This window comes from Vigna umbellata, chromosome 6 (genome assembly GCF_029865625.1).
Source record: "Vigna umbellata cultivar VRB3 chromosome 6, Vumbellata_1.0, whole genome shotgun sequence".
Lineage (NCBI taxonomy): Eukaryota > Viridiplantae > Streptophyta > Magnoliopsida > Fabales > Fabaceae > Vigna > Vigna umbellata.
This window is the reverse complement of record NC_142170.1, coordinates 10,359,488-10,431,576: the sequence shown is the minus strand read 5'-3', so window position 1 is coordinate 10,431,576 and position 72,089 is coordinate 10,359,488. Positions and strand designations below refer to the sequence as shown.

At 30.5% G+C, this 72,089-nt stretch overlaps 7 protein-coding genes and 2 pseudogenes across 12 annotated transcripts in view; 5 read left to right on the top strand and 4 right to left on the bottom strand.

Moving 5' to 3' along the window:
• HIRA (histone chaperone HIRA-like protein) overlaps nucleotides 1–3,697 on the bottom strand; it is a 6,865-nt gene extending 3,168 nt beyond the window's left edge. Inside the window, exons 1-5 of one of the 2 annotated variants that reach the window (XM_047321311.2) lie at nucleotides 3,114–3,697; nucleotides 2,217–2,492; nucleotides 1,758–2,009; nucleotides 1,286–1,683; nucleotides 142–1,153 (exon numbers count right to left, since the gene is read on the bottom strand). In XM_047321311.2, the coding sequence (XP_047177267.2) occupies nucleotides 142–1,153; nucleotides 1,286–1,683; nucleotides 1,758–2,009; nucleotides 2,217–2,492; nucleotides 3,114–3,221 (2,046 nt within the window). In that variant the 5' untranslated portion in view covers nucleotides 3,222–3,697. Of the gene's footprint in view, nucleotides 1–141; nucleotides 1,154–1,285; nucleotides 1,684–1,757; nucleotides 2,013–2,216; nucleotides 2,493–3,113 lie in introns of those variants that run through there. The other variant, XM_047321312.2, reaches the window with a different exon arrangement.
• A 1,608-nt stretch (nucleotides 3,698–5,305) lies between these two features.
• On the top strand, nucleotides 5,306–8,559 carry LOC124844391 (Tetratricopeptide repeat (TPR)-like superfamily protein). The gene has a single exon (XM_047321317.2). It carries the CDS (start codon nucleotides 5,479–5,481, stop codon nucleotides 8,107–8,109), a length of 2,631 nt encoding a protein of 876 aa, XP_047177273.1. The 5' UTR covers nucleotides 5,306–5,478; the 3' UTR covers nucleotides 8,110–8,559.
• Nucleotides 8,560–9,760: 1,201 nt separating this feature from the next.
• Nucleotides 9,761–16,668, bottom strand: LOC124844384 (protein SUPPRESSOR OF K(+) TRANSPORT GROWTH DEFECT 1). The gene is made up of 8 exons (XM_047321309.2): nucleotides 15,929–16,668; nucleotides 15,695–15,800; nucleotides 11,881–12,079; nucleotides 10,891–10,959; nucleotides 10,733–10,807; nucleotides 10,535–10,633; nucleotides 10,291–10,446; nucleotides 9,761–10,136 (listed from the first exon to the last, which is right to left on the bottom strand). The coding sequence occupies exons 1-8, from the start codon at nucleotides 16,401–16,403 to the stop codon at nucleotides 10,011–10,013; spliced, it is 1,305 nt and encodes a 434-aa protein (XP_047177265.1). The 5' UTR covers nucleotides 16,404–16,668; the 3' UTR covers nucleotides 9,761–10,010.
• On the top strand, nucleotides 12,086–15,472 carry LOC148196776 (uncharacterized; annotated as a pseudogene).
• Nucleotides 16,669–25,376: 8,708 nt separating the features above from the next.
• LOC124844388 (A20/AN1-like zinc finger family protein) lies at nucleotides 25,377–26,798 on the top strand. Its single transcript, XM_088092343.1, has 2 exons — nucleotides 25,377–25,768; nucleotides 25,870–26,798. Exon 2 carries the CDS (start codon nucleotides 25,882–25,884, stop codon nucleotides 26,350–26,352), a length of 471 nt encoding a protein of 156 aa, XP_087948469.1. The 5' UTR covers nucleotides 25,377–25,768; nucleotides 25,870–25,881; the 3' UTR covers nucleotides 26,353–26,798.
• Nucleotides 26,799–34,440: 7,642 nt separating this feature from the next.
• LOC124844389 (zinc finger protein WIP3-like) lies at nucleotides 34,441–38,080 on the bottom strand. The gene is made up of 2 exons (XM_047321315.2): nucleotides 37,431–38,080; nucleotides 34,441–35,276 (listed from the first exon to the last, which is right to left on the bottom strand). Exons 1-2 carry the CDS (start codon nucleotides 37,893–37,895, stop codon nucleotides 34,833–34,835), a joined length of 909 nt encoding a protein of 302 aa, XP_047177271.1. The 5' UTR covers nucleotides 37,896–38,080; the 3' UTR covers nucleotides 34,441–34,832.
• A 13,038-nt stretch (nucleotides 38,081–51,118) lies between these two features.
• ATC (centroradiali) lies at nucleotides 51,119–52,407 on the bottom strand. The gene is made up of 4 exons (XM_047321316.2): nucleotides 52,147–52,407; nucleotides 51,997–52,058; nucleotides 51,722–51,762; nucleotides 51,119–51,616 (listed from the first exon to the last, which is right to left on the bottom strand). Exons 1-4 carry the CDS (start codon nucleotides 52,348–52,350, stop codon nucleotides 51,396–51,398), a joined length of 528 nt encoding a protein of 175 aa, XP_047177272.1. The 5' UTR covers nucleotides 52,351–52,407; the 3' UTR covers nucleotides 51,119–51,395.
• A 9,836-nt stretch (nucleotides 52,408–62,243) lies between these two features.
• Nucleotides 62,244–64,236, top strand: LOC124832375 (pentatricopeptide repeat-containing protein At1g74630 pseudogene; annotated as a pseudogene).
• Nucleotides 64,237–68,589: 4,353 nt separating this feature from the next.
• On the top strand, nucleotides 68,590–71,703 carry LOC124832379 (alpha/beta-Hydrolases superfamily protein). 5 transcript variants are annotated; one of them, XM_088092445.1, is made up of 5 exons: nucleotides 68,590–68,835; nucleotides 69,989–70,248; nucleotides 70,379–70,590; nucleotides 70,699–70,954; nucleotides 71,083–71,703. In XM_088092445.1, the coding sequence occupies exons 1-5, from the start codon at nucleotides 68,691–68,693 to the stop codon at nucleotides 71,386–71,388; spliced, it is 1,179 nt and encodes a 392-aa protein (XP_087948571.1). In that variant the 5' UTR covers nucleotides 68,590–68,690; the 3' UTR covers nucleotides 71,389–71,703. The 5 variants fall into 5 exon arrangements, with proteins under 5 accessions (XP_087948571.1, XP_047162530.1, XP_047162529.1 ...); XM_047306574.2 differs by having other exon boundaries at nucleotides 68,639–68,798; nucleotides 69,983–70,248; XM_047306573.2 differs by having other exon boundaries at nucleotides 68,675–68,798; nucleotides 69,995–70,248.
• The last annotated feature ends 386 nt before the right edge of the window (nucleotides 71,704–72,089 follow it).

The window sequence follows — 72,089 nt, the reverse complement described above, 5'->3', positions numbered from 1 at the left end:
GGAAACTATTGTAAAGGATCTGGGGTACGACTACCAGACCTCGACATACAGTCATAAATCAAATCACAACATATAAGAAATGTTAACAAAAATTTAGTAGTGAAAGAAAATCATGCATATACATGTGAAAAAACAATTTACCAGCAGACATCCATCTTCACACCCAACTGCCCAAAAATTTCCATTGCCAGCTAAAACAGTAACTTTTTCTGATATCCAATCAGACCATAGTATCTGAGACCCCTTCGAGCACACGATTTCTGTTTCTTTCATCATAGATGTATTTCCCAGCCCTACAATGTCATTTACAGCATGTTCTCTCGACCGTGCTTCCAAAAGAATAGGCGAAGAATCTTCTCCGCTTTTCTTGTCAAATACTCTAATGGAAAGTGTACCACTACAAGAAGCTGAAGAACTGGATGTCATCAAATTGACCGACTGGTCAACATTGACACTTCCATCACCCGCAGAAGCTGGAACCTTCTCAATCACTAGGCTGTCAGAAATTGTGGTCTTGGAAGTAACCCCTGAACGCTCTTTCAAATCAGTATTTCTCCCATGTGCTCCTCCCAATGTACTTACTCTTACACCATCATCATTGGAAACAATTCGGTCAGTATCCTTTCTGTGATCCGAAGACACTGCAGGAAAATCAAGTGATTGCTGAACTGCACCTGAAATGTTTTCCTGTTGAACAGGTACTCCAACTGCTTCTGGAATAATTCTTTTACGGCCATCAGGTCGTCTATATTCTCTTTGCTTGACAGGACTAGAAATCCGGCCAGAAGTTGTAGCTTTGTTTGATGCATCACCAACTGGACCTACACCCTTCTTACTATCATCATTTTGAGGCTCAGCATTCTTTGTAGTAGCCCCCGCATCAGCATAAGCCTTTGCCTTAATTTGGTTTTGCTGAACATCCGAAACCACTTTTTTGCTAGTTGTTAGCTTGGCAGAAGCAGCTTCTAACAGTAACTGTGCTGGACTTTCAGCTAAGTTTGCTTTACGACCCTTCACATCACCATAACGACTTCTCTTCAACTCGTCTAGCTCAGCATCACCTAATCTCTGACCAAGTTCCTTTACTTCAAAATGAAATGTAGCCACGGACCCATCCAAGGAACATGCAAAAAGTGAATATCCATCAGGGCTCCTGTTTGAAAGGGAAAAGAAAGAACAGCAAATAGGAGTCACTCACACAAAATAAAAAATTCAAAATAAATATCAATTAAAAATACAACATTCACATATCACGTCAACCACAACCAGATATGAAGAGAAGTACCAGGACAAATCCACAACACTTTGAGTAAAAAAATGCTTAGCCACAAATAGAGGACGTGGACTTGCAGTAGTCCAAACTGTTATAGTTCGATCCTGACTTCCAATGGCAATAACATTGTAAGGCTGTGGCTCTTTGCTTCCGGTCTTGGAAGTGCCATTGGACCACCCAACGGGTACAGATTTCATTTCCTGAGCATTGGTCAAATTTCTTCTGAACATAGAATGGTTGAACTTCACCACAATGATTGGAGCATTGTGTCCTAGAAAATCAAACGTTGCAGACCATTCCCCTCTCTCTAGCACTGGGGCAGAATGCCTTGGCTTCTGGAAACCATGAGTAGTGGTGATAAAATGACCACAAGGTGACCATCCAAGACGCCTGAAAAAGGTTGATCCAAGCTGAAAGGAAGATATGTTAATTAGGAAATAGAGTTGTTTATTCGACAAGAAAAGTTTTCAAATTATAAACTTACTGATTTTGCCCAGTGACCATCTGTCCTATGGGCAAGACTCCAATCACTAGTTCGCCAAATAATTACAGTTTTATCATCAGATTGACTTGCTATAAAAGAGCCAATAGGATCCCAGGCAACCCCCTTAACCAGACTAGAGTGGCCCCTTAGAACAGCAGTGCAAATGCCATTGCTCATATTCCATATGTGGATAGTGTTGTCCAAACTCCCACTAGCCAATGCAGAATCATCAGGAGACCAATTAAGATCCACCTACTTTAAGCAGGGAGAAATAGATCCCAAGTTAATGATGATCATTGAAAATGCAACACGCTTTTGAACAAGCAGCTAGTTATCCATTTAGATGATAAATTGATTCATTAAAATATGAGAGCAAATGGCAGAATGGAATTAAATGGTTGACACAAGAAACTATTTTTTGCAAAGGATGAGATTGAAAAATAAAAGCAATAGCATTACCACATCTGCAGTGTGCCCTCTCAAAGTCATTGCAACTTTCCAGTTTTCAATATCTGGGGGCTCTCCACTGCCAAATTCAGTGGTTCCTGAACCAGGTTTTCTCTCATGAATTAATATAGCCTGATCATCGGACCCTGATGCAACAAACCTTCCATGTTTTGCCCACCTAACACAGTTGACAGATCCAAAGTGATCCCGCAGGGTTGCAAGAAGCCTTTGAGAAGAGGCATCACTTTCTATATCAGTACTAACAGACTTCATATTCCATATTCGAACCTGCATAATACATAGTTGAGAATGTAATTGTATGAAAATTAATTCAGGTACTTAAAACAGATTAAGAAATTAAAGCTGAAAAAAGGACCCAATGTAGTCCTGTCCTGAAGGTCAGAAGTGGTATACAGCTGGTTTTCTCCAACATAAAGGAAGATCATTACTAAGGTAGCCAGGAAACTTATGAAAACAAAACAAGTGAAGAAAATCAATAAACTGTAGCACAACTACTGCACATGACATACTACTTAGATGTGTACCTGAACCTGACATTAGGCACCCTACTAATGTTAGATCTTTAGTATTTCTTACTCTTTAGAACCAGAAAGTAAACACGAAGTTCAGTTTACCTTGAATGAAGAAAAATATTTAACAATTTCTATACTTAATTAGAAATTTTGATCAATGATTTCTATTAATGGAAAATATAAATAAAAACATTCATCTACATCCAATGAAAAGAAAGAACAATAAAAAAAATCCATATTCAAAAATTAGGGTATTGATAAGTTTAAAATCTTAAAATAAAAATGGGAAGTTATTTCCCAGAATACCATATAACTGAACATCCAAAATTCAAAATTATCCACAACTGAACCTTGAAGACAGTAAAAAATTACTTACCTTGTGGTCACCACCACCAGTAGCAAACCTGAGCCCTCCGGGTTGAACATCAATGGAGAAAATTTGCATACCTTCATGCCTAACCCAACTAGGTTTTTCGGCTATCATCTTCCCCAAGAAATAAAATTTCTTCTTTCACACAAAAGACACGATCTTTCTTCCACTCTGCTTGCTGCAAATTCAAAAGAAGAAAGAAGTTTGAATTTGGGGACAGCGAAATGAGAAGAGAACTTCACCCACTACGCCCAAAACTCGCAAATCCCTGGTTCTGAATCCCCCAAAGTACAGTGACACCGAGACAGTAAAAAAATAACAGAAATTTAACATGTACCGACTTTAAGGGTTTTGCAATTTTCCTCAAAGGGTGAAAAACCTAAATTGAAGAACAACCCTGAAAAATAAAAATAAAAATAAAAATAAAAAACAAAAGGGACAACGAGGGCCTAATCTTGGGGATAAATGGACAAAAACCCTAAAAAGTGAAGATGTTGGTCGTGGAGAAGATCGCAGGCTAACTTCCTCCTTAACGGTCAAATCTACTTAAAATTCGAATGACTAAAAAATAAAAGATAATTTTTTTAATTTTAATAAATAAAAAGAAGAAGCAGCAGCATAGAGATTGAAAAAGAAAATGGTACAGTGATGGAATTAAATGGGTAACTAACCTTGAATGTGCAGATTCTCACTGGTTAGTAGCACTAAGAAGCAAGAAAGTATATATACAATTATTTAAGCAGAAACAAATACACAGAAATTGTATAACATTCGTTTTTTTCAAAATAAATATGAGTGATGTGATGTTTCTTTGCAGTGTCGGGTTTTAGTTTAATGTTTACTTGTTAGGGAAGAATTTAACCTATTTAAAATTGATAAATCCATACACTAAATAAGGTTATAGGTTAATAAATTATTCTTACATATATAAATTTATCGTTAATAAGAAAATATAACATTAAAACTAGTGAAATATCTTCTTCACAGTGTTTTTTTTTAAATAATAAAATTATAATTATACAAGTAAATATAAATACTTATTATACTAAAAAAATTAGTTTTATTTATTTCATAAAACAAGTTATAAAGAGTTATTTTATTTTTAAAAATTATTAATTGAGGGTAAAGTTGACAATTATTTATTGAGGGTAAAGTTGAAAAACGAAACATATATACCAAAATGGTCAATTTTCTTTATATAATTATATAAAAGTGTAAATACTGTTAATTAAATTTAAAAAAAAATTAAATTTTTTTGTTAAGAAAGTATAAAACAGAATATGAATTAAACTCACTTTCAATACAAATTTAATTTAATTTTTTAAAAAAAATTTAGCCACTAGATAACATAAAAATAAATTAAAATTAATTTATATATAACTCAAGAATAAATTAAAAAAAACTAATATAAAAAATTAAAATCAGTTTCAAAACATGAGAAAATAGGACCTTTTGTTTCTATATAAATTAAAATATAGCTTGTAATACCGTGAGTCCGGTGACATATATTGGTTTATAGCATTTTTCTAAAAGAAAATATCTTTTTTATGATAACCAAGTTGAGAATAAACTAAAGAAAAGAAAGGACCACTTAGGTTTGGTACAGATTGCATGGGAGAGAAATAAAAGGAAAATAGTATACAATAATATTTTTCAGTTGATTTAATTTTAAAAATTATATTACTATTATTTATTTATAATTTTAAACAATTTCATTTTAATTATTTTTATTTATATTTAATATATTTATTTATTATTTTATTGTTGATTTTTTATAAACATTATTTACTTACATTATAACAAGCGTAAAATTTGGAAAGAGAACACTCAAGCCTTTCTATATTCAATTAATTATCTGTTTTACTGAATTGACCTAGTCTGATTAATTTATATTTATTTATTAATATATATATATATATATATATATATATATATATATATATATATATATTCTTATTTTGAATACTAGTTATTTTATCATTAAAATTTTTTAAAATTTAAACTATGAAAACATATATTCTTTTGAAATTTACTTTTTATTTTATACACTTTTACGTTGTTATATAAAAAAAATGAATTTAGTTCTATTTATCAAATTAAATATTTGAATAATATTACAAAGGAAGATAATTTAAATTTTGAAGTTGTTAAAATGACAGTCACACGTGGGGCTTCATCTTAGTATCAGTTCACGAGTCATTGTCTCCTACTAAAAAACATTTTCCTACTAAAAAACCCAACAGCAAAAGAAACCATAGCCATTATCATGGTGTTTGTAGCCATCATCGTACCTTACACTGCTTAAAAGTATGAAACAAACAAAACCTTCTAAAAACTCACCATCTTTGGAGTAAAATTTTTCCAACAGAACATGACTTTGAATGCAACTTTAAGGGCATTCTCCAACACTTCAACCAACCCAATTCTCAGACTTGGACGATACCAATTTCACTGTCACTCCAACCCTTTTTTGCAATCTCATGCTGTTACCTTAAATTCAGAGAGCCTTTTAAGGGACACTGACCCTCCCATTGCACAACAACTGTTCGATCAAAGTCCCATTAGAGACCTCAAACGACGTAACCGGCTGCTCTTTGGTTCCTTTAGCAATGAACAATCCCAAGAAGCCCTCCACCACTTTCTCTTTCTTTGCCGTTCCAATTTATCTCCCGATGAGTTAAGCATGTGCTATGTTTTGGATTATTGTGCTGGTTCCTCTGATGGGACTGTCGGTGAACAAGTGCATTGTCAGTGTGTGAAATGTGGATTGGTGCATCATGTTAGCGTAGGAAACTCTATTGTTGATATGTACATGAAAAATGAAAATTATAGAGACGGGAGGAGAGTTTTTGATGAAATGGGTCACAGGAATGTGATGTCTTGGAATTCCTTGCTCACAGGTTATTCGTTGAATGGGTTTAATGGTCAGGTGTGGGAGTTGTTTTGTCAGATGCAAGTTGAGGGATATAGGCCTAACTATTATACTGTTTCTACGGTAATTCCAGCTTTGGCCAAGCTGAGTGTGGTTGCTGTAGGAATGCAAACTCATGCCATGGTTGTAAAGCTCGGTTTCGAGGCAGAAAAAGTCGTGTGCAACTCTCTAATTAGTATGCTTTCAAAGTCAGGGATGCTAAGAGGTGCTAGAGCTATTTTTTATGGCATGGAGAACAAGGATTCAGTTTCTTGGAATAGCATGATTGCTGGACTTGTGATAAATGGACAAGATTTGGAAGCTTTTGAAATATTTAACAACATGCAACTTGCAGGGGCTAAGCCTACAAGCGCGACATTTACATCTGTTATCAAGTCATGTGCCAACCTTAAAGAATTGGGGTTGTTAAGAGTGCTGCACTGTAAGACTCTTAAAAATGGGTTTTCCACTCACCAAAAGGTACTAACAACGCTCATGGTAGCATTAACTAAGTGCAAGGAAATGGATGATGCCTTCAGTTTATTCTCCTTGATGGAGGGGGTTCAAAGTGTGGTTTCGTGGACTGCGATGATCAGTGGTTACTTGCAGAATGGGGGAACTGATCAGGCTGTGAATTTGTTTTCTCAAATGAGGAGTGAAGGTGTCAAACCAAATCATTTCACTTATTCTGCCATCCTTACTGTGCAACATGTTGCTTTCATTTCTGAAATACATGCAGAAGTCATCAAAACTAACTATGAGAAGTCATCTTCGGTGGGAACTGCACTTTTAGATGCTTATGTTAAGATAGGAATTATTAATGATGCTGTTAAAGTTTTTCAACTAATTGAAGTCAAGGACGTAATAGCTTGGTCTGCAATGCTAGCGGGATATGCCCAAGCTGGAGAAACTGAAGAAGCTGCTAGAATCTTTCACCAATTAACAAAGGAGGGGATTAAACCAAATGAATTTACCTTTTGCAGCATCATTAATGCCTGTACAGCTCCAACAGCATCAGTAGAACAAGGAAAACAATTTCATGCTTATGCAATTAAACTGAGACTGCATAATGCTCTGTGTGTAAGTAGTTCCCTTGTTACCATGTATGCAAAGAGAGGCAACATTGATAGTGCACATGAAGTTTTCAAAAGGCAGAAGGAGAGGGACTTGGTTTCATGGAACTCAATGATCTCTGGATATGCACAGCATGGTCAGGCAAAGAAAGCATTAGAGGTATTTGAAGAGATGCAAAAACAAAAATTGCAAGTGGATGCTATAACATTCATTGGTGTCCTTTCTGCCTGCACTCATGCTGGCTTAGTGGAAAAAGGTCAAAACTACTTCAATGCAATGATCAATGATCATCACGTTAATCCAACAATGGAGCACTACTCCTGCATGATTGACCTATATAGCAGAGCAGGGATGGTGGAAAAAGCCATGGATATCATAAATGGGATGCCATTTCCACCAGCTGCAACCGTGTGGCGCATTGTTTTGGCAGCTTCCCGAGTACACCACAATATAGAGCTTGGGAAACTTGCAGCTGAAAAAATTATTGCACTCGAACCAGAAGACTCAGCTGCATATGTACTATTATCAAATATGTATGCTGCGGCAGGAAACTGGCAAGAGAAAGTCAGTGTTAGAAAACTAATGGATAAGAGAAAGGTGAAAAAAGAACCAGGGTACAGTTGGATTGAGGTGAAAAACAAGACTTACTCATTCTTGGCCGGTGATTTGTCGCATCCTTTGTCAGATCATATTTACTCAAAACTTTCAGAGTTAAATACCCGGTTGAGGGATGCAGGTTATCAGCCTGATACAAATTATGTGTTTCATGATATTGAAGATGAACAAAAAGAAACGATTCTTTCTCACCATAGTGAAAGGCTTGCCATTGCCTTTGGCTTAATAGCTACACTTCCTGGAATTCCCCTCCAGATTGTGAAGAATCTTAGAGTTTGTGGAGATTGCCACAGCTTTATTAAGTTAGTATCACTCATTGAACAGAGATATATTGTTGTTAGAGATTCAAACCGATTTCACCATTTTAAAGAGGGTTTGTGCTCATGTGGGGACTATTGGTGATGTTTGGGCTAATATGCTTTATTTGTTTCGAAGATTCTTTGGCTGATCAGACCTTTGTTTTCCACAGAATCCATGAATCCTCTCCAAGGCATAAATTCTCATGGCATCTTTAAGGAAAGAGTGTAATTGGAATTGAAATCCATACGTATACTTTTGAGGTAGATAATGGCAATGAGTATGATGATATTGGTTTTCCACTCTTGGATCGACCATTGTAGATGTAATTAACGAAGAAAAGAGCATTTGCTAAAATTTGTTGGCTGATTCCAGGAATCCTGAAAGTCCCTACACAATTTGATGCTGGATTGGTTCCTGCTATGATTTGTTTAGTTATTTGCTAGACTAGCTAGGAGAAAAGCCTGAAAAAGTTTCTAGCAAATAATTCCATTTACCCTTAATCAGTAGTTACCTGTTAACCTTCTTAATTCCAACATTTTTGTTGAAATTTTGAATTTTTTTCTATTTAAATTTTTTTTAAATTTAAGATAATATTAATTATGTTGTTATTAATTATATATTTACTTAATTAACTTATATATACGTTGGCTCTGACAAAAAATAAAAATAAAATTAATATATATATATATATATATATATATATATATATATATATATATATATAACTATTTTATTGGGATGGGGGCAGTTATTACATTTCTTGATTTCTAAAAAAGAATATAAAAAGACAAATATAAAGATATGTGGAGAAATTATTTATTCCATGAATAGGTAATTGGAAGCGTATAAAATATACGCGTGCACACGACATCTCTATTACCAATTTGGTTTGGAAAAGTAAAACTGGGAAAAACTATATCTTATTATCACTTTCTAAACATTACAGAAATCAAAATTTAAAATGCGATTGCTTAGATATTCTAAATTTTAAGAGGGTATGCGTGCTTTTTCCTTCCTGAACCGATAAAAGACAATAATATGTATACCAAAAATCACGCCATAAATGAGTTAGAATTTAATTTCAAAGATGTTTAAAAATTTATATTTGCTTAAACTTCTTCAAGATTTATTTCAAGTGCCATAACCTTTTAGTCTGATCCCAATGCACTTTAATCTTTAGAACCATTTGTCAATTTCTATCAACAACATAAAATATCCCGTAATGCAAAAATTTGTAGGAAAAAATAAACAAACATAAGGGAGTCAGGCTCTAAAGCTTTGGACAAAACTCAAGCATATCTCGTCTAAACCATTTTATTACATAATTTCCCTAACACTGCCCATGTCCCTGAATCATATATTCCTGCGAGCATGACAATATATAAATTTAATAACTCTTGCTGGTTGATTTAGTCATACAGAAATCCTGATAACGTCCAGGAAAAAAGTATCAAACAAAAGCTGTGATGTGAGCTAACAATGTAATAGCAATAGCAATAGTATACAGACAATGGCTTTTACAAGAATCAGGGCTAACTAGTCAGTTGAATAGAGCTACATTCTATATGATTACAATTAGTCAAAGCAGTTTATGCAAAGTAGAATATCCTGGTCGACATGGCATCTTTTATTAAGAGTCTTTCGTAAGTCCCATCAGCAGTTATTTTTACTGCATCATATTTCCTGAGTTTCTGATCCGTCTCGAAACTAAAAAGCACTAAAATCTATGGCTATCCTACATCCAAAGCAAACATAAGAACCAGAATCACACAAGTTATTTTTTCAAATCATTTCAGATTCTGTTATACACAATTTAGAAGTAAAATGAGTATCGATCGACCTTTATAAATCCACCTCGGTACAAAATACAAAAGGGGCTTTTGCATCCCCCAGAACAAAATGAAAAAGATGCATTTCATTTGATCCAACAGCTAAATAAATTACAGGTTATAACAATATATTTGAAACCAGTGTGGACCCTTCGGAGTGAAATTCCATCAGTATTAACCTTCCTCTCCAAACTCCTTCGTGAATCTCTCGTGAACATCAAGGTCGGATTTGCTTACTGTAGGCCTTTGTCTCGCGAGTACCTTCTCAAAATCTGTCCTCGTAATAGGAGGTGGAAGGATCTACAATAAGTTTCAAAGTAGTAAGCACTTCCCAGCTTCAATTAGAGATATAACAAGCTCGTCCTAAGACAACTCGACTTCTCCAATTATCATTAAGAAAATGAAGACACTTGGAACAGTCCTACTACCATAAAAGACAATACGCATTAAATACCTTAGAAGCAAGTCCTTTTGTAGCAAGATCCTGCATTGTGGTTTGTACAGAACCCTGTTGCTTTGGTCCACACGGGATCCACATACCCTCGGGATTTTTAAAGAAGAACATAGCATCTTGGGTTTTGCGAACAGGTTCAAATAACACATCTTTTACCTGAAGAGCAAGTCCAATTTTTTTTTACTTGAGATTCATCAAGTATAAGATTAATGAAACCAATCATTTCACATAAAAGCAAACTTACACAGACAGAGATATCTGAACCAGAAAACCCCTCTGTCCTGCTCGCCAAGTACTCAAAATCACTTTCAGTCAAGTTATTAGGAGTATCTCCCAGATGCACCTGCTCATTTATTAAGCCCGCAAAATAGCATATTAAACCCATATATTTGTATAGCACAACAAAATCCACCATTCAACAATCAAAGTACATTGTACTTGCCTTGAACATGTGTTGGCGAGCCTTCAAATCTGGTAGTGGAATATATATGCGCTTATCAAATCTTCGCCTTATTGCCTGCAATTACAAGTGGCGTAGTGAAAACAACATAGTATTAATTCTATATGGGATTGCATAAACAAATATCATTTCTGTCTGACCTGGTCTAAGGCATAGGGTGTATTTGTTGCTGCAAGAACAAGAACTTTCTGATCATTGTGCCCTACACCCTACAATGTAAGTGGATAAACTATATTAAATAAAACAGAGAGAACATATACCAAAAATGTTGGAAACTTCCCTGATGTTAATAGCAAAAAAATGAATTAAAACGAGAGAATAAAAACAGATAAGCAAGCCATATATTCTGACAATATTATACAAAGTAGCAACAGCTGGGTTTAACTTAAAATAAAACAGTGTAAAAGAGAACAGAACCTAGCATTTCTTTGAGACGTAGACATAAGATAGAGAACAATTGAAAATATGCAACTTTATTTGTGAAGTGCAAACATTTCGCCCAAACAAAACAGGACAGGACAGCCAAGTACACCGCAAGGACAACTTTAGTTCCAAGGTGAATATAATATTAGCAATTGTGAAGAATTTGCTTTGAACAAGAAAAACACCAGAGAAAACAACATCCTGATTATAGGTTTAATGAAACCGTAGAATTAGAGCCAGTTCCAAATGTTGCAGTTATATACTCAAACGTGATTGAAGACCCAAAAACAAGTAGCAAGGGCCGATATGAACTAGCTCAGTCTTTCCTTTCAACTAATATAGCCACCTCGCATGAAAAAACAAGAAAAATTTAACTGAATTGTTTTAAACAGATTACTGGTTTAGCCTGTCTAATTTCAAACCAAAAAAAGGAAGCATGTATGATGTGTTCATAAGCACCCGGCCAAGTGAGGACATAATCCATGGAGGAAGCCACTTTTCAAAATTAATCACATGTGTTTGCGCTTAAAAGGATTTATCAAAGAATTTATCAAATCACTTACGTTTTATCATCATGATTTGAAGCTAAGTTAACAATAGTTCCACATATATGGCTATACAACTGTGACTAAGGCAACTTGCCAGCTTGTTGTGCATATGCAATATTGCAATTCATAAGTAAACCAACTAACAATTAAAACTAATACCTGCATCTGAACCAGAAGCTCTGTTTTAATTCGTCTTGAAGCTTCGCTCTCATTGCCTTCCCCACGCTGACCACATAGGGAATCTATTTCATCAATGAATATGATGGATGGGGCACTTTCTCGAGCCATTTCGAAAAGATTTGAAACCAGCTTTTCACTTTCACCCATCCACTTTGAAACAAGGTCTGATGAAGAAACACTGATGGAAGAATTCAAAAGTTAAAAATGCTTGCAAGAAGAACATGTCCACTTATGGACCTACATTCACAACAATTCAAAAGACCATTTTTGAATAGATATCATATCAAACATATCTCAAATTCAAAATAGAACTATTGTCAAGAAAAAGTATAGAGAAAATGGAAAGGTGAATTAGAAGAAAACTACAATCATGCACGTGTCATCTTCTAAAAGCTACAAAAATGGGAAAAAGTACGACACCATTTATCATGATTCAAGAAATTTAAGTGTTAAATCAAATGGTAAATAACATTTATTTTACTTCCTTTAATTAACTTATGCAAACATAAGATTCAAAAACGAAAGAGGAGGAAATATTGCATTCTTTTAGGATTTAACTTTTATTTTTCAAATGAATTATTACATATGCAACAATAGCTATCAAACTCGCGAGTTAACCCATCAACTCAGACGAGTTTACATGCCCAGTCATGGCTTTCGAGTCAACTACAAGCAAACTCGTTTTTTAAGTAAAATCAGATGTAGAACCAGTTAACTCGTTCAAACTCACATTTGCAAGCAATTTGGTGAGTTTGACGAGAAGAAAATTTTAAACCAAAAACAAAATTGTTTGGATGCCGTTTGTGAAGAAAACTGCACTGGATTAGGGCTCCAGTGTATTAAGCCCCTTCTTTTGAATCGCTTTCAATTGTGTCACTGCATCAACCTCTCGCACTCACGTCACTTTCTCACCATTGTCGTCGCGCTCGCTCACTGGTCGTCGCACTCGTTCTAACAAATATTTACCCACAGCACTTGGATTACTCTCAGTTGAATTTGATCCATTCCCCCAACATTCTTCCAATTTCAATTTTTCACCACAATTATAAAATATAATATAAATAAGCATTGTTTTTGGTGGAGTGGAGAATAATTATCAAGTCAAATCAATCTAACTCCACTTAAACAAATACACAAAAGAGGGCAGGGGCTGAATATAACTCAAAATAACTTCACTTACACAAAAACAGTGCAGGTGTGACTGGGCAATGACAAGCAAGGGCACCACAACAAGCAATTGCAACAGAGCAAGCTAGGGCAACGACCAACGACAACAATGGTGAGCGTAACATTGACGACGAGCATAATGGCAAGAGAGAGTGACGTGAGTGCGAGAGAGGGTGATGCAGTGGCACGATTGAAAGCAATTCAAAAGAAGGAAGAAGGGGCTTAATAATAAAACATTGGAGCCCTGATCTAGCGTGTTTTCTTCACAAACGCCCCCCAAAAAACTTTTTTTAGGGTTTAAATTTTTTTCTCGTCGAACTCACTAAATCACTTACAAACTCACAAGTTTGAACAAGTTAATCGATTCTACATCCGATTTTACTTGAAAACAAGTTTGCTTGCGATTTGACTCAAAAGCCATGACTGGGCATGTAAACTCGTTTGAGTTAACGAGTTAACTCACAAGTTTGATAACCATGACTATACCGCTCAGTCGTCTTGTTTAGAGTTTTGAACTAAAGTGAAGATGGCTTCACAAGGGGTGATGACCATGAAACGGTGGGGCTGGTAAAAGCTAAAGTGCTGGTGGTAATACTGTGCAGGATGCTCCACCGTTAGCTTAACTTTTATAGATTTGTTCAATGGAATCTGATGTGGGATGGGAGTATGCAGGTACTACAAAGTTTCAATGCATATTCTGTCAAAAAGTATATACTGGAGAAATATATAGGTTTAACCAACACTTCTCTCAACCAATTCAGAATGTTGAACCTTGCAAAGCTGCTCCAAAATATGTGAAAATGGAGTCATTGGGAGTTTTGGCTGGTTTTAGACAAAATCAAGGGTGGTAAAGGAGTGTCAGCTGAAAAGAGAAAAAAAAAACAATGAAGTGGATGGCGTAGAGAATGTTGAAATCATAAACGCATTTGGCTCTGAAGACACAATCAACTCCATGTTTAAGAAGGGTACACTAGAGAATGAATGTCAAGTATTGCAAGGGCTTTCTACAGAGGTGCCGCATAGTGCAATGTGGCTAGAAGTGAAGAATTCTCTATTATGTTAATTCATTGTGCACCATAGCAAAAGGTATTAAACCACTGTCCTATCATAACATTAGAGGAGTAGAGCATTTGAAACAATAAATGAAGTTTACAGTGGAGGCTAATGAAGAAGATAAAACTGTTTGGAAGCATGACTGATTCGTGGACTGACAAGAGACGGCCAAATCTAAACATTTTCATTAACTGACATGAGGAACCTAAAGCTGTTTGGAAAGTGATTGCACAATAATCGTTGATTGACAATTTTATATTTCTGGTTAGCAGCCCCTAAAGGAATAACTTTTTGAAGTCCATTGATGTGTACCACATGTGTAAAACAGAGAGCAAATCGTTTGAGATGTTTGATGGCCATACAGAGATCAAAAGATTTGCCAATAACATTAAGCATGATATGCAGCTCCTCAGGGCAAGAATATAATTGGACACGGTAATATTTTTAAGATGTGGCATATGAATTGTAATGCATTTATTAGTGTTAGAGATCTCACATCAACTACAATATGGTCAAATTACAGTAACAAGTTGGTGCAAACAGAACCTCACAAGTTGATTTTATGAGATTAAATTAAACATAAGGTCCATTTTGTAAAATAGTACAAGAGCAGGCTGTCGTAATGAGTGTTTGCTAGGCCCATCGTGTCACCCGATATTAGACCACTGTCAAACCACCCACAAATAACTAGTCCCACACTTGAGATGCTCAATCAGCATAGTCAATAGGTGTGTTAAAGATCTCACATCAACTAGAGATCTAACCAAATTATAGTATAAAAGTGAATGCAAACCTTACAAACAAGTTTCATGAAGTTGTGATAGGCTTAAAGTCTACTTAAGAATCCTTACCAAACAGCCTATGTTAGCATTATTTGTATTTGTCAAAAGTCAAAACAGAAAGAACCACTTAAAGCAAAAGACAACAACTGATGTATTCATGGCTAGTTTTAAAATTTATTAAAAAGAAGTAAGCTAGAAGAACTCCAGTGTTGGATCTTCCTGATGTCTGGTCTAATGATGAGCAGAAAATGATGATGATATTGAAGGTTTACACCGTGGCACCATATATTTCAAATCAAGATGAAATGGAGATGACAACTTGGCTTAAGAACAAGTTGGAGAGGAGATAGTTGGTGATCACGACAAGGAGAATTTGGTTAGCAAAGTAGATGGAGTTCAAAATGAGGATCAAACAGTAGATGCTTATGATTATAATGCAAGCACAGTTGTCAGATTATGCCGTAAAATGTTTTGTGTACCTGTGTTGTAGAATTTATTAAGTTTTATACTACTTTATGGGTTATTACTTATGAATTTGATGCATTTGGATTCTGTAAAATCTTATTAAGACCACCCCCCCCCCCCCCCCCCCTCCTGATTTTAGATAAATACCTGAATTTAACTACTTTGAATTCAAGTCTTAATGCCTATAAAATGGTATGCAGTGCGGAAATTGAGATACATGCATTCTTTAACTTACGAATCAGAATCCATTCCAACGGCTTTTCATAAAGGTTATTTAGTTCTATAAACTCCATCCTTCACTTTAACCGTAGAATCAACAATTTTACCTGAAAAATGTGGACTCAGCTTCTGTTGCAACTGCCTTCGCTAAATAAGATTTTCCCGTTCCAGGAGGTCCATACAACAAAAAGGCTCTCCAGGGACGTCGTTTCCCTGAACAAGAAACCAAAGGGAAACACATCAAACATTCAACCAAATTCCAAACAAGAAAATCTCTTCACACTTCTCAGACAAAATGCAACTCATTCTGATTCAGGATTCGTACAACCTAGTGAACCCACCAGTAAAGAACTGAGGGAACTTCACAGGTAAAATCACAGCCTCCTGCAAGGCCTGCTTTGCGCTCTCCAACCCTGCGACGTCGTTCCACTTCACGTTGGGCTTCTCCCTCACGATGGCCGAGTTGAGGCCAGCCCTAAGCTTGGCTTGCTCGGGGTCCTCCCCATCGCCACCACCTTCACCATCCTTGGGCTTGGTCTTGGGCCTGGCGGCTACGGCGGCGTCCCCGTTAGAAGCCGGGCCTGGACCTCCGTCGTCGAGGACGGCTCGAATCTCTTCGGCCCGGCGCAGGTACTCGGTGAATTTCTGCGTGATGGCTTCCTTGATCTTAGGGTTCTTCTCGTACTTGAGATGCGTCTTGAAGTACTCCAAGGCGTTCATGTAGAGAGGAAACGCTTTCGCGTAGTTCCCAGCATTGTCTTCCTGCACGGCCTGCTTCACGTACTCTATCGCCTGCTCCTTGAAATTGCTATACATCTTCTTGCGGTCACCACCGATGGCATGTACGATAATCGAGACTTCGGATTCGCGAGTGGGGGGAAAGGAAGAACCCTAGAGCTGCATCGCGATCGTGCGTTGGGCGAATAGGGAGAAAGTGTGGTAGTCGATTTCCAAACCCTAGTTGTAAGAATCGGAACTGATCGGAAATTCGAGGACAGAAGGGGAAAAAGAGTAGAGAAAAACGCAATGTTTGGTTTTGTAATTTTACACCCAAAAATACGCGTTTCGCTTATTTTGTGTGAATTTTCCATCCATGGGGGTGGCTGAGAGACTACCACCTAATGCGTTGCGTTTTATTGTGATATTTTAAAATGCATTTTTTCTTGATAAATTTAAAAAGAAAATTACACTGTTATTTAATCTAAAATATTTTTCATTCATCGTTGAACTTCAAATTTATTTTATAATCGCTTAAAAAAATTCTAAATACTGGAAAAAGGGGACATTGCTGTATGCGAGGTTTAAGAAGAAGAAAAAATATTAGAGAAAAGAAATGAATAAAAAGTTAAATAATTGTGAAAATTAGTCAGAAAGAATTAAGGGAAAAGAAGTTTAAATACAAAATTATACAAACATGGATGATAAAAATATAAGGAATATAAACATAAGGATAATTTGGTCTTTTAGTTACAAAAGTTTTTATTTTTTTCAATTCGAAAGGATGGCAAATAGAAGTTGACCCATAATTTTATTTTCTTTTTTAAGTAATACCAAACAATATCAATAAATTAATTTTATTTCCTTATTTTATTATTTATTTGATAGTATAAGTTTTGTTTTTAATGTATTTTTATATATTTTCTTCTTGATGTATATAAATAACAATTTATCAATCGGGATTTTAAATAACTTAAATGAAGTTTTAAATTTCAGGTTAAAATAGTTGGTTCTCGTCGGTTTTTTTTTTCAAAAATCTTGCTTTTCTGATTACACTAATTTTGAAAATGTTGAAAAATTAGACCATTTTTGTTTTGTGAATTAATGTTTAGACATAAATTTTTGAAGTTTTTTTAAGGCCTTGTTCACTTGAGTGGATTTGAGGGAGAGTAATTGAGGGGATTTGAGAGGATTTGAAAATAAATTTTTTTGTTGTTTATTTGAGTCAATTTGGAGGTAAGTGAGAATGAAGTTGGAAGTAAAGTTTGTGAGAATCAGTATAGGATTTTATTGACGTGACAGATTAAAAAAATTTACTTCCAAATCCAATCTCATTTACCTCCAAATTCACTCAAATAATCAACAAAAAAATTTATTTTCAAATCCTCTCAAATCCCCTCAATTACTCTCCCTCAAATCCACTCAAGTGAACAAGGCCTAAAATTTTAGGACAAATTAAACCTTTAAATGAGTTATTTTTATTTGTTGGTAGTGGATCTCCTCTATAAACTCTAATATCTTTCAACATGCTCATAATATGAACTTAATCATACTATGAACTACTAATACACTCTTAAAAACTTCACACATATTATTTATCAATGTGATAGTTATTATGGTGAACCTAGATCTTAACCAAGTGTATAACAAAAAATTTCTGATCAACTTGAGAGAAATTCTTGTATGGTTTGCATAAGATATTAAGGTATCAAAAAGTAAAATAAGTAGAAATGTAAAATATACAAAGTTTTTTTCATTTCCTCCAAGTTTTTCGCACTTTCACCCTCACCCTTTGACTAATTATGTGTTTTGAAACCAAAATAACCTAACATCAACTTTTTGTAATTCTAATATAATGTTACGCAAACAAATTAAAATTTCACCTCATAAAAATACGTCACATAAACATGTTTATTATGATTTATTGTTAACGATTTAAACGTTATTAACGATTTAAGCTTATTTATTACACATTTTCAAAATTAATCAAAATTTGATAACCAAATTTAAATTTTTCAAAAAAAAAATATATGGGCCAATAAAATATTTTTATGAATATTTTAATTTCAATATCGCCATAATGAAAAAAAAAATATTTTATAAAGAATTAAGACGTAATTTAAAAAAAAATAGTTGTGTTCATTTTTAATCTTTCTATTTTGCAAATAATTTTTTTGATCTTTATCTATAACTAAAAGAAAATCATAAATTAGAAAACAATAAGTACAAATTTTAGTTAGATAACTAAAATAACTGTTACCATTGAAACTGAAAGTCCAAAATCAATTTTGGCTTAAATATAGAGATAAAAAACATTCAAGCCAATAAATATTTTCCTATATTATTAAAAATTAATTACTAGTTAATTAATTAAAAATGTTGTAAATATGATATTTTGAATTATGGTCATGACATTTAAGACTTCTTATAAATAATAGATTTTGATATACAATATAGAATTCCAATGTCAATAAACATAATAATACTTTTTAATTAAATTCTCAAATAAGATTATTCCCAAATTTTCATTTTCTTGGAACTCATGTCAAAAAACCACGAATGTAATTCAAGTTTTACAAGTGTACTTACGCTTAATCCGTATTTATATACTCTTTAATGTAATTCTTTTAATTTTTTAGTCACTGGAGTATTTAAATTTAGTGTTATTAAATTTAAAAATTAAATCAATACATAAAATCAGTCTGTAAAATTATTTAAGTAATTTAGAAATAATTTATGCATTTACATTCACAGCTGATATTAATTTTCACTTTTACATTTTCTTTACAAGGTAAGAAAACATGGACAAGTTAAAAGAGATGAAAACACAGTTTTATTCACCAAAAAATTATCATATGACATATTAGACTCGTTATTTTTTCTATCTTGATCCGAATATAAAATAACATGTTTGTTTTTTAAGTTTTAATTGAGTTTTACGATATTTGTATTTTTAATTGATTTTTCGTTGAAAATATTTAATAATTTAATATTTATATTTTTAATTAAATTTTTGTTATTTAAATTTTTTATTTAAAATAATAAATAAAAGATCATATCATTAATATGAAAATAACTTTATGATTAATATAAAAGTAATAAGTGGGATATTATTTTTATTAAAAGGATGAAAAAGAATAAATATAATTTCATCATGCTAGTGTCGGATCTAAAATCTAAGTCAGTGGAAACAAATTTGGTTATAAACTTTCTTTGCCAAAAGGAGAAAAATTACGGGAAAATGGGTATTATCATTTTAAAATATAACTTTGTATGCATAACAAATTTATTATAATTTTTAATTTATCATACATATCATATATTTCATTAACTTTAGTAAACTTTGATTTCAAATATCTTCATTTCTTATTCTTTTTTATCAATTCAAATAATCACATATTTACTTTAAGGAAATAGAAAGATGACTTAGTGATAAAAGTTGAAAAAAATATATAAAATAGATTGTGAATTCAATTACTCCAATAACAATTTAAATATATAAATTTGTGGATTTAGATTGAGGATGAAAGAAATTATGAATTTAATCTTTCACTGATAAACACTAACAACTAATATTGTCTATAAAAAAATTACATCTTCACTTCCTTTTCTTTTACGGACAAAAAAAACTACACTCACTGAAAAATGTTAAACCATAATATTGATTTAAAAAATATAAAAATGCTAAATATTTAATAAAAAAAATTAAAAAATTAAATTTATAAATTATTTGAAATTTAGCTAAGTAATTTTTTTAATTTTAGTGGTTGCTTAGTGACCTTGAAATGTAAGGTAAAAAGGTGTATCACAATAATTTTGTGAATGGCGCCTTTAGAAATTGTTAAAAGAGAAGAAGACAAGTTCATTTATTCCTTTCCAAACAGCAACAATTTCATTGAAGAAAAGTCTATGATGTATAAAAAATATATGCATCATGATTCCATTTAGGGTAGGGATGTAAGTTAAAGTTACAAATGCATTTCTCCACACCAATGATTGTACCATTCGACTTTTTATTTATCTTCCCCTGAAATTATCTTTATTTTCATAATACTGATATTTTATTTTTTTCTACCAAACATACCATTAGTCATACTATTTATTTAATCGTTGACTGTAAATACTTTATTGTTTGTGTTTAATGTTTTATGAAGAGAGAGAGTGGCAGAAAATAAAATATACCACGGATAGTACACGCATTATAATATTTAACAGATATTAATAAAAATAGTTGTCCATATATATAATTAGCCTATAATATACATCTAAAAGCGATAATCCACAATAATGCATATTACTAATGTAGGAGTTGGACAAGAACGCCAACATAGGTAGATTTCCACGGCTCTTTTGTACAACAAAAATACATTTGTCAATCCTGGTAAGAGTAGGAATAAGTCTTTGTGTGATCATGAATGGACTCCGTCAATATCAATGTGAGTATAAACGATTTTGTAAGGTTTTTAACGCCGTGTCTTCTTGAAGGTGAAACAGTGTGCAACGAGAGAAGAGAGCGATGATTTGCGCGGCAGAAGGTGTTCGTTTGCACGGATTTGTGAGCAACGAAATGTAGTAATTTGCAAGATGGGACTCTTTTTTTCATCTTGCTTAAACGAGGAGATTTACGCTGATTTCTTCGCAAATTACGTGTGTGCCCTCATGAGTTTGTTAAATATCACGAAGGAAGAAGCGTGTACTGTGCATTGACGAGAAAGAAAAGTTATTGTGGTCATGTGAGGAGTAAACTGTGTGGCCATGTGAGGAGTAACTTTGCAGTTTCGATGTGCAACAAGGGAGTTGATCGGAGGTAATATATTTTTGTGATTTAGATGTGGTTGTTGCAGGTTGGTTGGATGTGGTTGAGAAGACGAAGAATGGGGTTGATTGCAGCTTGGTGTTGATGACAACTTGATGGATGAAGATGAACTTTACTGAAGTAGTTGTGCTTGAAGAAGAGGTGGTTCATGGGCGTGTATTCGGTTCCACAAATCTGGTGACCGGTTCTAGTGGTGAGAAAAAAATGAAGATGGAGTTGTATTCGGTTCCATTACGCGTATCCGGTTCCACTCCTTCAAGAAATTGCAAAGAATAACGTATTCGGTTCTACGTTCTTGTATTCGGTTCCAGCTTTGAAAAATGCGTTGTATTCGGTTCCAATTAATGGTTGAGGAGTAGTAATTGGTTCCCCAACATTCTTCCTCCCTCGTGCATGGCTGATGCGTGTTGCAGGCTGATGCGATTTGGTTGGAAGGTTGGTGGTGGAAGCCTGACGGACCGGTGAAGGATGCAACCACCATCACATGGTCGTTGAAGCACTCGAGGAAGTTGTCGTTGATGATGGAGGATGTAGCGTCGTTGGAGGATGCAACGTCATTGACGATGAAGACGATGGTGTTCGTGATGAAGGAGGATGCAGCCAGCATCCCATGGTCGATGATGATGAAGACGAAGTTGTCCGTCATGGTCGTGGGTGCTTCTGATTTTGGATCAGCTACTCTAGAACAGGAATAGGCATTGACGACATAACATATGACATTCTATCAATGGTTATAGGAATGGTGAAGTGATGAATATGGAGCTCTTGAACACATGGAGAAGCCATGAGAAAATTCTCAGGTCATGTGAAATGTGGCTGCATTAATCTGTAGATATAATATTTGTAGAAGCATGAAAAGATGGGGTAGCTTCTCCGATAAACAAAGAAAGATGAAAAGAGACTTAAAGTGAATAAGACGGGTTCTTGAAGATTTGCAGGTGTGAAGTTGGTGACAGATAAATTATATGTTATTTCCCTCACCCATTTACCATCTTTGTATGACACACTTATTACTTTTAGATCAATACATAATCCTTTATAATATTTTAGACTCATTATGCATGAACTTTCTTATCTTCGGGGACAACAATTTTCGCATTTCTTAAAACAACATAAATATATCAAATACAATAATGCTTATACTGATAACTTTAATAACTATGGGCATTTTGGTAATCTTTAATTTATACCAATTAAACAAATTTTTAAAAACTGTCACATCAATCAAATCCTACACTAATTCTCACAAACTTTACCTCTAAATCCACTCTCAATTACCTCCAAATCTACTCAAATAAACACAAAAAAATTTACCCTCAAATTCATTCAATCACTCTCCCCCAAATCATCTCCTCCAATCACCCCCAAGTAAACACAGCATAAGTGAACACTAAAGACATTATAAGTCTCTATGTACCTAGTAGTCATTTTTGCAATAGTGAGTTCTATAAATATCTATGTGTAAGTGAATGACGATAATTTCTATGTGTCAAACATAACTGGAAACTCTACGTGAGTTAAGATATACCATAATTTTATGTAAGTTGACACCTTTATGTGAGTTAACTCATATTTTGCATGAACCTTTGATTCTACATGAGTCAGCGACTTTGTGTTGGATATTATTTGATAATATGAATGTGAATAACTTGTGATATATATATATATATTTAAATTGTGGGTTACGTATTTTTATGTTAGTCCACACTTTATTTCATGTGTCTATGTTTGATTAAGATCGTTATAATTTATCACACGAACATACAGTTGTACAAGTACTAAAAAAAACAATACCCAGTAGAGACAAATGTTTTTTTTTGGAATTTTAAAAGAACCATTTTGATTGTAAGTATTTGGTTTAGATGGAATTTTTTATTTTTGAAAAAAAAATGAAAAACTATATAATAAAAAGATTAAAATGCTTTTAGGTTGATTTTTTTGTTATCATTTTATTTCAGGTATATGGTCGAGGATCGTCACAAAACACTCTTTCACATACTTTAAACCGTACAGGTAGGTACTTGTTAAAGATAGTTCGATGCTCGCTCAAGTCAGTCATGTAACCGATAAGAGTCATAGTTCAATCTTAAATTTCGTAATAAATGCAATCCCTTACGTTTCTACCTTTCACTCGTATTTATAGGGCTTGTGATTAACATTTCTATAATTACAACCCAAAACTTAATAAGCAAGACTTACCAATAAACTTGATTAAATGATGTAATTAAGGTTAATTATGGTTACAGACCGACCGACTGAAGGGGACGACTTAGATGATACAATATTGTTATAAAATAAATAACTATATTTAAAATTTTAATTACACAATTTTTTAATAAAAGATATTTCTAACTATAAGAAATGATGATGTGATATTTGTTTCAAGGTAACAGATCGAAGTTAATGTTCAACGTTTAAAGAGTAGGAAAAAGGGTCAAAATTTTGTCTTCATTCTAAGTTATTTTGTAGTCGTTCTTTCAAACCGTTCAAAGAATATCTACATAAGGTACCTCAACCTATATTTATAAATTTCAGAGTGGACTTTCACTTAACAACAACCTAATTACGGTCCAATTACTGGTAATCACACTCTACCCCATTTTGTTTAACACTATAACTAATTGCTTGACATTTAACCCATCTGTTACTATGGGCTCATAGTCGACCGAACGGTAAAGGTGCAAAAGAGTCGGCTGACCGATGATACCTCTCAGGTCAATGAATCGGTCGGTAAAAACAGCCGTTAAGGTAATCAATGGTAATAACTGCCGGGAGTTAATGAAAATAATTGTCATTTATTGACAGTTAAGGTAATCAATGGTAATAACTGTCGGGGAGTTAATGAAAATAATTGTCATTTATTGACAATTCATAACGTCATTCATTGGTGATTAATAAGTCAGACCTAACGGTAAGCTCATTATAATTTATAAATATTTGTCTTAAATAAGGTAACTGGAACTGAACTTAGAAACTCTGATAACTAATCTTGATTACAAGATTATTACGCAAGGTCACTGACTTGAGCGTCAGAGTGTCTTTTGCAGGTACCCTCCCTCACGGCTTGGACAAGGAGAAGAGAGAAGACGCGCAATCGAATGATGGAGCGGACAACTTCGAATATTTTGAATGAAGGTTCTAAATCCTGCTGAAACTCGAATCAAACTCTGTGACCATTCGATCTTAATGGTAAATTCATTTAAGTAACTGAGTAAATTATGAATGAGTAAAATATTAATAATAATGAATATTTTAGTATAATATTTCACTAAATTATTAACTATTGTTATATATTTTTGTTTAATGACTTTCAGGTGAATTTCGTTTAATACATTATCACCTTATCAAAATCTTGCTAACATATGGGAAATTGGCACCATATTACATTTTTGTGTGGTGTAATTAATGGGGGTTAAAAAGTGAGTTCGATTCGTTTATATAGATAATCTTGATTTGTGAGAAAATACAAAAGAATCAAAATTAATTTACAATAATAAATATAATTTTATTATTTCATAAAATATCACTTCATATTTCTTTAAAATTTTATTTCGTTAACGAAACCATTCAAAAATAATATAAACTTGTAACAGAGAAAAGAACTAAAATCACACCATTATTATTATATACTCGAGATCTAAGTAGCACAATTATGAAATTCTCATGTTATTTATGTCATTTGAAAATTCAATTGACGCCATTAAAAAATGGGATTAATTAATCATTAAGAAAAAAACATGGTTAAGCAGAAACAAAAAGATAATTATTTATGCAAAGTGGGTTAATTAAACGGGAGGTCACATCAGCCAGTTGACGATAATGATATGTAAATAACCATTTTCCGAGGCAAACAACATTCGACTTGTCAATTCCACACGACTCCTATCATACACTATACAATGCATCCTAATGTCAAACCTTTTTCTTTTCTTTTATTTTTTCAAGAAAATGAACGAATCAACGGCTCAGAACGCGTACGTTCAAAATCTGGTGGCCTCGTGTCTTATCCGCGGCGCCGTATGTTTCACCCTCAAATTGCACTCTTAACCCTTCCAAGAGATTTTAAATTCTAATTATTTTTGTACAATATTTTATGGTTTTAATTTAAGATTTTAAATTAAGAAAAGGGTGTGATAAAAAAGAGAGTAAATGGCATAATTATGAGAATTAATAACAATAAGGGAAAGTAGTAGCGTGGCGTAGACGGCTTCGAGAAGATACCGAATCATGACCCCATACGGCTAACCTAGAGAGAGAGAGAGAGAGGAGAGAAGGAGGCTCCTTAAAAAGACCGTTTCGCTAACGCGTTACGATAGAGGCACGCGTTTCTTTGCGCTCTGTTTGGTACAAACGGAAACTAGTTTTAAGGAATTCAATACAAGGCCCAAACCGAGAAAAAGCAGAAAGATAAAAAGTTAAAAAATAGAGAGAAGAAGAAGAAGGAGAGAAGCGTATCTGGAATTTTCTTCAGATCGTTGGTGTGTCGTGTGCGCGTGGAGGTTCTTTTCTTTGGGACTTTCCTTCAAATTCTAGATTCCTTCCTTTGTTTCTCTTATAACCACCAACCTCTCCTTTTCCTCCTTTTATTTCTCCCTCCATTTTCCCGTTTTCCGCAGATTCGTTAACCTAATAATCTTTCTCCTCAACGGTAATAATCTATCGCTTTCTTTTTTCCCTTTCTGCGTTTCTTTTCAGGGTTTCGATATCAAATCTCACGTTTCTGACGTATCGGTTCTCATCGTGTTTCAGGTTGCTAGAAAAATGGCGGAAGAACACCGATGCCAGGCACCACGCTTGTGCGTCAACAATTGCGGTTTCTTTGGCAGCCCTGCCACGCAGAATCTGTGCTCGAAGTGTTACCGCGATTTGCAGCTCAATGAGCAGCAATCTTCTAACGCGAAGATGGTTCTGAATCAGTCTCTTGTTCTTCCGGCGCCTCCGGCGCCGGTTTCTGAACCGTCTTCTTCGAAGTCGGCGGATCCGGCTTCTGCTGTGGTTGAGGAAGTGCCACGCGCGACGGAAGAGGCTAAGGCGCCGCTGCAGAACCGCTGTATGACGTGCAGGCGGCGCGTGGGGTTGACGGGGTTCAAGTGCCGGTGCGGGATGATGCTTTGCGGGACGCACCGTTACCCTGAGCAGCACGCGTGCGAGTTCGACTTCAAGGGGATGGGGAGGGACCAGATCGCGAAGGCGAATCCGGTGGTGAAGGGCGAGAAGCTCGAGAAGATCTGAAATGGAAACGAACGACGAAGGGTGTTATGGTAATTTCGTGTTTATCAAGTTGGTGGTTGCCGATGTGGAATTCGGGTCGGATGATTGACCCGTGACGTGGGTGTCACGAACGGGCGCCCGTATTATTCGGTGGGTGAGTGGGTGGGTGGGTCATTGCTATGTGGTTGCGTTGTCATTGTAAATTAAATTTAAAAACATTTCAATTTCATTCACCTGGTTTGAAAGCGGTTTCTAATTCTTTTTATTTATCCTCCTAAATCAATTAATTTTAATCCCTTACATCAATAATTGAATTAAAAATAATAATTCTTTTGCAAACCCGTGGGCCGGTAGCTTTTCCTTCACGTTAGAAAAGTTGTAAGCGGTTCAATGTTAGGTGGGGTTCACCAAAATTATATTTTCATTAGTCAAGTTTATCGTAAGCAATAAATGCCCATTTTTGAACATTTTCGAAGCCCTTTATATCCTCCAAATCGCATCAATTTGTATATATTTTAAATGTTAATTTTTATATGTATAAATCCTCAACATAACTTATCCCATAATTTTTCATTAGATTAAGCTAAATTCTTCTGAAATGACCTTAATAAATACCATTTCCTAATAACTCTTTTTAAATCTCAATCTTAATGTATGATCACATGCTTTATTTTAATTTATTTTTTAGATAACAGAAACTTGAGTTTATTTTTTGAATAATAAATGCTATGAATTATTTATTTTTTGAATAATAATACCTATTTTGTCGTTGACGTGTAGTGAAAGTAAGTGCCAGCCACGCCCTTCTGTGGCGCACAAATCATAGCAAATTGGATCAATTTAACGCAATTAATGCTTTTTCTTAACTATTCTGAAAGAAAACTTTTCTTTTGTTCTATATGAAATATTTTTGCGGTAGATAGAGTGCCATGTTAAATATGATACAAAATTTAGTATTGAAATAAAAATATATATTATAAAAATACAACTGATTTCAACCTCTTATATTATATATTTTTTACAAGTTACTATAATATGGGTTATACTACTTTTTCAATTACCAACATTTTGTTATGGTTGTTTTGGTTTATTAAAAATTTGCTCGAAATCAGTGTTTTTTCACTGCATCATAAGAAGTTGCTTTTTTTATTATGGATAAATGGGATTAGGGTGTTTTTCATATTTAGCTTTTTGAAATTGTTAATTTTGAGTTACACTTCATATATAATTTTTTTATATAAATAAAACCTTTTTCCTTTTCTTGAATACTTAACAAATTGAAATACTGTTTCGACGTATACCATAAGCCAACAACTCAATGGACTGCTTATGTGTTAGACTAACGTACTACATAGAAAAGTAATGACGAATATCTAAACTTTGAATTTGTTAAGTATTTAAGACTAAAGAAATCCATTAACTACTTACATAAAAAACACACTAATGTATAAAAGACTCAAAACTTTCTTTTAACTATCACACGATCTATTTTCATTTAAAATTATTTCATCTTTAAAAATGAAATAACAAGATTTAAAACTTAATAAAAAATTAAATTTATTCTTCTTTATAGTAGCTTTCTATATATTGAACCTATGTAATAGATCCCCTATGTATTGTATAAGATGATCACCAAATAAAAAACACTAATTAACTCAAAATAATAATATTTAATCATACTTATATTTTTAACTTAAAATTCTAATATATATATATATATAGGGGTTTGCTAACACGCGTACGCCTGTTTTTCAGTTGGTACATTTTAGCAATGTGTACCGGATTTTAGTAGACAAAAATACCATTATACATGGATTCTAAGTTTTAAGGTTAAGGGTATTTTAATAATTTTCATTCTCAAAACTTAAAAAAAAAAAAAGAAACCCCCTAAACCCTTACTCACCTTTCTCATTCCTCTCAATCCTTTCTCTTTCATCTCTCTCACTCCAACATTTTCTCTGTCATCCCTACTATAGCCCCAATTGAAAAAATCAGAAACACTTGTCTTTAAACAATTTTCCTTTGTAAAGAGTTGAGTCATTGACATATTCACCTTCAGGCAATTCACCATCTTCACTAACTTCTCTAATTTCATCATCTGCATATGTTGAATTATCATCTCTATAAAAACCCTCGAGGCCAATTATCAATTCTTTCGAATCTCATTATGCTTGTGAAAATTAGATAAAATTATATACGACAAAAATTATAAAATGAAAACTCGTTATAAAGTCATTTTTTGTAAGAAATTGTTTAACAACGAGTGTTTCTGATTTTTTCCAGGCCAATTACCAATTTCTTTGATGTCATTATGCTTGTAAAAATTAGATAAAATAAGATAAGACAAAAATTATAAAATAAAAACTCATTATAAAATCATTTTTTGTAAGAAATTGTTTAACCGCGAGTATTTCTGATTTTTTCCAGGTCAATTATCAATTCCTTTATGTTTCTGAAAATTGGATAAAAATGGATAAAAATGGATAAGACAAAAATTATAAGATGAAAACTCATTATAAAATCATTTTTTTTGTAAGATTGTTTAACGGCAATTGTTTCTGATTTTTATTATTATAAGTTTTTAATAATAAAACATTTAATTAAAAGATAAATCATATTATTTGATAAAAATAATGATAAAAATAGTTGTGAAGTGGATTTAAAATTATGTTATTAATTAGTTTAACAATCTGTTTTATAAAAACATTCTAATTTGACTTGTACATTATAACTTATCTTTCAATTTTAAACTAAATGCTTTTCGTTAAAAAATTAGCTTTCCTTCCTAAATTTTCAATCAACTTACAAATTAATTCTGTCAACCTCTCTCTCACATACATAATAATATATATAAATTAAATTTAATCTTTAATTTATCTTTTAGTCTATGTTTAATACATAAATTTCTAGTTTTATAAGAGAAAACAGCTAACTTTAATATATTGTTGAAAGCATCATCAAGTGTTTATACAGAACACTTTCCACAGTCTCAAAACAACAAATCTAGGCTTCTCAGAAACCAAGAAAGCCACATAGTATAGTTGATTTTAGTCATATATCAAGCTCACAACATCCTTAACACCCACGTTCATGGACTTTTCTTGTCCCCACAACACAATCATAGTAATTTCTTGATATTCCTATGATGAAATACTACGTCGATCTGCTATATATGGCTTCAGTGTGTCCATTCTTGCCACGTGTCCAACTACACTGACTTGTAATGCAGGTTGCTTATATTGTTTTGCCTGAACCTGCATTACTTACTCTTTTGTTCCTTTCTTTCTGTCATTTACTGCATATACATTGGTTGGTTGGGCTCATGAAGTCATAAACAGTATAACCCAACCTAATCTAATCTTCCAATAATCATACTGATTTTGTTTTCCCTTGATGTCTTAAAACAATTTTAATTATATCTTAAAATTATTATATAATTGGATAGGTTCAAAAGTCTTTCATAGCTGAGAAATTTATGTCAAGGACGATATCTTTCTTTGACACTTTGAGATGTTTTTTTTTTTAAAAAAAGAAACTGTGATAAAAGTTGAAGACTTTAAATAACAAATTTTTATATGTGATAACTGATTCTGATTATATTATTCCAACAAATCTAATGGAAGAATACATAACATCTCCGTATGTATATTTTAGATTATTTAGACTAAATTTTTATATTTTTTAAAAAGAAAAGTAAAATGTGTGTTGATGTTCTGTAATGACTCTACAATTCTAGATTGACATGGCTGTGGACAATTCTGCAAGACGATTTTATATTTCTATGAAATTATCATGTTAATTTAAACTAATATTAATGTTTTAAACGTAACTCAAGAGGAAATATTAAAAGATATAAGAACATGTTACAAAATTTTTCATTCAAAAAATGACATTGATTACAAAGAGACATCCTTTTTAATTTTTTTTTTATAATTATTTTGGTTTTGGTGACTCATTATTTAGATCAACCTAAATGTTTTGTTTCCAAGTAAAAGAGAACATGGTGTGTAAATTAAAGAAGTTAAATATATGGATTAAAACAAGTTTATAGGGAATAGTATATAATCATCACGTTATATGGTTTTGTAGAAAATATTGTGATCAATGTAACTACATGAAGGTTAATAGGAACATGTTTGTAATTTTAGTCCTATATGTTGATATATTCTACTTGCTACTAATAATGTTGCCATGTTACATGATGTAAAGAATTTTCTTTCTAATAACTTTGAAATGAAAGATACAAGTGATACATTCTCTATCATATGAATAAAAATATTCCATGACAAATCACAAGAATTGTTTTTGATTGTCCTATAAATCATATATTAATAAGGTATTAGAGATTCAAAAGGAATAAAAACACTACAATAATAGTTTCAATTCAAAAAGAAAATAAATTTAATCAAATGCAATGTTCTAAGAATGATTTGAAACGAAAAGTCATAAAGCAAATTTCTTATGTATTAGTGGTTGAAAGTTTGATGTATGCTCAAACTTGTACTTATAATTAGTCTGATATCTAACGTTTTATAATAAAATAATTGTAAATTTTTAATGTTAAAAAAATTGTAAATTTATCTTTTAACATGCTAATTAACTCATTTTAGCAAACAAAATTGTTGATTTTAGATAAAATTTAAACAATTTTAATTAAAAATCATATAATGTTAATAATTGTCTATGAACATATTTGTGAAAAGATAATAGTTTTAATATCTATTATATATATATATATATATATATATATATATATATATATATATATATATATATATAAAAGGAGGATTACTTTTTTTATGTCCACTTTTGTTTTTCAATTTTATCCTTTCAATAAATGTTTTTTTAAATTAAAATTATTATTTATTAATTTTACTTTTTAAATAACTATTTTTCTAAAATTTAACTATTTTATTTTAATTCGATCGCTTTTTAAAACTTAACCATTTTTTAATTATAAAGCTATTTATTTACAAAATAAATAAAAAATGCTCCAATAAATTTATAAAAATTATTTATCTTTAACTTTATAACTATAATAATAAGAATAATCTACACTTGTATATAAAAAGGATTATTCTTCTTTGTGTCTACATTTGTTTTTTTAATTTTATTCTTTAAATAAAAGTTTTTTTAAACTAAAATAGTTGTTTTATTAATTTTATTCTTTAAAGGACTTTTTTTTTTTTAAATTTAACCATTTATTTTTGTTTAACATTTTTTAAAATGAACTACTTTTTAATTATAAAACTACTTATACAATAAATAAAAATTATTTACAATAAATTCATAAAAATTACTTTTATTTAAATTTATAATTATAATAATAACAATAATAATTTTATTATCTTTTATTACCATGAGAAAGACTAAACACACATGTACATAGTGTTTGTGTTTTCACTAATAATTTATAAAATGATTGAAGTGTTACATTATACATTTACATTTTACCTTTCTCTCAATAAATATTATTCTAAAAAATAAATTAAGACCCTCGATCATTTAATATTAAATGTTTTTAATATTTGTAATATTTTTCTTTAGTTTATTCTCACATTAAATTATTTATATTTTAATAAAACAATTTCACATGTTATATTTCCACTAGTCTTATACAGTTTAAAAGAAATTATTCGTTGTTTTAATAAGATATTTTACAACTTCTGTATAACTTTACATTTGTTTTCCTTTACCTCTATCAAATATTATAAGTATATATATGTGTTTTGCATTAATGAGCGATGAAAACAAAATTTTAAAAGAATATTAATTTCGTACATCGATAATTTTTTTAAAATTTTATTAGTATTTGTGGTTACATTAGAAGTTACATTGTCCAAATAACCTCAATAAAAGAAAAAATTTATTATATTATTTACAAAAAAAATACACAGCAAACAATGGTGTTCTGTCACAATAAATTTAAAGCAAATGTATTAAGTTCCCAAACTAGTTATTTACAATATTAAAGCACAACAAAGACATTCAATTGATATTAAACCCATTGAAGTTTGTATTTTCAACGAGCAATAACAAGTACTTTGACCATGCACTCTCATGACCCTTTCAAAAGTTGTTTATATAAACAAATTTTCAGTATTATTTTCAAACTTGATTTCCATAAGCCATCAACTGTATATAATGTATTTTGGACTTTTTGAGAGTTCTTGTTAGAAAAAAGTTACAAAATTCCTTCGTCTTCCAAAATTACATGTTGAATTTGAATTAACCAAACACAAGGATATGCTTTGTGGAATTTTGGTTCATCTATCCCTCTAGCTGGGTTTATTTACATTTTGCACATGTTTCTATACTACCATCAATAATTCTATAGTGTTTAAAATTCAAAATCAAACGCAATTTAAATAATAATTTTCCTTCTATCTTTAAAGATATTTTTTAAAGACAAAATAATGATAGAGTTTTACATACTTAACAGAACTGCAATAGAATACTATATAATTAAATTTTTACTAAATGTTTTATTTCTTATGTTTTAAACTATATTGTTACATTAAGTTTCTTTTTTACACTTTTCAACATAATTAAATTGTGTAATAAAACACTAATTTCTTTAATCTATAATATTAAATAGTTTTTAATTTGAACCAAATTAAAAATACCATCTCTTGTCAGCTCTAAACTTAAAATAGAGATTTATTTATTTATTTATTAAAGAAACTAGTTTATAAATGAGTAAGATAGAATCAATTGGTTTTATATATCAAACACATTCACATTATGAAATTGGGATGGAATATTGCATGAATGATATTAAGTTGATCTGATGTAGTTTTTGAGTGTGAAAGGGAAGTGGTAGATTTTGGCTAAATTGGTGAAGTTAAAGATGGTGGTTTTGTGATCTTTCTACCTCGAACGTTTTACCCGACAAACCATGGTGGAGGTCCCTTATCTTAAAAAAAAAACCAAACACAACCTCCCATTTTCCCTACCACTTTTCTGCTTTCCTCAATCCTACCTCAAAAGAATCCAAATCCCAAACCCTTTTATAAATTTACTCTCTTTCTCTTTCTTTTTCTTCCTCACGTGTATTAAGGATCACCATGTCTTCTGTGAGAAAAAAAGAGCCTCTTCTAACACCATACCCTTCTCCTTTTCAAAACACACTTGCGTAATTAAACACCACATTTTGATTTTGGATGCTTTTTCGTACCAGATCATCCAAGTATGCGACAAAAGAAATCAAGTTCAGTACTTCCAATTTTATATTCACCAATTGATGTCGAGCTTCTACCTACTTGATATTGACTTATTAATTTGGTGAGGTTATTAAAGAGAGATTTATATATTTTCAAAATATATAAATAAGTATAAATTTCATTTTGAATAAGATTTTTAAAATTCACTTTTCAAGTAATATCAGAATCATTCGATGTTTATTTCTCACGATGTATAAGTCTGGTGCATTGGTATAGGAAGAGTGTCGAAGATTTCGTATTAATTAGAAACAAATGTACAATATACAATTTCTAAGGTTAAACAACATTTAAAAGGGAAAAAGAAAACCTAGTTGCATATATACTGTATGAGTATCTATCTGATCGCAGAGTTTTCACATTGAGCAAGTAAATTTGCGGCCGAAATCTTAATTATTCACTGTTCAGTCAATTATGTTACCATTGATAAGCTTTTTAGTGTCTTTTTTTCTTTCTCTTTTCTGTCATGAACTTTTATAAGGATAAATGACAGCTTTCTATATGTGCAGTTTTCGTTGTTCCTCACACGAGGGGTCAATTAATAATCATATTCGTAAAAGTAGCAAGGATTGTGAAAATCCTTTGCAGACGCTAATATCTTCTGCTTAATAATTACAAATGATTCTATATATCCTCTTTTCCTGTTCCTGAATACTGATTTTAAGGACACCATAACATAAGTAAACTCAAACCAATATATTATTGTTACAAATAGGATGTCATATATCAAAAGACTGTTCAAAGATTTCAACGACATATAGAAGTTCTAGATATAATTAAGGTTACCTTATTGTAACGAAGAATATAATTTTTCTCCATTGAAAAGATATGAAACCTTGGTGTAGCACCTGTTTCTGCAGCTATCAGAAAAAATCATATGCTTCATCACTTGAAGAACCATAATCTTTATTAATTAACAACAAAGCAAACTAATGCATGCACAACATCACACCCTGCAAGTGCTCGGTAGCAAACCGCTCCCTAATATTCCTCAGTAATTTCGAGAATTTTTTGTTACTGAGCACAAGGGCATGCAGCAGTGACATCTGCTACACTTAGTACTACTTATAAATAAACCTATTTATACAGAAATTGTCTAACTTATTTCAAGTGAAAATGAACATAAGCCATCTTATCATATACATAATTGGTGCAATTCTCTTAGTATACATGGATGAATTGCACCGATCATGAGATTGTTCAGTTTCATTTTTCCTTGAGTTAATTTAGACAAAACCTATATATTTCACATATATATAGCATGTTACATTACATATCATATCATGTATGAGCAACTTCATCTTCATCAGATCCAGTAAAGCATTCTTTCTCATCCTCAACGAAGCCTTCATGGGAAGGATGTGGGGAGTGGCCTTTTCCAAAGGATCTAATATGGTCTTTTAGGGATCTTTTGTGCTTAAAATCTGAACCACAAGTGCAATACCACAACTTTCCGCAGTTCTTTTCGTGAGTCCTCCAGTCTCCTTTAACTGCAAAGGATTTTGAACACTTTCGGCACATAAATGGTTTTGCACCATGCTTTCTTTTGTAGTGGGTTTGGAGAGTTCTGAAGTCCTTCAAGGGCTTGGCTCTTGGATGATTGATGTTGTTCTTGCAACCCTGGGCACAACAGTAACATGGCAGCCTTAGCATTGCTGCTGGTTGTGTTCCTCTAAGCGAGTCTGGTCCTTTTCTAAATTCGGATCCGTGCCCCCACATATGCATCTGCAAATTGTTAAGGATTTTGTTAAATTCATCATAATATGGTTAACAGTATGATAAAGAACATCCTTAACACAGATGTTTCAATTTTTAAGACAGAATTGATGATATATTAACTACATGACTGAAGTAGTGTATATTTTAAATAATGAAATGATGAAAACAATGTGATTAGCATGAATTTTTTTCTTATTAAAACTAGTCACTTCAATTTTTTGATGAAAATTTTCATTTAGTATTGTTGGAGGCATTTTACACAGATAAATTTATGGGTCAAATTTAAGATAAGATATGAGTGAAGAGAAGGAAAAAAAAATATGTATATAGCAACGTTAAGACAAAAGAAAAAATCATTAAAAAAAGAAGGAATATATAATAAATGTTTTCTAACCTGTGAAGTCAGGTTTTTTGTTTCATACTTCTTTGGTTTAATATCAATTGTGCTGGAGACTTAACCTGGCACACTTGTTTACTTATTTAAATTTTCATAGTACAAGACTACTTTAACCGTCCTTTATGGATGAGTTTGTTGTACATATTCATTTTGTAAATGATCCCAAAAACTTGCATCAAATTAGGCTCATCAAATTATAATCCTTAATTAAGCATGCTTATGTGGGATCCAAATCATCTGTCCTCCTTTTCTTTGTATTGTTTTCTGCCTCTTTGAGTAATTAAAAGCTAGCATGTAAATAAACAAACTAGAAACAAAAAAGAAAATATACTTTCTAATAAATAAATAAAAATTGCTTTTTAATTTGAAAGACAAAAGAATGGAGAACAAATGATTTCCATCCACTAATATAACCTACCAATGTTGGCCTTTATATGGACAAGCAGTGGCCATTGTCATTAATTAGTTGTTAACTCATTTTTCAAATAAAGGAAAAATCAAAAAGAAAAAAGAAAAGTGATTTTTAGTAATCTAATTAATAGAGATGCATATATATATATATATATATATATATATATATATATATATATATATATATATATATATATATATATATAATGCCTCTTTAAGAATGGAAGATCATGTGCCTTCTCTTCCCTTAATAATTTTTTTTTAAAAGTCATAGTTCTTGTTCAAAAGAATTTGCCATGGTAGAAATTGTGCTACACTGCATGCATGCCTCAAACACCTACGACTAGTTCCTATGGTAGCTGTATATAGTGATGAGGTTTTAAACCCAAAAGGACAAACATGCACATATGGAAAGAGAAAAGAAAAAAAGGAGAAAAGCATGAAGATATGGAAGTTCAATTTCCCTTTGAAATCCTATGGTTTAAAAGGAGCCTTTTGCTAAAAGTTGAAGATGGTGGTGATGGCGGGGCAATAGGCCATAGCTCAAATTTGTTAAAGTGAAAAAGAAAGCAAAAGGAAAAGACAGTCATTAACAGTCATGTTTATATAGCCATAAAAGTTCATTTGAATGATTGTTTTCATCTTGATGATTATTCTTCATCATCATCATTATCATGAAAAACTCCTACTTCAGGTAGGCTTGGATAGGGTATTCAAATTCTGAGTAGAGATCGATGCACACCAGGAAATTACTGCAAAATTCCCTTAATTAAATTGGGCACTGATATTTGTCCTCAAGATATAGTTTTTAGAGGAATACTATCAGATTGAAATTGAAAACATATTCATTCACATACTAATTATGATATCATAGAATTTAGTTGCTAGTACTGCTTGCTAACAACGAAATTATTTTGTTTTAAAACCTATCCTTCCCCAGAATGTCTATTCTGATGCTGTGATTATTCTGCAGAAAACTGATACATACACAACTTTTCAATTTTTTATTATTATAAATCTCAAACGGTACAACGTTCCAAAAGAGCTGTTCTTTCAGATACAATACAAAAACAAAAGATTCCATTTCCCAACTTACTGTTGAACCGGTGTTAGATTCTATTTTGTTATGGTACTAAGATGGAGACGAAATTGAAGTGTAAACTATGTGGTAGGTTATGAGCAGTAATGAGATAATTAATTAATTCTAAGTTCCCACACTCTATTTGAAAGCTAGATCCTTGCATACTTCGTAGTTTTAATTAGGTGTTTGTTTAGAAACAAGTTAATTAATTTATGTGGAAGTAATAGAAAATCTGTGTGTTGTTTACAGCAAAAGATGAGAAGCAACTAACCTGCATATTGTTATATCTATTGAAGGTCTTGCTGCATATGGAGCAAGCAAACTGCATCGGTCCGACAAGGATCTGTGCAGGAGTTGGTATCCAAAATCTTCTCTCCTGGTTAAAAGAACAACCCTGGAAGCTTTTCTTCAAGGGTTCTTCTTCCTTTACATGGATAATCTTCTTTTCATGATTATCAGTGTCAGGGTCTACTGTGTGAGGCAATCCAATGTGCAAAGCCACAGTCACCTGTTCCACCTTCTCTTCTTTCACTTCTAAACCATCTTTTTCATGGTCTTCCTTGAAGGGCAAAAACTGGATCGTTTCTTGGGAAAGTTGATCATGCTGAGCCAAGGAAGAAGGTGGTGATGATATTGAACTTATTACAGAAGAAGAAGATGGTTTGAGCCACTCGATGAAAGTTGGGGTTTGAAGACACAGATTCTCGTTTTCTACATTGCACTCCCTAAAACTCATGTTCCTCAAAGAGACTCCAAGGAATTGTGAAATTCTCTACTCAGAAAAAGGCCTATATCCAGACTTTATGAAAGAAAGCCTGCACTTATTGATCAATGAAATCAAGCTTTCTTTTCTCTTGCCTTTGAGGATTTTTTCTTTCTCTTCCTTTATTTTTTTTTTCACCCTTACTTTTTCTCTTTCTCCTCTGTTGGCCTTTGTTTGTTTCTTTTTGGTGAGAGAAAAAGGGAGACTAATTGGTGGGGATAGAAAATGACATGCAAAACAGGAACGGCCAATTTAGTAGAAAAGAATCTTAGAACAGTATGAACTCTGAGCTGAACTACTACTTGGTAATTGGTACAATGTGAAGCGAACGAGTTCATCCTTTTATATTCTCTTTCTAACATACAATGGAATTTGACTCACGTGCCCACATTTTCTCACACATTGACCTTAAGCAAATGATTTCAAATAAGAGGATGAAAACAGATATAGACGCATTAGGTCAATACCTAAACTGAGAAAAAGTATTAGAAATGACGAACAATGTTACGAGGACCTAGACAGTATGTTATGTAGTGTTTTATAATATATGTGCCGTGTAAACCAACAACAGCAACAATAGTACGTGTCATGTTGGTTAAGTTTCATACATCAATGATTAAAAACGAATATAATTCAGGCTTAATTGTTGGTGTTGATCATGACTGCTACAAGTATATGCTAATTTAAATAACTGAGTACGATATTTAATCCAAATTATTTCTTATTAATTATATTTGCCTCATCATTCTTAATTTATTCTATATCTATCTAATTAGTTGAGTTTTGTTCAAGAATGAAAAGAAAAGTTCTGGGGAAGGTTAGTTTCAAAGCTTCTCCCTCTTAAAAAACCAAGCTTTGTTGCTTATATTAATAGGACCCCAACTTAATCCTCTGGAAAATACAATTATAATAACTTATTCCTTAAATTTTATAATTAACTAATTATATATAATACTAATATGTATTCAATATCTTAAAAACAATGATAGATTGACACATTTCACATGATTTTTATAATAGAAAAATAAAAGTAATGTATCAAGTGTATCACAGTATATTTTTCCATAACTTAAACTTGTGTTACACAAATCTTATCCAACAAAAGATCTTTATCAGACAAATGCCACGTTCAAATATTTATTTTCTCTGAAAATATAAATAAAGTTTAATAAACTCTCTCTCTCTCTCTCTCTCTCTCTCTCTATATATATATATATATATATATATATAAACTAATTTCATCTTCTTTATCACTCTCTTGATATAATTTATGATGATCGCAGCATGACTATATTCTGAAGTATTTTACCAACATTTGATTATGAAAAAAAAAGGTAATTGTGAAGAAAGAATGGTATAAAAAGTGAGACATGCTGTTCTGCAAATTAAGCAGTATAGTACTGAGGATTTTGAAGCGTAAGCTGAACTGATCAGTGATGAAGTCTGAAGAGCATAATGGTTCTCACCGACAAAACACTATCATCACTTTCTTAAACGACAAATGCTTTCACAGGCTTTCTTAGCAGTTACTATCATTCTTTGACTTTCACTTATTTACTATATGGATGCATGTGTTGTCTATACATGAATATATGATCATAATATCTATGTATGACCATGTATCTTCTATAAGTTTTTCTATTAATTTTCTTCCCTTGGAAAATGCAACTTTCTCTGAAGAAATTATCTGAACTGAGGTAACTTTCCCTAGCTGAGATCAGAAAATTACTATAACCCTAAAACAGTTCATTCTTGTAACAAGTTAACCACACTTGGTTACAAGCTTCACGCCACCGAGATATATGTGATCATTCTAAGTCATTTTATTATTCTGTCGAGATTGATCACCACATTTAACTGAAACTGTAACACCCTTTTGTTCAGTTGTTGTTCGAACCTTAACCTTTCTCCGTGTTTGATAGCGAACCGGTCCAAAATCTGAGTCGAAGTACATTCACGTACCAATTGATTACAATAGTTTAAGAAAGTTTATATAGATGTATATGATCGTAGCTAGGTGGTAAATTCAATGAATCATTCACTGAATAATCCTTGAAAATGGGTATCATGAATCAGAAAGATTAACCTGCATCAATCAAAATCTGAGTGGTTTGTCTTGTTTATATGTATGTTTGTATTATTGTCCCACGAGAGATGATACTGATATACATAAAAGTGTCCTTTGCACAAGATCAATCGTTTGAAGATGTTTTTGTTAATTGACAATGTAACTGCTAGTCACTAATTAGCGGCAAGAAATGAATTAGTGGTCTTGTCTAATTGTCCTGGTCTTGTAATGTTGAAAGAAATTCTGAGTTGGTATGTTAATGTGAGGATTTTGACAATTGAAAGGTAGTGTTGGATTTGTACACATGTATACTACTGCTAGCCACGGTAGTAGGTTACCTTGAGACCCCTTTTCTTTTTGGCTTCATGTCACACTCATACCTTCCTGTGACCACTCTTTCGGGTAATTTAAAAGTTACTTAAGCATTTTTTAAAGTAATGTCATATTTATTCAAAACGTTTTACATAATATAGATATAGAGAAAGAATCCAATTATACTGTATAAATAAATCTTGTGGTAGGGAACTAGGAAGTGCATATTAGAATTTTTTAAAGTACAACAAATTAAGGTAGTATTCCATTTAGGTATAAGTAAGTTCCAAGTTTCTACCACTCTAGCTATTTTTATTAATTTTTGTTTGTTTATTGTACTCAACGTTGTATGATAATCTTGTTATATTGAATATATTTTTAATTTAAAGAATGAAAGTCATTTGTCATTTTATATGAATCAAAATCTTGTTTTATATTAATTGCAAAACTTTACATGCATGTGAATATAAGTAAGGAAAATGATAGATAAAATAATAACTATCACTAATAAAAATATTAAGGAACAAAAACACTATTGAAAAAAATATTAAACTTTGATTAACCAATGAACAAAACAATTTAATGAAAAGTTTCTTAAAAATACAAAAAATGGTTACTGGTAAAAAAATTTATTTAAATTTTGGGTTTATTTACAACTTATATAAAGTGCTGTTATAAATTAGACTTTTCAAGGTAGATTCATATTTATGAGGATTTTTAGTTTGCCTTTATCAATCTTATCAAAATTCTTGTATTTTACTGAATTTTCGTCCTGCCTTTGATCAATTAGTGGACTCTTCTTTATTCTTTTATATAAATTCTTTCTATTTTCATTGAGATGTGATGCTAGACATTGATATAGTATAATCTCTTTCTTTCAATTTTATATACACTCTAAAATTGAACTACTAGACAAATACTCATCTTTAATAATACTCGTTTAAGATATTATTCAAACTTGAAAACATACACGACAAGATGTTCATGCATGCACGATCACTATAGTTTTTAAATCCAAATGTTGACATAATTTTGAATCATTCCTTAAATTTATAAAATATTTTCAAATTTTATAAATTTTTATAAAGTTCTTTTAATTTTGATAAAACCCATTAAATTTAAACTACATAATCTTTATTGTAAAATTTCTTTTTAAAAAGAACTTATAAATCATGTATTTTTGTCGTATTTTTTTTTATATTGATGACTTTTATTTTATAATAGTCTTTAAAACCTAAATCCACTATTCTTAACTTTAATAACTAATCATAAGTTATTTAAATAAAAGATAATTACCAAGTATGAGACTGTAATCTAACTTGACTAATAGTCTTTCATTTAATAATATCTCCATATACAATTATGCTAAGCCGGTGGAAAAACTATTTTTTTTATTTATATTATATATAATTAAATTTTATCTGTACTCATATTTTTATGATACTAAAATTATTCTTACTAAAAAAAGAGGTAAATCTCTTGAGGTAGAGAGAGTATATACGGAAAGATAATGTAGAAGTGTTCGAGTAAATAAAAACACATGAAAACTTATGAATACAAGAGTGAGATAAATTTGCCTTTATAGGTTTTTTTTACCTTTAAATAAAAATTGAAAAAATAATCAAAATAGATGAGATATAATTAGTTATTAAATAAATGCTGTGACGGATGTTGAATAATTAAAAAAAAATTAAAATAGATATACTAAAATTTTGAAAATATGAAATATATAAAATATGCTAAAATTAAAAGGAAATTATTTATATATTTTTTACATGTTTGAAAAAAAGATTGGGTAGCCAAAACCTTCCTCGTAATACACTAAGCTCCACCACGGAGTAGCTACATATATCATAATTAGTTATCATCTATATTTATTAGAAAGTAAATTGTTTCATTAAAGGATTACACTTGTCAAATAATATATTTATTACTAAACTTTAATAAGATGTAATCATTATGGTATATAAGAAAAATAAAAAGAAAAAAAGGAAGATAGGTATTAAATGTTCACAAAGATTTGTAATTCTAGAGCAAAAATGTATAAGGGAGTGGAGAACAAACCCCTGATCATAATTATGTATTAAATCTTTTGTCTTATTGTATTGTAAAATATGTGCAACAATTAAAAATGATTCCAGATAACTAAAAGGATATATCTTCAATTATTTTGAAAATTAATTAACAATGATAAAGTACTTTTAATTATACTAATTATAAATGAAAGATTATTACGTGTACCTTTTTATATCATTATTGGGTATCGAAGATAAGCAGGTTACATATGGCATTCAATTTGGTTTCCTCTCCATAATTACCTTTTTTTAAAAGAATATATTGCTTCGCTTTGAAAATTTGTTCCTTCTCATTTTTTATATATTCTTGCAAATATAAAATATAAGTGTCACAGTTACTGATTATACTAGGAAGATAATCGATTGATGAGAGACAACTAACGCAGGTATGCATGAACCTCATAGAGTGTCATTTCGATTTCATTTACTTAACTCTTTTAATAAAGAAAAATTATTTGAATTCTCCAATTACAACTAGAGTGTGTTCGAAGTACTAACATATGGAATAAAAATAAGATAAGTTTATATTATACAAGTGATTACAAATTTTATTTTAAAAGTTAGATATATAAAATTAAGTTAGTTTTGAAATCTATTTTTTAACATAATATTAAAATAATAAGTTAAAGTATGTTTCATGATATCAAAATATTGCGAATTAAACCATTCAAGACTATAATCTTAAAAATGGCCAAAGTGATACAAAAATATTTGAATATTTATTTATTTTGCTTTTTAGGTTTGATTTTAGATTGTATTTAGAGTTTTGAGATGATTTTGGATTGTATTGTTTTTTTTTAAATTATTTATGAAGTTTAACATTATTTTGTATTTAAATTTATTTAGATTTGAATTGAAAAAAATATTTTTTTATATTGAAAAAAAAAATATTTTTTAGATTGAAAAAAAAAACTTATAATTAAGTGAGTCAGTGAATCAATCCATATAACCTGTCAATCTTTGATGGGCCTGACAACATCAACTATCATTGTTAGAATTATCATACCCCTCATTATCATATCGTTATTAGATTATCTATTAGGCTTTGTTCATTTGAATGAATTTGGGGGAGAGTGATTGAGGGGATTTGAGAGGATTTGAAAGTAAATTTTGTTGTTGTTTATTTGAGTGGATTTGGAGGTAAATGAGAGTGAATTTGGAAGTAAATTTTTTAATCTGTCATATCAGTCAAATCCTACACTAATTTTCACAAACTTTACTTCCAAATCCACTCTCGCTTACCTCAAAATCCACTCAAATAAACAACAATAAAATTTACCTTTAAATCCTCTCAAATTCCCTCAATCACTCTCCCCAAATCCATTCAAGTGAACAAAGTATTAATGTTCATTCTCATGTTCTAAACATTTAAGTGAGGAAGATGTTATCATAGTGTTTAGTGTTTTATTTAAATTGGAAAATGCTCAAAATGCAATAGTATGCTATTTTTTTTTTTTTCAAACTTATGTAGCACTCCTATTATAGATAATTGAAGTGTGATCCATAAATGAAAGTAATGAGAAGTTGTCCCTTTCTTGCTAAACTCCTTAAGTTTAAGGTATGTTTGGAAAAAATGAAGACTTAATCCATATCGAATTCTTAATTGGTTGATTAAAAAAAAGTTGTGCGTAATTGAAGGAGCGAGTCTTGGTGGATCTTATGAATGGGAAAGGAATAGAAAAATAAATGTATGTATAGTATGCACTAATATATAATTATAACGATCCTTAAAATTCAACATAAATGTTATAACTTCTTCCTTTCATCATTAACTTCAGCGTCTATTTTCAACATAACCCATCAAATCCACAAAGAATGGGATTAGACAAATTCATGGAATTAAAATTAGCTTGATTTGGCTTGACTAATTCAAACTTCTCATTTATAAACACAAAAATAATACTACGGGTTTTGGAAGTCAGTGGAAGTTAATTCATAACTTCACGTCAAGGTGGTAACTCAGATTAAAATTAATCAACGTTAACCAAGACTGGTTCAAAGATTAAGTAGGTAAAACATTTCTTTTAGACAAGGACATTAAAATTCTTTCAGTACTAATATTTTTTATTAAGTTAATTATAAAATTATGTTTAAGAAAAATAAGTCTTAAAAACCTTTTTTTAGTATTAATATATTTTTATTAAATTAACTATAAAATTATGTTTAAGAAAAAATGTCTCAAATTTTTTTTAATATTAATATTTTTCTATTAAATTAATTATAATTTTGTATTTGAGAATAAACTTTAGTTAAATGATTATTTAATGAGTTAAAATCTTTTTCTTAAAAAAATATGATTTTGTTTAGAAAAAAATAAGTTATCATTTTTTTTATAATCAATTTTTAATTTTATTTTCTTCTTTTATCTTTATCTTTAAGTGATTTTTCGTCTAGTGATGGTATACAAACACTTCTTGCTTTTGTTTTTTTATATTTTAGAGTTATTCTTTTGAGAGTTTTGATATATTTCATTCATTAAATATCATGTCTTGCACCGATCTTTTTATCCTTATTTTATGTTAAAAGAAATGAGTAAATTATTCATAAATTAAACGAAACACCTTATTGAAGTACATTACCAGCAACTTTTTAATTAATTAGTGAGATAATCAGATTCTAAAATTACAACAAAGAGAATCAAATTTATAAGTTTCTTCCCAAAAAGTTGACCTTGACCTCCTCTTTTCATGGTAATAGTTTTGAGACAATACAAATTTCAATGGAGAAGACCCAAAACTATGGAATTTTTCTTGGAACTCCATTGAAAATGGTTTTCCACATTCTATTCTATAAAAGAACATTCTTAAATAAGGTTTTGAGAATGGGTAATTTTATCTACATAGTTGTTGTCTATTTTTGACCAACATCCTTTGACATTCTTACTGTTCTATAGACAACTTTATATAGTTAAGTTTATGTAACTGACAGTTGATCATAATATATTAATACTACACAAGTTATTATTATTCGTAATATTATAGTGGTATTAAGTAATGGTGTAACAAGAATATAGATATTTCAAGTAATAATGAATTATAGTGAACGACCCATAATATAATATAAATGAAAATATTTTGATGAAAGTGGATAATGAATAAGAAATACATGAAGTTAGATCAAAGTTATGGTAAGTGTGGGTGAGGATCTATTTGAGATAATTCCTAATTAATTTTTATTTAAAATTTGCAAATTTACTGTGATAAATATTTAAACCAAACATTTTTATGAGAGAGTTTTAAATCCTTAAAAAAAAAATTAATTTCATCCTTAAAATCCTTTATCCAAACATATAGAATGTTTATATATTTTAAATTAAATGTTTATTGTGAATCTTATAAGTTCTATTATTTAATGTTGGAACACAATTCACAATTTGGATAGGTCGGAGTGCCCATTTGATAGTACAATCACCTGCCATCAAAATGGGCTGGAATAATACTACGCTAAAAATGGGCTTTTAAAGTAGAAAACAATGTGGAATTTTGCTTCCTGAAACCTCATCATTACTAAATGCACCGTTTATTAACACAAAGAGACTAAAATACCCTCTTACACCGCCGATACTGCCACCATTGCCATCTCTCGTCACTCCAGAGAAAGTAAAAAAGGAAAAAAATAATAATAATGCTATAAAGGAAGACCATTGATAGAGAACATGTTGTGGAAAAAAGGTTTTTATGGAAAGTTCTTTTTTAAAGATATTCATGTGTTCTCAAAAGCTTGTTCTAGAATGTTTATTCTAAAAATTTATTCCAGAATTATATATGTTCCGAGAATCTTGTTCTAAAAATATTAAAGTATAGTGTTTTTTTCTAGAACATATTTCATGAGTTCTTGAAATCTTATTCTGAAAATTTTTTTTCTAAAAATTCCGGTGTAGAAATCGTATTATGAAAATTCCAAAAAGTTTGTTCTGAAAAATTTCTTGAAGAAATAATCTGAAAATCATTTTTACGAAAATTTCAAAAGGGGATGCGCATAGAAATGTATCTATGATGTGAATTCTTTTGGCAGATTATGATATTTATCTTGTTGTTGCTTCTTTGATACAAGAATCAAGTGCCACCAAAAGCTTAAATTTTAGTTCACAAATAACCATTAAGTTCAAAAAATAGCATTTAATTAAAGGGATTACCCGAAAATAAATGTAAGGCAAATGATATTCTATTTAATTTCTTATCCAAAAAAGAATTAAAAGTAACTTTTACAATTTGATACTACCTAGAATTAAATTAAATGTAACATTATTTAATATGTGTTTTCTTAACAATTCGGATAAATTTGAAAGGATTTGAAAATAAAATTTGTGTTATTTTTTTAAAAGATTTAGAAACGAAAGTAAATGGATTTGAAAATAAATTTCATATAAAAATTTGTAAATAGTTTTACTAATGTGATAAATAAAAAATAAAATTGTAATAAATTAAAATATAAGATTATTATTTTACCTTTATAATTTATATATATATATATATATATATATATATATATATATATATATATATATATATATATATATATATATATATATATAAATATATGTATGTATATATATTGATAGTAAATCTACACTTTCCTAATGTGGCATATGACCAACACACAAACCTTCTTCATTTGTTAAGCTTCGAGACGCAGGGTCCTTTAATAAGCTGTTGTTGACGTTTATAAAATTATAACTACTTGATGAATATTAATAGTTAATAAAATAGATAAGACTAAGTTATTACTGAATTGTATTCTACGATTATGAAATTGATTTTTAACAATTAATTCTTATAAAACTCTACACAAAAAAGTTAATAAAAGTCGACAATGACGTCGTCCATCACCTTATGACGTTAACAATGAATCTTTTACAACACAAAAAAAAAAAAGTTGTCAATGAAACGGAAACAATTCCATGAACATTGTATCCAATTTCATGCATATTAGAATCAGTTCCAATGTTATGGAAATCAATTCTCTTCTCATTTACACTTTCATTAGAATCGGTTCCAAGCTTGATAGAAATCGATTCTCTAACCTTTTGCACTTCATGGTGAAATCGGTTTCAACTAAATGAGAATCGGTTTCCTTCTCCTTCGTCTTCGACCACAAACTCTATCTCTCCATCAACCAGCTATATCAACCATGAAAATAATGAATATTTAATTACTCGTTCAATGCGGTCATATGCGGTCGTGGTCAAATAAATTCGAAAAAACTTGTGTGGTTACTCATGTTATTAGACATATAGGAATATGACACAGTCTCACCAAAAGAAAAAACAATGCTCAACACCACGTGAAGTAAAATTGATTGAATTCAAAGATAAAAATGTATTTTCATAAGTATCATTCTTAAATAACCTAAGTTGAAACGAGATTCCAAAATCTCTAAATTTCCCAAGCAAGCATTAATGTGGAAGATACATACTGAATTGAAAGTGAGAACCATTTATTCCGAAGTAGCTATGCACATGTATCCCCTAACCCCTAAGTTCAGATACTCTTCCCTATATTATTATAGCCTTTGCATCATCCACAGTACACATATAACAGACTCTTTCTCCAATTCCAAGACATCCAAAACCTACCTACCACTCACCTATATCTCCTGCTAAACGATACAAGGTAATAAACAATACAACATGTCTCCATTACTCAAATCATTAAACTAAATATATATATGTATATTGTGTTTGGAAGGATAGTTTCTACTTCTGAAACACTTTTTTCTGATATATATATATATGTTGTTAGGTGGTTGATTATGCTTTTGATAGTAATTAGTTACCTCCTTGTTCATAAGGAGAATGTCTTGGATTGCTGATATCAATGAAGGATTATATCTGGTATGTATTAACAACATAAAACCTTAGCCTATTAAATGGTATGCACTTGATGTGACATCCTTAAATTCGATTAAGAACTGAATTAGTTTTGGAAAACTTACACATGTATATATAGTAAATAACAAATTTGAAGAGATTCAACGGATGAGAAACAATGATTTTGCCTGCCTTGCTTCTCTGACACTATACTGAAACAAGGATACGTTACGGTAACGTGGCTAGTTTGGAAAACGAACAGCGGATCAACTTTTCAGAGGTAATTTATGGATTCTAAAAGAAATGACAGAGATACAGGAACAGTGTAAAAGCTAGGTGAGTGAGTAATTTGTGCAGAAGAAGAGAGTGGTTGAAGAGCCCCTAGATTTGATAGAAGGAAAGCAGGAATATGATATTGTAATAATATATATATATATATATAATGTAAGAATAACAATAACATCTTAGTTGGTTCATAGTATCTTTGAGCATCATTGTCTGGTCGTATTCAAATGTGCCCAGAGTAAATACATGTATTGATTATATACTATAAAGTTGGTGACAGAGCAATGTTCACTGCATCCCAAGACTCAATTATTCATGGCTGTCACTCATATAAGCCATGGTTTCCATCAGGTAACCACAATATTTATTTATTTATTTGGCTAAAACTACTTTTTTTTTCTCTTAATTTTTGTAGTGTTGGTTCTTTTTAAATTTAAACAAATTTAACTTTGCTATATTTTAAATATTTTTAAATGATTTTGATCTTGATGTAAGTTTTTATGTGTTACTAATAGTCTTAATTTTAATTAATGTGCTTACCTCTTAATTTTAAGCTATACCTCTAATTATCACTTAGAAAATAAGATAATAATTTTTAAAATCTATATTATAAAGGTGAATGTTTGATTATGAAAAATAACAGTAATTGTTTTGCATTTTATGGGATATTTAAATTTTTACTAAATTATAATTTAATTAATTAATTGATATTATATTATTTAAAATTAACTATTAATATTTGAAAGAAGGTTTTTAATGGTTCTTACTTAAAAAGAATAATTATTTTGAATATTCATGTGAGTGAGCGAGAGAGAGAAATGTGAAAATACATAACATGACATTATTGAGAGGAGACAAAGTAGACAAAAGTATATTCTATACTAAAAAGAATAAAAAAATAGAAAAGTGAAAATGAAAATAGATTTCAAGTAAATTAATAAAAGATAAAATAAAGAGAACAAACACTTTTGAAAAGAGAACAAATTTCCAGTAAATTAGTTTACAGAGTGTAAGACGATTATTTGTTGAACTATTTTTTGAAAGTTCACGAAGAATTTGAAGATTTAATTTGTCAAAGACATGCATTATCTATATTTATTTCTTAAACATATGAGTAATATTTCTATTTAGGTTGGTTTGAATGAGAAATTTTAAAATTTAATAAAATTATTTACAGTTCAAAAATGTAATTTTTTTTCATTAGAGACAAAATAAACAGCATGGTTTTAAGATTAGAAATCAAAATCATGTTAAAACCATGTTTTGGTCTTATCGTGTTTACTTCAAAGGTTTAAATCACGGATTAGAATACATAATATTAAAATGGGTGGATTTACTTATGAAACATAAGCATAATGTCAAACCTTAAAAGACACATTTTCAGCCCTATGGTGTGTGAATAGTTGAACGGGTTCTTTTTGCTTGATTCCGATGCAACCAACAAGAACTGCTTTCTGCAGGTCGTAGTCCTCTTTTAACGGAAATGTCCTTGGAAGTTCAGAACATTGAGATCATTCAATACGGGTTGAATCAAAGTACATATCAATCACAAAAAATATAATTTAGCATTCATTTTTTAAGCACAGGTTTGCATGCAGTGTTCACACAAGGACAATGTTAACAGTGTCTGTTTAGTATCAACAAAAATGTTAACAACACATTTTTACATAAAAAAAGGTTTTTCTCAAATGGAAATGAAGGCTTTCTTTTTAAAAGAAACATAGTATTTTCCGATTCCGACGATCGAAGACAAGAAGTAAATTTCTCAGTTCTAACAAGAAAAGGATATGTTATGTTTCCTTTCTGGTTTTACCTTGTATACCAGATTTGTTGAATCCAGTTTCCATTTCAATAATTCGGTGAAAGTAAAGCAGAAAATAAAGTGTTACTTGTTATAGGTAAACACTGTTTAGATTTGTGCCTAAGGTTTTAGGGAGTCAGAAATTCTAAATGGCGTCTGCTACGCAGGCCTAAATTTTCTTATCTGTTGGTTAATATTGCATTACACAGAGGGTATAGCGAGCTTGAGAATCTTCTCCCTTAAAGAGTGGGATTTATAAATTATGGAGTTTCATTTTCGAGAAAGAGATAAAGTCAATAAATCAGGTCACATTCCTTGAAGTTTTTGAACTTAGAGTAACAACAATAACCTCTCATTTTTGGCTGTCGTTTGATTTCTTTTCGTCCCAGAATCAGAGATAAAGAGGTGGTGACATCTCAGTACAAATACTGTACCATGATGCTACATTAACAACTCTCGTATATAAAGCTGTTTGTTATTATGGATTCAAATCAAATTTATACGTTAAAATAATAAAGAAAGAGAAGAGTGAAAGAAAAGATTGAAAAAGCAAATACCACTCTGCTGAATCAATAGAAATATTGAATAAAGTAGAATATCACAGGATTCTTTTTCATATTATAAACTTCACCACTTCTACCTCGTCTCATTAATTTCGTTAACATTTTTCCATTACACCATAATTGTGACCCATTTATTGCCTACCAACTTTCATTGTAGCAGGAATCAAACATATTTTAACAACCTGTGCTTATTTGAGTTAGGTTATTTTTAACTCTTTTTAAGGTTAAAAAGCTAAGAAAACGATTATTTCTCAATCAACTAAGACATGCACTGCAACTAATTGATGTAATAATAACTTGCGTGGTTACTGGGACATAGATTACGAGAAAGCGAAATAGAAACTGAAATAGTTACAAACTGAACCACCAAACTAGAAAGAAGAATGTTAGAGTTGATGCTACGAGAGTTTCAGCATGCAAGTTCGAATTTAACTAGAGAAAGTGCCCCACACACCCTTAGAAACCTAGACTTATTTGGTGGACACTACTACAGTGGACAGGTATATAGGCTTTACTAGTGATAACCACATGGTGACACTTTTTGTGGGTTGGTTCATTACTCAACGTCTTCTGGCAGCCGTTTCCCTTTGAGCATTGAAAAACACAGCAGCCACAGGAAGCCCCAGGTCATTCTCCTCTGCAAAGCTCCTCGTGTTGAAGAGGTCCCTAGAACTTGGTATTTTCATCACTGCCTGCCTGCACTTCTGCTTGAAAAGGAGGAACACAAACCTATGGATGCCTATGTTTGGCCTTGGAATTTCATAGTTCACCACCTCATTTCCTGTTCCATTGCATGTTACAAAAGAGAAAAACATATACATAGATTTTTATGAAAGTTACTCTCTCTCTGCTATGCATGTGTCTGTAAAAAGATTCAATAACTTACCAAATGTGGTGTCCGTTGTGCCAGGGATGTCCGTGACTATCCTGTGAGTTATTAAATATGGTCAGACGCTTTGTTTCAGATGAAATCACCTATGCAAATGCATGTGCTGCATCTGAAGCTCTTCCTCATGCATGGCAAAATAAAAAAAAAGAACTAGACGACCCAGTGGTAGGGTTTGAAATCATAAACCAATAATGAATACAAGTCAAGTAAACTCTGCATGTGATGGTTTACTGATTTTTTTGTTTTTTTAATTTATTTATTTAGTATCATACCAGTGTAAATGTTCCCTGAGATATGGATCACTAGGGCCAGGAACATCTGGATCTGTCATGAGCTGAAAGAAAGGCATGGAAATGGAACAGTGAGATGCATGAAAAGATTGAAGTGATGAAGGAGGGTGGAGTGAAAGAAGAAGATGGTACAAGAGTGAAGAAGGATCTCATGTCGCCTCCACGAATCTGAACCTTAGGCTTGTTGGTTACTGAGGAAGGGAAAAACTCATGACCGTTATAGACCTGCTTATTGTTGTTGTAGGAGACAGTGATTTTCACAGTTGGAGAGAAATGATCCACAACATCTCCGATCACCCTCCCAATCACAAGAGGGTCTGTTGATATCATATTCATGGCTACAGACTTTGAAGGTGTGACTGAAGCTGTGGCAACCAAACAGTTAATGTTGCTGCTTTTGAGGGCTTGCTGTTGTGAATATGAGTAGAAACCCTATATTTATAGTTGGGAGTCGTAGTGGGAAGCCATAATTCAAGAATAGGGAGAAAAGTGGAACCTTATGAAAAAGGCTCAAGTTGCTTTTCACATTTACAAAAATATTGGTAACGTATAAAATAACATATCTTAGCAAAAATATAAAATAGTCATATATTAAATTAATTTTAATATTAATACATTTTTTAGATATTATATATTGCAAAACAACATTTTGCATTTTGGTACAATTTTTTTGAAAAATTATAGGTTGATTTGAAAAGAATTACGAATATGTATAAGTTGTGTTACTTTAATACAATTTTATTGAGATAAAGTCTTCATTTTCGGAAATTTTCATGAGAGGATGTCTTAAATATTCACCTTGTAACTATGTTAAAAATGATTGATTGACGAAAATTATAGTTTAAGTAAAAGAAAGAAAAATAGAGAAATGAAATATAAATATATAGAATATTTATTTATGTATTATAGGGGTGAAGTTAGCTAGAACGTAGGAGAGATTCCGAGAAATTGTATATTAGGAAACATAGAGAATTTGAGGTTGGAAGGCATCGTTAAACAGAGGAAAATATATGGGACCATTGCCAATAATGGTAAAATTCCCATATTAGAACCTTCCCAAATTAAACATTGGTGGTAAAATTACCATAATTTAAGCAGAGTTTGGAGTATAAAGGTATTCGAGAGTCAGAAATTAAGAAAAATAAAGGTAGTGGCTATGGTCATTTCACAGAAAAGAAGATTCAGATGGAATCACCACTTTTCATATTGAAATTGGATGGCTCTTTCAGGAACACCACAACCATCCAATTATTGTCCACTTCTCATTATTTATATATATATCTGCTCTAATCACTTGCCACCAACTCACTTCAAAATTATTTTATTTCTAAATATGTATATTCATCTTCCGGAAAATACACCAATCTTCTATGTCATTAGAAAAACATATCCAAGACTTAATTATATTTTTAACTTTTCAACCATCATCATGTCTTTACAATAATGTTTTCCAGATGATTTCATGGCCGAATGCACTTTAGCATTCAATCTTAAATGCAGAAGTTCACCAAACTGAAAACAACCTAACACTCGACCACAGAATAACCTTATACATAAAAAAATTGTAATTTGATTTTTCATGTGTTTTAGTTTTTATATTATTTTTATTTTATTGAGTTTTTATTTTTCAAAATAATTTAATCAAGATCAATTTATTAAATTCGTCTTAATAATATTTAAAAGTATCACTTGTCAAAATTTAAATTTATCATACATTAAATCTAATAAACTATATTTTATATTAAAATTTTATTGATTAACACGAGACACTTTTTAAGTAGAAAATAAATCATATTTTAACACTTTTCAAATAATATTAGTTCAATTTAATAAAATTATCATATTAAAATTTAAAAAAGAAACAGAAATAATTCAATTATATAAAATAAATAAAGACCAAAACAAATATAGAATTAAGATTGTAATTGAAACATCTTTTGCGCTTGGATGTCTTCGAGATATACTAAAAAAAGTAGTAATGGAGCTACCAACTAATTATACTGTTAAAATAAACTTACTTTACCTTCAAATAGCATCGAAATTATGATTCGAAAATATTTGGATCTCTCCTAATAGTCCATACAAGTAAAATATCTACAAAGAGTGATATAAATAAGGTTAAAAATACCAATTTAGCATTTATTTTCATTTGATTTTGTTAATTTAATCATAATATTTTTTGTGTTCGGTTCCAATTTTATTTAATTTTTTTAATTTAATTTAAATAATTAAAAGATAATAAACCGTGTATGTTATTTGTTAGTCTATGATATTTTTAATTTTTTTTAAATTTAAATTTTTCTTTCATTTTTTCTTAATTTAAAAATAAAAGTCACTCATACTTCAAATCAATATATCACGCCACATGTTTGGGTTAGTAATATGTGTCAGGGTTAATAATATATATATATATATATATATATATATATATATTAGTGTTTTTTATATTCAAATATCACTAATATTAATTTCTGACACTGATACTAACACATATAATTCACTTTTAACACGTCACACTATTATGATTATATGACGTAATATCGATTTGATATGTGAACTTTTTTTTTAAATTAAGAAAAATAAAAAAAATCATGAACGGATATATGATATAATTGCTTATTGTTTATTAATTACTTAAATAGTAAAAATGACTAAATTAAAAAGAAATTGATAATAATTTAAATTTTATTAAAAAAAATATTAAGACCGAGTTGAGAAAACTAAAATAAACTATTAATATTTTAATCTATAAATAAACTAGCATCCTAATATGAAAGGTTAACTCCTCTCATTTTTCTTATTACTCATAAAACTACGATTTTTCAAAAATATTAACTTGAATGTGAGAGACACGACACTGTGTAAGATTTTCTAAAATACTCTGAAAGTATATCATGATTAAATGGAGCCACTTTAATATTGTAAGAACAATATATTAGCAACAGATAACCTAGCTTCTCACATGATTGATAATTAGATTAATAGTACAATCTCATGTATATGGTTTTCCATCAAATCTATGATACATTTAATATTTTTGAGATAACAAATTAAACTGAGTCTTTTCAAAGAATTTTGCATATATCACATATTAGTAGTGCTTGGCTTCAACTTCTTGTTTTTTCTTTTCCTATGAAGTCAACATTCAATACGCAAATTAAATCATAATGTTATTTGGAGTTTTTTTTAAGTTGCATGAGTAATTAGACAATATTATCATGGAGGCACCACATATGCTTTAAGGAATCTAATTTAATATTGAAGAGCAAAGATAAGGTTTCATTAATTCGTTATTATTCTCTTACAGTCACCTTATAAATTGAATAACCAATGATAAAGACAGGACTATCCCTCTTAATCAAAGTGAAAAGACATGTAAAATTGAATAAGAATATATTTCATGTTTAATTTAAATATATTTGTGGAAACGTATACTTAATTATTGTAAGGATTGCTGTTGTGTCCATGATATAGGATAATATATTTTTTTTATCAGGAAAGCATTTACGGTATGAGTAAATAATAAATTCAGTGGCAGTTTATATATATATATATATATAAGGGTTTTACTTTGATAAGAAATAAATTAAGCTAAAATATGAGTTTATCAGTCTATAATTAATTCATCTTAGTTTTATGTGAAATGGGTTAATCTTTTACGTTAAAATTTAACATTTAGAAGTAATCTTTTAGGACTTGAAAAAGAGATTACAATCATATATTTTTTAAACTTTGAAAATTAATTTATTAATTTAAAATATAAAAACCAGACTCGTTGTTTTCCAGGATTACAAATATTAAAAACTTTCTTTTTACATAAATTCACTGTGTTTTAATATCAGTGTTTCTTAAACTGTTATTTCTGTTTTCATTTAAAGTACTTTTTTTTTTTGGCTTTAGCAAACTACAGAGAGTGTAAATTGAAAGAGGGTGTTTAAGCTAAGAGAAAAATAAGAGTTATAAGAGATGACAAATTTTTAATTGTTGCTCTAACAAATTAATTGAAATAGTGGTTTTAATTTGAAAATTAATTCATGAGTCAAGATATGTAAATTGCGACTGTAAAAGAAGAAACAAAGTCCTAAAAAAATGCAACAAGGTTGTCGAAAGATCAAGGCAAAATTTGAAGAAAAAAAAATTGAACAGCAAAAGTTGGATTAGAAAAGTCAATTAAAAGCAAAAATATGAAGAAAAAAAAACACATTTCTAATTTGATAATTGGATAGGAGAAAATCATTTGAAAAACTTTCAAGAATTATTTTTTACCTGCGGAAAGAATGATCAGCAGATGAAAAGTAATTTGCTCATTACTAACAATTTTGTCTTTAATTTCTTTGATAAACTTCTTAATCAGTTTATCGAGATAAATTATTTTAGTTTATTTCACTAGATTTTACCTTTGATAAATGGTAAAAGTTTTCGTGTGTTGCCTATACAAACCTTATACAATTAGTTTATTAATCATTTTCTTCATAAACGACACCAAAAAGCATTGGATAAGGACGTGTACTTTTTAAAAGATGGAACTTATTCTATAAATTATGGGGGCAAGAATTATGAATTTGGAGATTAATATTAATATCTATAATACGAACAGAACATTAAAGAATATATTAGTCATCTTCCAAAAGGAAAAAAGAAAAAAAAATGTATATATCACGGTCTTGGTTTTAAAATGATGATGAAAAATTACACAATGAGTTAGACAATATATTCTACTTTAGGCTGTGTTCGCATGAACAGATAACACTGTTCAAGCGAAATTGTGGACGATGAATTACAAACTGTGTGTTGTTCGTTTGAGAGGAAAATGATGGATCGTCAAGGATGGATTTGCAGGATACCCTCGATTTTGGTCACTCGTAAAATCGAAGAGATTTGAGTGGATTGTTGCGAAAAAGTCGTATGCGCCCTCCAATTGTTACTAAACGACGAGGGTGGCGTAACCGGTTACAGCAGAGTCGTAACTGGTCATAGCGGTATGAAGTTTTGGCTGGCACATGTGTAATTGGTTACGCAAACGCGTAACCGGTTACATGGCTATACATTCATTTCCAAAGCAATTGCTGCTTCTCAATGACCAAGGTCATTTCCTTTTCCAAACTAACACCTCTTTATTTTATTTTTCAGTTTTTTGTATAATTATTTTAATATTATAATTTAAAAAGATCTACATTTTAATAAAATTAGGTATATACTTTCAACTATTTAAATTTAAAATATATTTTTTGTTGTATTTTATACTCTCAATTTCACGTGATATGAATATGTTATAGAATGCATTAAATTTTCTAATTTATTAAAAATAAGTTGATTATTTAATTTTTATAATTTTTAAACATTAATTTTATAAATTATTCATAATTTTTTTTTCTTTATAAACATTTTTACAATTAAATATAACATTTATAAATAACATTTTATATTACTTTTATAACTAGGAGCATTTTGGTAATTCTCATAAACTACTTATAAATATAACAATTAAATATAACATTTATAAATAACATTTTATAACAATTAAATATAACATTTTATATTACTTTTACAATCTATCACATCAATCAAATCCTACACTAATTCTCATAAACTTTACTTCCAAATCCACTCTCAATTACCCACATATCCACTCAAAAAAACAACTAAAAAATTACCCTCAAATTCATTCAAATAATCTTCTCCAAATCATCTCCCCAAATACACCCAAAAGAACAAAGGGGAAAATATAAGAATTGTTAATGTTATTGTAACCTCCAAGACTGAATCTTTAATCACTTTGGAGTAAATTATATCTCTTTCTTTTGAAAGACAAGCTTATTATGATTTTTTTTATATTAAATTTAAGTATATAAATATATATATTATATATAGTATATTTAATTTAATTAATATTATTGAATTATATTGCTTTTTTTCATTTTCAAAAAGATATAAATATTATTTTCTTAATAGAATTATGATTTAGTCTATTTAATGTTAAAATATTATTCTTTGAATTAATATTTTAAAATATATTGTTATTAAAATTATACTAAAATACTTTTAATTTAACAACCCACCTTTAACTTACTTCAGATTCTAACACATGGTTTATACATAAGAAAAAAAAAATTATAACATTCTTTTCATATCCTGCTTTCAAAAGTCGTATAGTGTAAGATTTTCATAATGTTATAGAAATCAATAATATTTTAATGATTTAATAATTCAGATAATCCTTATTTTCTGTATTTTTTACTTTTTTTTCACAATTATATTCTTATTTTTTAAAATTTTAAACAATTAGATTATTGTTGTTGGTTTTGTATTAACACGCTCAAAGAGATGTCATATATTAGTTTAATGATTAAATTAAATTAATTGTAACCTAAATTTATAAATTTTACGACTGTTTTTATATTTAAGAATTTTACCATCTTATATTTTAATTTTTTATTTTTTAGATCATTACTAAAGTGAGGAGATTTCTATTAATACAGTAAAAATATATATTTAATACATGCAATCACAAAATTAGTTAATATACCATGTTATATATATGACTTCATCTTAAACATATCATAATTATGTATAAATTATCATTTAAAAACCATACAATATGACATAAAATAATTTTTCATTTAATTCTTGGACTGACAATGTCTCAGATCCATAAATTGTCACTTGAGCAAATCAGGTAAGATGATAAAAAGGTATACACCAAATTCTCCCTGCTCAAGTTGTGTAATGTTACATAAGCTTCTAACCAACATTTAAGTCATAAAACAAAACATTATTTTCTCTCAAGTTTCTCTTCACTCAAACTATAAAATGCCGTTTGAACAATGTTTGTCTTAAAAAATTCTGTTACCATGGAAAAGATGAAGATAAGATTCACATATTTTCATTTATCTCCTAGGTAGAATCAGTAAACCTTATATTATAAAACAAATATTTCATACTACAGTGTTTCACTCTAATGTATATAAATGCTAACTAGATTAACATAAAAAAATACCTTATCATTTAGTTGCTTTATATTAAGTTCCAGAACATACTTGGATCAAGCACATTCTTTCTTTTTAAGTTGCCAAACATGTGATATAATATATATATATATATATATATATATATATATATATATATATATACATATAAATTAGTTTGTAGTTTTTTATATTTTTAATTTTTCTAAAAAACTCTTTTAGGATATTAAGGATCATGATTATCGCACATTAACATATATAAATTATAATAGAATATTAATTTTGATTAATGAGATATCTAATGAAAATGTGTTCTGTATTCTCCAAACTTTTTTTCCCAATTTATTTTTGTGTTTTTTTTCTTCTCTCATAATTTTTTGATGACTTATTGTGAAATAACCTTTATGATCATAACATAACACTAATTTATTTTATAAACTAACGTCTATCAAACTAGTTTAATTTTATCTTTATTTTATTTTTATTATAAATTTCCATAATTACTAATAAGTTCTTATATGGATTAAGCCACATAATATTTCAAATGATAATTACATTATAAAATTAATGTAAAACAAAAAGGGCTACCCTGAAAGAAAGAAGCAACCGACTCAAAAAAAGAAGCAAAAAACCAACTTATTGTATTTGAGAAATTGACTGGTTAGACTTAAAGATCTCGTCGTGAGGATTACTTTGACAGTCTCTGATCATCAAACACATAAACAGGGAGTGAGAACTCTTAGAGAGAAGTTAGATAACTCTAGAAAAGTGATTTTTAGAGAGATAATGTGTTTTAAAATAATGAAACTTGTTCATAATGAAACTATTTATATTAAAATCATTTAATATTAAAAATAACTTGAGTCTCACTATTTTTAAAGCACTACTACATCTAAAATGTCATAGTCTACGTTTGTACATTCTTCCTAACAAGAAAATTTTTTGTCGTCGAAAATTTACTCTTCAAGTAGAAAGAAAAGTATGCTCTCTTCATTCTTTCTTATCACAAACACCGATATATTATCCCAAACATTTAACTGACTAAAAACATTGCCTTTGCGTAAAATTCTTTAGTGTTCAACAATGTAGGTTAGTCTAGCCATTACTCTTAAAACAACTTCTCTCAACCTCCAAATCTAATATTTTAAGATCCTTTTTATGCCTAATCAAACAATTTGTATCTGTCAAAGTCACCTCCCAAATATCTTCCACTAACTCTTATAAGTTATTTCCAAAACGGAGCTAGCCTTAACTTCAAACTAAAGCCTTCCCAATATTGTTTCACGTAATCATATATCCTCTTTGAAGTACTACACAATTGACTTGATCACACACAACTCTAATCTATTGGCAAACACTGACACTCTTGATTCACCCATATTCATAACTACTCTAACATAATTAACATTTATATAATTAACTAAATATAAATAACATAATCTTGTTAAAAATATTTAATAAAAATATCAATTTTAATAAAAATATTTGTAAAGATTTATATACAAATTAAATTTTGTTTGAATTTGGAGAGACACAAGACTGTTTAATTTTTAAGAAAATTAGGACTATATTGAGACAATAAAAATACAAGAACCAAATTGAGACTAATGCAATGACATGTGACTTGACAGTGTGACGTGACACTAATAGTGCCACATGCCACAATATCAGTTTGACACGTGACATTTTAAAACAAAATTATAAAAATAAAAATATTTACAAAACAAAAAAAAACTATGAATTACGTGACACTCTCTTTAGCAGTGTTAGTATGAAACTAACGTCAAAAATTTAACTGCTTCCATTTTCAAAAATAAAGACCCAATTGAGAAAAAAAAATAAGAAACTTATATAAAAAAAAGTAAAAAAGAAGAAGAAAAGAATCATATATATGATTAAAGGCTTAATAACACTGATGGTCCCAATTTTTCTCAGCTTTGTTGAAAATGACCTCATTTTTTTAAATGTTCAATGTAGTCCTAAAGGTGGTAATTTGTGTTCAATTTAGTCATTTTTGCAAACGTCGTTTAAATCGTTAACGACATATCACCAATAAGTGAATTACATGGTAGTTATTGCCTGACGTGGCTAGGACCAGAATTGACTAAGGATGGTCACGCCAATGAGGGCTTGACATGTGGCAACCTCTTTTTTTCATCTAAAAATTAGGGTTTCAGATTTGCATCAGTAGATTAAGGAAAAGCTTGCTCCACTATCGTAACACAATAATAGGGTTTCTCGTTCACGACGAATATAGTGAACTTCGTGATAGTTGGTTTGCTTCTAGGCTTTTTTCCTGCAGGTGAATGAAGAAGGCGCGGTGTAGAAGCTTGAGGAGAGGCGTTGGTGCGATTTGGGTTTGCGTTTCTACGATTTGGGTTTTGCTCGCGAGAGGTTAATGATGATGTTGGTGGCTCTTCATCGTTGCAGCGCGAATCGCGCTTCTGGTTTGAAGGAGATTTTTGGTTTTGTGGGTTTTGATCTTTTGTGTTTTAGGTTGGTGGTGGCTGGTGGAGAATGAAGAAGCTTCACGACGTTGCTCAAAGGTGCGACGAACTCACGATTCGATTTCGTGATGCTTGTGACGGAGTGTTTGGAAAAGCAGCGTGACCATCTGGTTAGGGTTTCGAAATGTCTCATGATGGAGGTGCAAAGATGGTGGCTAGCCGTGAGCGTGGTTAGGGTTAGGTGGTGGCTAGGGTTTCTGTGTAGGGGGAAATTAGGGTTTCTAGAGGTAGGAGATGATGATGACGTGTTAAGGGTGATGTGTCATTGATTGCACGGCTGGACATTTGGCTGTTAGCGATTTAAACGGCGTTTGCAAAAAGAACTAAATTGAAAACAAATTACGACTTTTAGGACTATATTGAACATTTTAAAGATATAAGGTTATTTTGAACAAAGTTGACAAAAATTGGGACCATAAGTGTGACGTGGCACTAATAGTGCCACATGCCACGTGACATTTAAAAAAAATTATAAAAATAAAAATATTTAAAAAATAAAAAAAACTACGAATTACGTAACACTCTCTTTAGCTGTGTTAGTACGAAACTAACGTCAAAAATTTAATTGCTATCCTTTCTAGAAAATAAAGACCCAGTTGAAAGAAAAAAAAAAGTAAGAAACTTACATAAAAAAAAGAAAAAAAAAATAAGAATCATATGATTAAACCTTATACTTTTGTATTTAGTTCAAATAAGGCTGAAATAAGAGGCCCATATAAACTTTCAAAGCATAAACAAAAACAAAAGTTGTTTGTTGTTAGCATGATATCAAACTGTCTTCCAGTTTCAGTTGGGGCGAGCCCAACAAGGTTGTTGTCGGATAAACGCACCACACTGTATCAAGTGCGCCAAATTCACGCCTACTTCATCAAAACAAAGCTCATCAGTCACGCGCTTTCTGTCGCCAAACTTGTCAACGTTCTTTCTCAGAGCAGTGTCCCCTACGACGCCGTTTGCGTTTTTGTTCATGCACTTTCTGGCTTCCGTGACATCAGGGGAGTCGAGTTTTTGGTTCCTCCCACACTCAAAGCTTGTGGAAAGTCGTGGGCCTTTGAGGAAGGGAAACAAATAATGGGGTTCATTTTGAAAACCCATTTGTGGAACGACCCGTTTGTTACCAACTCCTTAGTTCGCATGTGTTTGGAGCTTGGCATGGTTGAACTTGCAAGGTCGGTGTTCGATAAAATGCCTACAAGAGACTTGATTTCTTGGAACTCGTTGCTTTCGGGTTACTTGAAAGCCGGTCAGATTGACATGGCACGTGAGGTGTTTGAGAGAATGCCTCAAAGGGACCTGGTTTCGTGTAATACCATGATTGATGGGTATGGGAAGCATGGGTCGTGCGAGCTTGCTGAGGAGGTTTTTATGGGCATGGGTGTCAGGGATGTGGTGACTTGGACGAGTATGATTTCAGCTTTTGTTCTCAATCATCAACCAAAGAAAGGGTTACGTTTGTTCAGAGAAATGTTGAGTTTAGGAGTTAGACCGGATGCTCCTGCTGTTGTTAGCGTCCTTTCAGCCATTGCTGACCTTGGTTTTGTTGAGGAGGGAAAATGGATACACGATTATATAGTTTCTAATAAGATACTTGGCAGTTGTAGTTTTATTGGATCGGCTCTCATAAACATGTATGCTAAATGTGGTCAAATAGAAAATGCCTACCACGTATTTAGAACCATTTGTCACCGGCGAAACATTGGCGATTGGAATTCTATGATCTCTGGTTTAGCCTTGCATGGTCTTGCCCGTGAAGCCATTGAACTTTTTCAGGAGATGGAAACGGAAAAACTTAAGCCTGATGATATAACTTTCTTGGGAATTTTAAGTGCTTGCAATCATGGAGGTCTTATGGATGAGGGTCAGTTTTATTTTGAAACCATGCAAATGAAGTACAAGATAGTCCCCAAAATTCAACATTACGGATGCATTGTTGACCTACTTGGTAGATCAGGTTGCTTAGAACAGGCACTTGAGGTTATACATGATATGCCTTTTGAGCCTGATGTTTTAATTTGGAAGGCCATTCTTAGTGCCAGCATGAAGCACAATAATGTTGTGTTGGGGCACACTGCTGCATTGAGAGCCACAGAGTTGGCTCCAAAAGATTCAAGTTGTTATGTTCTTCTCTCGAATATCTTTGCCAAAATGGGAAGGTGGGATGAGGTGAGTAAAGTTAGATTGATGATGAGAAAAAGGGGAGTAAGAAAAATTCCTGGATGTAGCTCTATTCTGGTGGATGGTGAAGTGCATCAATTCCTTGTGGGGAAGGCCATGAATGTGGGGTATAACCAAAGTGTTTTGCTGAAGTTAGAGGAGGTTGTGTGTAAGCTGAAATCAGAGGGATATGAACCTGATCTCAATGAAGTTTTTCTAGACATTGAAGAGTGTGAAAAAGAGAGCCAACTAATTCTTCACAGTGAAAAATTGGCTCTTGCTTTTGGAGTGTCAAGTCTCCCAGAGGGTGTTCCCATTCAAATAGTGAAGAATTTAAGAATTTGTTGTGATTGTCACAAGTTCATGCAACTGGTTTCAAAAATCTACAAACGTCAAATTATAGTCAGAGATCAAAACCGTTTTCACCATTTTAGTAAAGGTTGTTGTTCCTGCAGAAATTATTGGTAATTTTGTTATATATAGGTACCATAATGTATAAATATTGTTCAATTGCCACATCCAACAGGATGATTATGTAATGTTCTAGGATTATCATTTACAAAATTATACCAGTACAGAATTCATCATTTTCATAATTTTTACCATAATATTGATCTAAATAAAAAATAATAATAATGACATAAAGATATATAATAGGCATAAAGAAAAAAAAAATTATTTAAATTTAATCTCACAAATTGAGTTTAAAAAAACTATTCATATACACATCATGATAATTTATTTTGTTCCATTATCAATAAACAGCTTAATTTGATTTTTTAAAATTATTCCAATTATTCTTTTCTGTCCAAATCGACTTAAAGGGATTATGCTAATAGATGGTGAAATATTTAAACTCCCATTAAAAAATTGTTGCTATTTGTAAACAACAATTTTCTTAACAACATTGTGACTAAATTAATTTAGACAGAAGGTACAAAATTATATTACTTTTTTAAAGAATTAAACAACCAAATTGCATCAACTTATTATTAAAGGATAAAATTGAGTAATTCATTAACAGTGAAATAAAAGTGAATGTAGTAAGGTGATTAATTGCGGCTAACTTTTTTCTATTAAAAAAATCGATATTTTTTATTTTATCAACTTGTCTAGGGTGTTTATTGGTTGGTTGAGTAGGGTCGTATAAGATTTCGACGGACACATTATCCAACACATTAAAATAATATTGTGTTGGATTCAAATTTGGTATTTTATACTCTCTTTTTTGGGTTAAACTCAATTCAATCATATTTATACTTCATCAATTCTGTTAATTTTGAATTTTTTTTTAAATTATTTCTTTTCAAAATATTAATCTAATTAAAAATTACAATCTGTAAAAAAAATTATATTGAACTTAAAGTAAATAACAAATTTGTACAAACTAATTTAAGATATAAAAAAATATTACTTAATATGTTAATAACACATGTATAAACGAGTCTAAGATCCTTTATACCAAACTTATAATCTAACCTATGTAAAAGTTAATTTGGATTAGATTGAATTTTAACCTAATAATATATAAAACTTAATTCAATCTAATTGAGTTGGATTGAGAATTATCCAGCCATTCAATGAATATAGCCACAGAAACAATTGAATTAACACTTACCCGTTTTTTTTTCTATTTTTTACTCTTTGAATATATTAATTTTTAAAATTATAGTTGTTTTTAACTGTATAAATCATTATTATTAAATAATCAATTTGATAAATATATTTTATTTAAAGTTTTAAATATTAAAGTAGAACTATTTACTGAATACATATTAATTAACAAACGATATTAAATTTACTGATTTTTCATTTCATAAAAAGTATTTTTTCCCTTCAAAAAAATTAAAGTTTAAATTAAAATATTCAAATAATATAGTCTAACAAAATTTTAAATTTAATACAAATTACTAATATACTAATTATTTAATTTGATCATTATATTATACACACAAAAAAAAACATGGTCGAGGGGGGTCGTTAACGCCTTGTTGATGAACCCCATTTATTAAATTTATTAATCTCAAAGGTAAATATTATAACTTAATTATTAATGTTTAATAATAATTTAATATTTACAAAATCAAATACGATGTTTTTAAAATTATATATTCAGTAATTATAAGATAAATAAGGTTTAATTAATTTTTAATTTCATGATAGATTTAACAATTTTTAATTAATTTTAAAAGAGAATACTTTAAGAGGCTGATATCTCAAATCAAACAAATGATTTGTAATTAAACAAAATATATTATTAAAATAATAATAATAAAATATAAAGACCAAATCAATTCCAAAATATAAAAAATAATACTTATTTTTACAAAAAATAAAAAGTCTATATAACATAATACGATATCATTTACAATAAATTTTATTTTTTAATCTTGAAAACGTAACGTTAATTTTTCGCATTGAAAATGTAAAAACACCTAAAACAAATGTTTTTAATAAAGAATAAAAACATATCACATTAACTATACTTTACAGCGTAGAACAAATTTCAAACTGCCTTCATATTTAAAACTTTTATACTTTTTAAATCACATTTAATGTTACCATTTTAAAATATGTCTATGATATTATAAGATTGATAAAGAAAGCCTATTCTCTCAACATTTAAATAATATAACTGTAATAATAATAAATATATAAAATAATTAAAGAAAATTTACTAGATTACCCAGAATTACAAATTTCATAGATTTGTGATATAACTACAAACCCGTTTCAAATACCACACATAACTTATTACACATACCAGATTTATATAATCTATTTGATATCTATTTATTTGAGAATTTATAAATTCTGCTATGCATTTGTTCACAAAATTTTGGATTGTCTTTTTTATTTTTTATTACTCAATAATATTTATAAGTACAAATCTCACTTTTAATAGGTGCAAAAATTCTTTCACAAAATAATCCATGTATTTTAGATTTATTTTTATTCTTCCACAAAAATATATCAGAGATGTTTTAGTACTTATTCCTCTTCTGCTCAGTTAATAAGGTAATCATTATTTCAAAGGAAATATACAAACAAAAAATAGCAAAGTAGAAATGATAAGTTAGCATGCAAAAAGAGATTTTATATAACATAGAAATATTATCATATATCACTCATTTACAAAAAAACAATCATATCACATATGAAAATTTTCAATAGACTCAATTATCTGAATACATACCTTTGACATTAAGTTTAATTGTAGGTGTGCACGTGTAATAGTATTTATGTTTTGTGGTAAACAAAGAGGTTATCATCCTACAACTTTCAAGGTTAGTTCCCTTTGCACCTAGAACCTAACTGTCTAGTGGTTAGGTAGGATCTCTTACGACTTTCACAACATAATTCATTCTCCTCTGTTTGAGTATGAATAATTATTAGAGTTCAAGATACATTCTTATTGACATCTCATATGTCAATGCTTACATTAACAAAATCATAACCAATTTTCCTTAGATTAGTACCAACCATTTTGAGATAAATATATAAACCAATCATCATTTTACATTTACAAAATTACACATTAAACATACTAGAAGAGAACATAAATATAGAATCAAGCTTTGTAATTTCACTCAACAAGAATATCTACTCGTTCAACGAGAACATCTACTCGCTCAACGAGAACATCTACTTGCTCAGAAAGAACATCTACTAGATCATCAAGTAGTGCTTGAAAGCTTATTCACCCAACGATTAGATAGCCTGCCCAATGAAATAATAACTACAACTCAAACTTAACATTTTTCTTAAAGTCGACCAGCTAGACTTGCCTCACCCACCGGTTGCCAAGTTAGTGAACTATCTGACTTTAACTACGCCAACGCAAAGTTAATAGCTCTTTGACTTCACCCAATGAGTATATTCTTGCTCAGCGACAACCAAGTCAATAACTCTGACTTTGGTTTCGGTTAGCGAATATATTCTCACTTAGAGAGTTTGCATAGTTCTGCAAAACATAGTTCTACAAATTTATGTCATTCCAACCTTGCCAAACAGTTCAACAACTATTATAAATACCAAAAGGATACTAATTTCAAATTACACTATCTTCTATGGTTCAAACAATATCATCTACAATACCAATCAGACAACATTCCCAATTTAGTCATACAATTCAAGTAAACCAATTTACAACCTTAATTTTAATTATGCACATCAATTCTTAATAAGACACTAGCAAAATACCATGCAAACATACAATTTACAATTACAAGGTATTAATCACATAATATTGTACAATTAGCTCCCCTTTCCTAAGAGAGAGATGAACTTGTTATAAGAAAAATATAAATCCCTTTAAGCTCATAAGAAGTCGCATTTATACCTAAGAGTAATACAAACATGGTGAGAACATCATTAGACCCACTAATAAGTAAAGACTCGTATAAACAATTCAACACTACATGCAAGCCAAAAATATTAATTTAAAAAAAAAAACAATCAGACAAACTAAAACTCTATTTACATAAATAGAAAAACTCTGATTAATAATTAAAGAGTTCACTACAAAAATCTATTTTATTAATTAGACAAATATAAAAAAAAAATCATAAAAAGAAATCAAATAACTTTAAAAGATAATTTAAAAAATAATAAACTCGATGATTTATATTAAAAAAAGTTAATATTAAAATAATATAATTTCACTATTTTTAAAATATTTTGTTATCTTTACCATGTCCTGCATATTAAAAAAGTTAAATAAAACTATATTATTATCAATATAAAAATATTACAATTATGTGACTTTTATTACGTAAGAGTTTAATAAACAAACACGTACTGTTATATATATATATATATATATATATATATATATATATATATATATATATATATATATATATATATATATATATATATATATATATATATATATATATAAATTGTAAAAAAAAAGCTGCATGTTATATAGGTATGAAAACCTGACAGATGGAAAAGGTGATTAAAGAGAAACAAATATTGAAGAAAAAAAATATGATTCTAATCTGTGAGATGGACGTCATGGTCAGACATAGCTGTTGAGCCCTTTATGAGTGAGTTTTGGTTGAAGAAGACATGGCACTATAAAGAAATAGAAGAAACTGAAGAAACAGACATCTTTTGCAGATTCATAAAATCAACACTTCATTTTCTGCAGGTGAGTCTCTTCTTTCCTTTTTTCTTTTTCTTTCTTCCATGCATTTTATATTTTTTACTTTCTTATTCCCCTTTTGTTTCAAACCTTATTCCACCATCTGTCAGATCAATTTTCTGTTCAATCTTCGTTTTTCACTTCATCTGCTTTCCTTTCCAGCTCTCCTATTTAATCTCTGTTAATTAGTTAATGATAATATTCTGAAACAAGGCTAATTGCTTGCCACGTGGCAGTCTTGTGACCGCGTAAATGTTACTCCTTCACGTGCTTATGTTGTGAAGAGAGGAACCGTTGTTTAGGAGTTTGGACTCATGTTTTTAAGATGTCCAAGTGAGTTAATGTTTTCTGAATTTCTGGAAGCGTTTTTTAGAATTTTTATTACTATTTTGAAACTTTTATTTATTTATTTCGTATTTAGTAGAATAAGAGAAATAGTAATAAATCACGGATTAATTATATTTTGGGTATATGAAATTATTTCTTAGGGCGTGTTTGGGAAGTGAAGATAACGTTTTTTCCACGTAATTCTTTTTTGACGTATATGAGAGGGACCATCATCCCTCTGCATTGCATTACCCACTGCTCTGCTTCTGCTTCTGCGGCACATGATGTATGTCATTTTATCTGAATCAAGGAATCCCAATGTCTATATTCTTAAAAATATAAAAATTGTTGCAAGAGTCGTTCGTTTATACATGTTAATTCTCAACAGATTAAAAACCACAACTTTTTTCGTTATTTTTAATAAATTTTAACCAGTAAATAAATTGTATTGAAAATAGTTAAGTTATAGAAAACTGCATGCATTCTTATCACCCCTCTAATAATAAATACCCTTCTCTCTGTTTCCAACCGGATTATATTTCAGTAATCAGAGGTAGAGCAATTCGGTAGCTTGAAAAGTTGGTAAGATCAGTTTTTATATACTGTTAATCAATTAGAAATTATTTGCATTTAAACTGGTTCTTATGAAATAAACTTGGAAGTAATGATTAATTATTTGCAGAGATGTTTTGTTTCTGGATGCTCTGGTTCTGTTTTCTATTCCTTTACTGTTCTTGGAGAATGCTATTGATTAACTGATTGATTGTGTTATTGGAAGCAAAGAAGAAGCACGAGTTTGCTTTTTGTTTCTTCACATTTTAAAATTGTTATGAAAGTCGTGAATAATAAGGTTGATGTTGCAGTCTCTTTTGAAGCAATGGTGATTCCAATAGCAGTGGCACTGGTGGTGATTCTCATTGGGTTGGTTTATCAGGCCATAAAACCCCCAGTTCCTAAAATCTGTGGATCCATTGGTGGTCCTCAAGTTACTTCACCCAGAGTGAAGCTCGGTGATGGGAGGAATTTGGCCTACCGAGAATTTGGTGTTCCTAAGGAAGAAGCTAGGTACAAGATCATTGTCATTCATGGATATAACAGTTTCAAAGACACAACTTTACCAGTTTCTCAAGTATGTTTCAACTGCTTACTTGCTTTTCCTTTATACGTTACATGTTTGGACTTTAAGTATAACTTAATCCTAAGATAATAAAGTGAGATTTTTATATACTACAAAAATGATTGAGTTTGGTTGTATGCAGGAACTTATTGAGGAGCTTGGGATATATTTCCTCCACTTCGACAGGGCTGGTTATGGTGAAAGTGACCCACATTCATCACGTTCTGTGAAGAGTGAAGCTTATGATATTCAAGAACTGGCTGATAAACTGGAGATTGGTGATAAGTTTTATATAATAGGAATGTCAATGGGAGGTTACCCTGTTTGGAGCTGCCTAAAATACATTCCACACAGGCATGTTAAGTAGTTGTATTGATGTTTTCCATTCTTGGATAAATGATTTTTACACTATCAAGATGTAACAAAGGATCTTTATACATATAACAAGAAATCCTTTGGCAGATTATTAGGAGCAGCTTTGGTGGCTCCATTTATAAGCTATTGGTGGCCTTCTTTTCCTGATCATCTTTTGAGAGAGGCATTTCAGATGCTACCTCGGTCAGACCAATGGACTTTTCGAGTCGCACATTACGCCCCTTGGTTGTTCCACTGGTGGATGACACAAAAATGGTTTCCTTCATTGACCTTAACAAACATGTTGTCTCCTGATGATATAGAAATAGTGAGGACCTTGTCAGAACTCCCAAACACTGGTCAGGTAGTTGCTGCATTTTTCATCTGTCACTTCATCTTGACATTCATATTCACAAAGAAAACAACATGTAAACATTCGTTCATGCATGATGCACAGGTTTAGTTTATCAGTTTTTGTGTCTTGACATGCAGGAGAAGATAACTCAGCAAGGTGAATATGAATCATTACACCGAGACATAATGAGTGCTTTTGGAAAGTGGGAATTTGGCCCCACAGAGATAGAAAATCCTTTCTTTGATGATAATGGTTCAGTCCACATATGGCAAGGCTTTGAAGATAGGATCATTCCCTACACACTGAACCGTTACATCTCTCAAAAATTACCATGGATTCTTTATCACGAGCTTCCTCATGCGGGACATTTGTTTCTCTTCAAGAAAAATGAATGTGAGTCTATTATAAGAGCACTTGTACTCTCACCAGATCTTTCTGAATAAGATGCAAGCTGTGGAGTAAACCCTGAATCTATTATGTAGACCACAGTCTAGTCCATACAAGTAAATTTTATGAGCAGACGAAGGAATATTTGAGTTTGTTATCCAACAAACATGCCAGTTTACCAATTGTCGAGCATGTTGTGGGCATTGGATTTAAGCAGTGTGATTGGTTGGAACCAAGTTTCAAATTAAACATTAAACTTTTATATTGATGCTCTAAAACACATCAATAATATGTCATCACATATTTTGTCATCACATTGGAACCAAGTTCATCAATTATCATACCCACTTAAAGATTGAACATTGTTTTTATTCATGGGTTGAGGTTAACTCTTCACATCTATATTTATAGATTTTTAAATAGATTTCGAATCCGACCTAAATCGTTCTTAATATTAACTTTCACTTAAGGTTAATCATTAGGTTTTTTGGACGCAAGGGAGCACAAATGATTTCTGCTTATTGGAATGGACAAACAGTTATTTTGTTTCCTAGGTCGTGTTAAAGGGCTAACAACTCAGCCTCTAATTGGATTATGCTGTCGATGATAAAGGCATAGTTTTATAATGCAAAAATGAAATGAAATTCTTCAACATGACCAAAAGATGTATCATAATAAAAAAAATTAGAATATGTAAGATTCTAACAAAATAAACAAATGAAATATCATATTTAAAATATCTAAATATGATTATGAC

Excerpts from the sequence above, each read along its gene's own strand:
- LOC124844391 (XM_047321317.2), top strand. The coding sequence starts at position 5,479 with ATGACTTTGAATGCAACTTTAAGGGCATTCTCCAACACTTCAACCAAC.
- LOC124844384 (XM_047321309.2), bottom strand. The coding sequence starts at position 16,403 with ATGTATAGCAATTTCAAGGAGCAGGCGATAGAGTACGTGAAGCAGGCC. Across the intron at positions 15,801-15,928 it reads GTTCCCTCAGTTCTTTACTG|GGAAACGACGTCCCTGGAGA; the intron begins GTGGGTTCACTA and ends TTTCTTGTTCAG. Across the intron at positions 10,960-11,880 it reads AGCTTCTGGTTCAGATGCAG|GGTGTAGGGCACAATGATCA; the intron begins GTATTAGTTTTA and ends CTTACATTGTAG.
- LOC124844388 (XM_088092343.1), top strand. The coding sequence starts at position 25,882 with ATGGCGGAAGAACACCGATGCCAGGCACCACGCTTGTGCGTCAACAAT.
- LOC124844389 (XM_047321315.2), bottom strand. The coding sequence starts at position 37,895 with ATGAGTTTTAGGGAGTGCAATGTAGAAAACGAGAATCTGTGTCTTCAA. Across the intron at positions 35,277-37,430 it reads ATAGATATAACAATATGCAG|ATGCATATGTGGGGGCACGG; the intron begins GTTAGTTGCTTC and ends AACAATTTGCAG.
- ATC (XM_047321316.2), bottom strand. The coding sequence starts at position 52,350 with ATGAATATGATATCAACAGACCCTCTTGTGATTGGGAGGGTGATCGGA. Across the intron at positions 52,059-52,146 it reads TGAGATCCTTCTTCACTCTT|CTCATGACAGATCCAGATGT; the intron begins GTACCATCTTCT and ends CCTTTCTTTCAG. Across the intron at positions 51,617-51,721 it reads CACAACGGACACCACATTTG|GAAATGAGGTGGTGAACTAT; the intron begins GTAAGTTATTGA and ends GCAATGGAACAG.
- LOC124832379 (XM_088092445.1), top strand. The coding sequence starts at position 68,691 with ATGAGTGAGTTTTGGTTGAAGAAGACATGGCACTATAAAGAAATAGAA. Across the intron at positions 70,249-70,378 it reads CAACTTTACCAGTTTCTCAA|GAACTTATTGAGGAGCTTGG; the intron begins GTATGTTTCAAC and ends GGTTGTATGCAG. Across the intron at positions 70,955-71,082 it reads AACTCCCAAACACTGGTCAG|GAGAAGATAACTCAGCAAGG; the intron begins GTAGTTGCTGCA and ends CTTGACATGCAG.